Source organism: Marmota monax, unplaced genomic scaffold (assembly GCF_021218885.2).
Source record: "Marmota monax isolate L192 unplaced genomic scaffold, Marmota_monax_Labrador192_F-V1.1 WCK01_AAM20220418_F8-fsc00014, whole genome shotgun sequence".
Lineage (NCBI taxonomy): Eukaryota > Metazoa > Chordata > Mammalia > Rodentia > Sciuridae > Marmota > Marmota monax.
Window position 1 is genome coordinate 17865763 of NW_026695222.1, and position 70830 is coordinate 17936592.

The 70830-nt window shown below is 47.4% G+C and overlaps 2 protein-coding genes across 7 annotated transcripts; one reads left to right on the top strand and one right to left on the bottom strand.

Moving 5' to 3' along the window:
• Nucleotides 1-23686: 23686 nt before the first annotated feature.
• Blcap (BLCAP apoptosis inducing factor) lies at nucleotides 23687-38574 on the bottom strand. Of its 5 annotated transcripts, none has more exons than XM_046433423.2 (3): nucleotides 38295-38538; nucleotides 33913-34436; nucleotides 23687-25632 (listed from the first exon to the last, which is right to left on the bottom strand). In XM_046433423.2, the coding sequence occupies exon 3, from the start codon at nucleotides 25456-25458 to the stop codon at nucleotides 25195-25197; it is 264 nt and encodes an 87-aa protein (XP_046289379.1). In that variant the 5' UTR covers nucleotides 25459-25632; nucleotides 33913-34436; nucleotides 38295-38538; the 3' UTR covers nucleotides 23687-25194. The 5 variants fall into 5 exon arrangements, 2 of the variants coding, with proteins under 2 accessions (XP_046289379.1, XP_046289380.1); XR_006849484.2 differs by having other exon boundaries at nucleotides 25462-25632; nucleotides 33913-34432; nucleotides 38295-38568; XR_006849485.2 differs by lacking the exon at nucleotides 23687-25632 and adding an exon at nucleotides 31927-33159 and having other exon boundaries at nucleotides 38295-38574.
• On the top strand, nucleotides 27569-29254 carry Nnat (neuronatin). 2 transcript variants are annotated; one of them, XM_046433426.2, is made up of 3 exons: nucleotides 27570-27738; nucleotides 28713-28793; nucleotides 29020-29254. In XM_046433426.2, exons 1-3 carry the CDS (start codon nucleotides 27667-27669, stop codon nucleotides 29110-29112), a joined length of 246 nt encoding a protein of 81 aa, XP_046289382.1. In that variant the 5' UTR covers nucleotides 27570-27666; the 3' UTR covers nucleotides 29113-29254. The 2 variants fall into 2 exon arrangements, with proteins under 2 accessions (XP_046289383.1, XP_046289382.1); XM_046433427.2 differs by lacking the exon at nucleotides 28713-28793 and having other exon boundaries at nucleotides 27569-27738.
• Nucleotides 38575-70830: the final 32256 nt, after the last annotated feature.

Below are 70830 nucleotides of genomic sequence, written 5' to 3' on the forward strand. Positions count from 1 at the left end.
CGGGATAGAGAGAGGGTGTCCCCAAAAGACTCGCTTGAAATGCATTCAATGAAGAATCTATTGGCAGAGTGGGCAGGGTTTGAGTTTCCTGAGGAGGTAAGAGGGGAGCCCGAGCTTTCAGAAGCTGGAGAGAAAGTTGTGACTTTACGAAAGGGAGCCCACCTGTGGCTTCAGTGAGGCCAAGTGGCCTCATCAACCCAGAGCCCACAGGAAGGTGGCCAGGAACCTCCCTCTCCTCCCTCTACTGAACTGCAGTTCCTCTGCTGGTCACGCTCAGCCAGAGGCCAGAGGGCAAAGAGCCTAGCTGGTGTTAAACTTGGTCACTGGACACAGGAAGGAAGAAGTGGGGAGAAGGGCTCTGCAGGGGCCAGTCAAGTATAGACAGAACAGGTGCCAATGACCGATGCCTGCCTGGCGACTCGGTTCACCACCAACCTCCCCGTCCCCATCTCTGTACACCTTTTAAGTCAGGTTCGTTCTAAGTTTCCCAGACTGGCCTCAAGCTTGCCACCCTCCTGCCTCATCCCCCATCACTGGGATGACCAGCCAGTGCCACCGTGCCTGGCTCACCCTTTTCCTTTTTCATCTTCACCACCAGGCGAGTTGGGTAGTGTAGCCACACAATGCCAACATTTTTAGGGACAGAGGGCACAGGGAGTCTTTCCCATGGCTTCCCTGCTCCCATGAACTGTCACCTATCAGACCCACTGTTTCCCTTCAGCCGGGATAAGAGGACGGATCCCAGCTCACTTCCAGGTCTTTCTTCCTGTCATCGTCTCTCTCTGTCGCTGCCAGTGCTGTCTCTCAAGACTGGGACATTCTAGGATCTCTCCTGTCTTCAAAAGCCCTCCCTTGGTCACCGGCACTTTTCTCTCTACCGTGTACCTTGTCTCCTGGTCCCGCAACCTTCTCCAGGCAGGGGTCTGTGTTGCCACCTCCCATCGGCCTCCTTGCCTCTGCTAAGCGGCCTTTACCCCTCACTCCCCCAAACATTTCCTGCCACAATAGCCCCCTGATTGCTGAATTCAAAGGACTTTGTTTCTTATTTTTCTGAGATTCGGGGCATAGAGCTGCCTTGATTACTTTCTCCTTGAAACCCTTCACTACCTTGGTTGCCATGGCAACCCCTCTCCTAGCTGTTTGTCGCATCTCTCAGGCCCTTCCCTCTCTCTCGTTGCCTTCCCACACCTCCACCAGCCCCTGAAATGTCTTTGTGACTCCCCCTTCTACCCTGGGCCCCCTCCCCTCCTCCCTCTCTGGTGATCTTACTGTTCCTGGGCTTCCCTTTAACCCCTGGCCCTGAGTTGGTCCCCCAGTCAAATCTCTTCCTGAGTCCCAGGAACCCATCTGGGATCCAACTGCCTGCTGGGTCCATCAGTGTCCCTGGTGCCTCCTCTACTCTCTGAATCTGAGTCCACTGTTGCCCTCCTTAAACGGACTCCCGGGTTGTGTCCCCATCTCAAGAACCTCCCACCATTCACCAAGGGTCTTGCCCAAGACACACGGGACTCACCTGGCCCTTCCCTCGCTCACCCCAGCAGCCAACAACCAGCGCACCTTTCTGACTTAATCTTCTAAGTCGGCCTCCCTCCCTGGAGACCGTCACCTCCAAAGCTGGCCTTCACACTCACCACCACAGAGATCTTCCCAATCCCAAAGCCGAGCATGTCGCTGGGATGCAGAATCTTTCAACACTGCCCACTAACTGCAGAATTTGGTGAAACCTTGACCTGGGCATCCTCCAAGTCCCCTCCAGGCCTGTGCTCTGTCCCCTTCTTAAATCTCTGCATCCCGTTTCCTCCTCTGCCCATCTTCTAGGAACACCCTTCAGTCACTGGCGCCCCTCACTTCCAGAGCTTGGTGTGTGCGTCCCTTCAGCTTGTGATGTCCTTCTGGTCTCCTCTGCCTTACTCAGGTCAGACAATACTCACCTCTTCTGGAAAGTTCTGTGCCTATCTATGCTCGACTACTGTACTTACCATGCTGTTATCATGGCTCACTTCAGGGCTGTGTATAGATTAACGTGGGGTGCTTCCCTCCACCCCACTTCCCTGTCCTTTACTGTTTTGGTGCAAACAAACCACCCCAAGCTTTAATGGCTTAAAAACATAATTTATTATTTCTCATTGTGCTGGGGGTTGACAGGACTCAGCTGGGTGGTTCTTGTTTAAAATCTTTAATTCAATTTCAGGCAGATGGCAGGTGGGGCTGGAGTCCTCTGAAGCCTCGACCAGGCTTAAGGTCTCAGAAGGCTCGCAGCCTGCAGGAGCTGGGGTGCTGCCAGCTGACGTGGGCACCTGGGGCTCACCTTGCTCAGACTCCACGTACAGCTGCTGGGTCACAGGGGGAGTGCTCCCAGACCAAGCGTTTCGAGAGGCTTGGGCAGAAACTGCAGCCTTAGGACTTGGCCTCACAAACCCCGGAATGCTCCTTCTGCCACATTCTTTTGGCTGAGGGGGTCTTGAGGCCAGCCTAGACCCACAGGGAGGAGACTTGCTCCCCTCCACGTGTGTAGGAGTATGTACATACATGGAGGGCAGGAATTGATGGTGATCACCTTTGCACACTAGCCACCATGGCCTCTTCTGATTCAACCAGAGCTTGGAGGGATTCGGAGTCTTACAGCATAAAATGCAGTGAGAATGGCAGTCAGTGACTTTCTGACCATCTTGAAATCGTCTCTGAGACCTACAGTAGAGATGGATCGGGTTGCAGTCGCTGGGTGTTTGTAAGGAGGACACAATCTGAGGAATTGAATTTGAGATTGAGGCCCTGACCAGTAACCAGGGAAGAAGGCAGAGGCTATTTTTCTGCCTAAAAGGAAGTAAAAGTTTGACTAGTTATTGGGAGGAAGGGAATTATATGAAGATGTAATAGTAGAACCACTAGCTCTTTCCCTCCAAATTTTGGGGTATCCCAGGGCAGAAGGGGCTGTTGTGTGGCTTCTCAGGCATTGCCTAGGAGATAAAAAGGCCCCAGCACGGGCTGCGGAGGCGCAGGGGCCTTGTGGGAGGAGGCATCGCGTCCTCCTATCGGGGTCATGGTGCGAGGGTGGGAGCCAGTGAGCAGCTGGACTTGTGACTACCTCGAGGTCAGGACAAGGGTGCCTCGGCTTAGTGGTTTGAGAGGATCGATGGTGGTGACCTAGTCAGGAGGGTGCCCTGGAGTCAGGGCAAAATTGGGGCTCCCAGAACCTGGAAGGCAGGTGCTGTGGGGAGCAGAGAGACTGCTTAAGAGAGACTCACACGTCCAGTTGTTTACCTGGAAGTGACAGAATGGAGTGGCAGAGGTGGTGAGCATGAACTTGACTAGCAAACAGTGCTTTGGGTAAGGCTGTGGTGGCTTTTCTGGGCCAGCCCTGGGGCGCCTTCCAGCTCATGCCCTCTCTTCCGTGCCCCTGACCCTGGGCTCCCTAGGTCCACTTCTAGTCGTTAGCTCGGACACCACTTAGCTCTGGCCTGCCGGGCTCCCCGGGCTGCCTGCTGCCTCTGGATATTCTCCCCACCCCCAGGCCTTTTTCTGTCCCCTCCTTCAAATCCTTTCTGCTGCAGCCAGAGGAATGGCAGGACTGTCCAGTGTTTTCTTACCTAGAAGACGCCAAGCCTCCTGGGAAATCAATCTGCACTCCAACCTGTGTGCTTTGAATGGAATGATGACTGAGCCCTCCTTATCAGCTAACACTGACTGGGCAGGGGTGGCCCTTGCTCGGGCTGGGTCAACGGGAGCCTTTCTCCAGGTTTCTGGTGCTCCTGGCACAGTATGGAGCTGGGGAGTCATCTCCTTTGACGGCCAGAAGGCAGAGAGGCTAGTGCTATTATGCCCACTTCACAGATGGGAACACGGAAGATAGAGGCCTTAGATAAACAGAGAGGAGCAATAGGCACTGACTTGAGGATAGTCTCTTAAAAGGCTCCTGTCCTCCTGCTGCGGTGTCTTTGTGGTTGTGACCCTGCGTGATGTGAAACATGAATGCAGTCTGTGGGAGAAATAGAGGCTGGCAGGTAGAGGTGTAGCCCCCAAAGGGTGTGACTTCTGCTCCCTAAGGTTGCCTCCTGGCTGTAAATTCCTTGTACGAGGAAGGGCACTTTCACCAGAATAAACCAAAGCCTAAGAGTAGCTGAATAATAAGAACGCTTATTTCAAATACGGAAAGTCCAGAGGTCAGGCAGTTCCAGGTATCTGGGAAGCTGCAAGTCTCCTGGCCTTCCCTCCTGGTCATGAAATGGCTGTCAGAGCTCCAAGCATCATGTTTTCATCCAACAGGACCTAGGCAGAAAGGACTGGGGACAGCCGAGAAGCCTTTCCAGGTGCATCTCTGTCATTAGGGAGGAGGCTTCTCAGCATTGCCTAGGAGACAAAAAGGTCCCAGCACGGGTGGGAGAGGCATCTGCTCTCCTCTATTTCTAGTTCCTAAGAGCCACTCATGACAGGTGAGGCTTGGAAACCCTCCATTCCACCCTGCGTCTCCCCGCCGTGTTCACACAACTGCACTCGTGACCTTTTTAACTTGGAGAAACCTACTTGCCCCTTCACTCCGTGTTCCACCGTGCGTCCTCAGAAGCCTCTGCCCCCTCGGCGTCCCTGCCAGCCCCCACCTCCCAATCTCAATATCTTGACTTTCACGTTGTGATGAATGGTAATACTGACATTCTATTCTGTGACCATAACAAAATTCACTCAATACAGAAATTGACTATCAATGAAAACTGGAAAGGAAAAAAATTCTCATTACTTGAGACAACTGTACCACATATTTCCTGTGGGTGCCAATCTATGTGGTTGCAAGTTTTTAGAAATGTCTAGAAAAGTACACACTGAGCCCATTACAGTGGCCACCTCTGGGGAGGAGGAAGGGAATGGGATGGCAGGGGGTGGCCAGAGGGGACTTCAGCTTCAGCTGCAGCACTCTTACTTTTTAAAAAGAGAATGTATTCATGTTTCGCTTGTGTCATTAAACTTTAATTTGAAAAAATTCCCATTCATTTTCAGCCAATTATGCCGGCCCGGTGTGTTTGGCCACACTGCATGTTTGTGCCCAGGGAGGAAGGACGTTGACGTGTGTGTGTCTGTGAATGAAGTGCAGTGATTAGGAAGTAGATTAAAAAGAAATGCAGCCAGCGAAAGCAGAGCCGAGGAGGGAGTGTGGAGGAAACTCGTGCAAGACGGAAACCGGAAACCACAGAAGCAAGCCCCTTAGGAACTGGGCACGCTCCCCACAGAGGAGGGCGGGCACGGAGGCCGAGGGGCGGCCAGAGCAGCTGAGGGCTCCCGGTGGAGGCTGCAGGGCTGGGCTGATGTCAGTTTCCTTCAAACTCAGCTCCAATTCACAGGAGTTGACAGGAGTGAGCCAAGGCAGGCGAGGAGGAAGCTCGGTGAGATGTGGCCTGCACTCCACGGCGTCAGAGGGAAAGCCAGGCCAGCCACATAGTTGGTCCTGACAGGGATAAGGAGAAAAAAAATGGTGAAAAAACCCAGGGGCCCAGAAACAGGGCCTCAGTGTGTGGGGAGCGTCCCCTCAGACCAGCAGAGAGGGCCAGCCGGCGGCCAGTCAGGGCCAGGTCCGAGCTCATCTCAGTCCAATCAGGAAATCACATTCCAGACCCAGTAAAGAACCAAATGCAAAAGGCACATTGTTAGAAAGGAATAAAGAATATATCGAGGTCTTAGCACTGGGGAAGGACTCAACATGATATATATATTTTTTAAAGGAATAAGGGAAAAATTGATAGATTATATCAAAATTGATAACTTTTGTCTAAGAAAAGTCTACAAAGAGTTAAAGGCAACAGACAGGCTGGGAGAAAATATTTGTCCGTGTTCACAAAAGATTAATATCCAGATTATATTAGGACATTCCACAAGTCAATGAGCTAAAGACATCCGATTGTTTAAAATGAGCCAAAATAAACAGGCAGTTCAGAAAAGAGGAGATACAAATGCCCAATCCACATAGGAAAATCTCACTAGCAAACAGGAAAATACAAATTCAAAAAAGGATTTAATTTTTCACCCATCAGGTTGGCAAATATCAAAAACAACTGATTATGGTGTGAGGATTAGAGTCATCTCATACCCTCTGGCTGGAAGTTTAAATCAGAAATCATGGAGGATGCTTTGGAATATCTGTTAAAACAAAGAAACGGGCAACCTCGAGACCCAGCCTCCCCCTCCATCACTACAGAGAAGCCCTGCAGAGGCGGCCGGCGCAGGGCTGCTTTCTGCAGTGCTGTTCACGTGGAAGAAAAGAAAGCAACTAAATGTTCCTGGAGCTTAGAGGGGATAAAATGTGGCACATGCACGGGATTGAATACAGTACCATTATTACAGGGCAAGAGCTCTGTGTATCAAGATGGGGGTATTATAAAAATATAAGACCCAGTGAAAAAATGCTGCTTTCAGTAAAATCCCTATAATGTGGTATGACACATTCAAAATACCCACATCTGCTCTTGAACACCTCAAATTGGGAAGGGGATGGGAAATGAGGAGGACTTCAGAGGGTGGCCAAAGGGGACTGCAGCTGTATTCATATCATCCTGCTTCTGAAGGGGAGAACGTGTTCATGCTTTGCTTGTTCATAGTTTGAGAAAGATTCTAATTTGTTTTCAGCCAGGCTGCCAGTTCTGTGTGTTTGGCCATGCTCGTGTGTTTGTGCCCAGGGAGGAAGGACATGGACTCGCGTGTCTGCAAATGGAGCTCAGTGACTAGCTAACAGGTGGAAATGGAACATGGAAAAACAAGTGCCAAACACATAAGAGCAGAGGGACCTCTCCACAGCTGACAGCGAACGCCTTTAAATACCAGGAATGAATCTATCAAGAAATAGGCAAAACGTTAACTAGAAAAGATCATAAAGCTTCTGACAGAAAAGATGCAGTGGTGGGAAGACTGTATGATAAAGATGTCAATTTCCTCAGATTGATCCATAAATTAGATGGAAACCCATCAAAATTTCCGAGCAGAAATCTTCTTGAAACTTGGCAGGCTAATTTAAAAACTCATGTGGTAGGACTAATATGCAAGAATGAGCAAGGCAATTTTGCAAAAACAACAAAGAGGGTGAGATTTGTCCTGCCTGTTAGCAAAGCATATCATCAAACTTAGGAGCAGACAAACAGATCAGTGGAGCAGAAGGCCTCTGACACAGACCTACACGGGATTAGTGTCAGACAAAGGTCGCGATTTTAAATTGGTGGTGGGGGGATATGTGTGTGTGTGTGTGTGTGTGTGTGTATTCCATGAGTGGTGTTGGGACAATTATCTATCCATGGGGGAGGGAGTAAAATTAAATTCTGAGATTCACGCACATGGTATTTTTTTTGTATAATGTGAATACTTACACATATATGTGTACATTCTCTACAAATGTAAGAGAAGAAAAATGCTTATGACTTTAATGTAGAGAAGGCTTTCTGAAGATTGCCCAAAACAAAGGTATACAAGTACGATGGATAGATTTGACTCTATCAAAATTTTAAATTTCTCTAAGACAAAAGATGCCAGTCAATTAAATGACAAAAATCATAATGTAGAAAATGTCTGTAGTACACATAATGAAGTACTGATATACAAAAAAAAATGGTAAGAAAAAGACAAAATACCTTAAAAAAAAAGAAAGAACAAAAAGAAGAAAGAAAGGAAGGGGCAAAGGATATGGACAAGCAATCCAGAAGAAGAATTATAAAAAGAGTAAACACAAAGACTGCAGCTATGCTGGAAATAAAAACACAAATGAACACAAGAGACTGAATTAGAAAGTCACTTTGAAGAACGTTTTCGCAGTATCTGTTAGAATTTAAGGTGTCTAGCTATGACCCATAGAGTGTCTGTCCCTGAGAAATCCATGTCCCTGAGTGAAGGCCTATACAAGGGTGCGCTTACCCATCTGTCTTAATGGAACAACATCGGAAGCATTTTAATAGTCAATCAATAGGCAGCAACTAAATAAAGCAATGGCATAATCAGCTACACTGCCAGCAGCCAGCTGAAGGGAGCCCTGGAGGGAGCCCCGCTGTGAAAGGCCACACTAGGTGAGTCCCATGGAGTGAGCAGAGCTCAGGAGCAGCACCTCTAGCGTGTCCACCTCCCATCTATGCAAACAAACAAGAGAACAGAAGAGGTGTTTCGAGGGGCACAGGAAAACACTGCTGACAGCCACCCGCTACTGACTGGGACAAGGACCTGAGGCAGAGGAGGCGAGGCCTGTAGAGACTTCTTTATCTGTAATGGCTGATTTTATTTAAAAGAAAATGTATCATGTATTACTTGTGTAATTAAAATTTAATTTAAAACTTCAAATTCATTTCCAGCCAATTAGCTCTGATTTACATGTATGCTGTGTCCTCATTTGTGTGTCCAGGGAGAAAGCACATTCACTCTGTGTATGTCTGTGAATGAAACATAGTGATTAGTAAATTGATTAAAATTTGAAAAGTGAAATTTAAAAAGGGAAAAGGTTTCTCCAACCATGAAAGCAACAACACTAATAAGGTACTCCAGAATGAACTCATTAAGAAATGTGAAGAACCTTTATAACAAATGAGACCAGTCTTTATTATAACAAAACTAAACAAAACAAGTCAGACTCCAATTACAGGGAAATGGATACTATATTCCAAGACGGACGGCAAGAACTGGTGTCCAAAGGTGTCGTTTCCCACCAATGCACTCTCACCCACAACTTCCACAGGATTTTTTTCCATGGAACTTTGACAAGCCGATTATAAAATGTATGTGGGAAAAATAAATGTGCAATACAACCAAGATAATTTTGAAAAAGAATAAAGGGTAGGTGTGGGAAGGTGCTTACCTTATCAGGTAGTAAGATCCTTTATAAAACTTTGTTCATAAAATGTGACATAGGCCCAGAAGTAAACAACTATCAATAGAACTGGAATCTAGACACAGGGAATTGGGAGAAAAGATGGTGTTGGGACATCTTAGCTTAGCAAACTGGATACCCATTTGGAAAAAGATCACATTAGACATCTTTGTCACCTCATACATGAAAATACATTTCAGATGGGTTAAAGACTTAGACATAAAACAACAGGCATTTTAGATGCACTGTGGAGGGGCCCTGCTGGCTGCTTCATCAGCACAGTGTGACAGGACACTGGAACATTGCAGGGCTGTAGGCAGACCTCACCCCCACTTTCTGCAAGGGCTACCACACTGGGTGGACTGAGGTCCACAGCCAGCTCCTGCCTTCTGCTCTGTTGACATAATAAGGAAGCTCCTTCCCTGGCTCCCATTCCTTCCTCAATGGGATAAAGTAATGCTCTGTTTCTCGTGGGGTTCGTAGAGTTGGTGTGAGATGATGAATGTGAACAGCACAGAGCCCTCCCTCCATGTTCACATTATAGACAAGGTGGGCCGAATCCCTTTTTTCCCCACCCACCCACCCATCAAAACCCCTGAGATTCAATGCCCCAGTTCTTCTTTCTGGCATAGTAACTTCTGGAGAATTATCAGAGAGTTGTCATTCTTTTTGGCCAAAAAAAAGTTTAAATGTTAACTTTTGATATTCCATTCTAAGGCAGAAAATACTGATTTAGCACCCAAAGAGTTCACTGCCTGTTGCTAGGTGCTGACAAACGACAAAAAAATTAAGATGACACAATCCCAGCCATGAGACAGGATAAAACAGTGCTAATTAGACATATAGACAGTACACAGGTCAGATAAAAGCTCCCAAAAGAACATGGAGATCATGTTACTCTCTAAAAGGTAAATAACTTAATTTTGCCCCATTTGGTCAAACACACATTATTGCCCCAAACTAATTTATCCACCTCCACACTTGATCCTATCCCTGTTGGGAGCTCATTTGTTTTACTAATTGTCTTCATTCCTAACTGCTCAATTACTCAGGCTTCTTGCCATCCAAATATTCACATGCCAGCATTGCCCTCTTTCTTTCAAGGTTAGCATTTGAAAGTCCTGCATCTTGCTCCTCCCTCTCTCTCCTTTGTTGACTCCCCTCTTAACTACCTGCCTCCGCTGACCTCGACTCCTTCCTGAGTCAAGCCTTTGCACAGGCTGTTCCCTTGGCCAAGAATGCTTTCCTTTGATTCCCTTTGTCCAGTGGACTCCTTCCTCTGTGCAACTTGGTTCGGGGCATCACCTCCCCAGGGAAGCCTCCCAGAGACAGGGACAGAGCCCCTCATCCACCCTCCCACATGGTGGTCTTTCCTTCAGTACATACTCCCCTAAGTGCCAGAGAGTATGTACTGACGTGTGTGGCTGTCTGATTATGTTCTTCCCCAACTCCATGCAAGCTGGACAGGGGCTCTGTCTATTAAACTCATTCTCCAGAATATCCACAGTGGTAGGAATACTGATGGGCACATAGTAGGTGCCAACTTGGAATATGTAGAATGGATGGAATTCTACCACCAAGCATGGGACACTGATCACCTTTGGGAGCTGATGTCTGCCTATAAACTCACTTTCTAAGCCTCAGCCTTCCCACCCACATCCTTCACCTTTCAAAGTCTTCCTTCCAGACTCCTTAAAAGATGCTTAGTGACAGTTTCATATCCCTCTTGATGTGACAACATTACTCCAGCTTATGTTCCTATCACTCCCCCAAAATGCTCTTATTAAGGACGCTAAAAGTTAGTAATCATGAAATCCAAAGGATTAAATTCTGTCCTTCTCTTATTGGAATTCACTGCTGCATTTGACAGCGTTGATTACTTTCTCCTTGAAACCCTTCACTACCTTGGTTACCATGGCAACCTCCTCTCCTAGTTGTTTGTGGCATCTCCCAGGCCCTTCCTTCTCTATGCTGCCCACACCTTCCCGATTCTTCCCTGGGCCCTCTCCCATCTCCCTGCACTCTCCCTGGTGATCATCTCACTCTTCTTAGGGGCTCCATCTTTCTGAGTAGTGATTGCCTTGGGCCAGTGCTGAAAAGCTGTGCTGCTTCCTGAGCACTAGACCTTAGTGCCTGCTGGGCCCCCCAGCTGGGCCCTGACCCCCTGGCTATATTCAAGCCTCTCCCCCATGCCTTAGACTGGGCTTTCTGTGCTGTTCACCACCCAGGGGGCCTCCCTAACATCCAGGACGGTTCCACTCAAGACACCCAGGAGGCAGCCCTGCCTTGACCCCCCTCTCTCAAATGGCTAACCACTTACCCATTACTTCTAGTTTTGATCTACCACAAATTCCAGGTCCATTTCTCTCCATCCCCACAGTCTCGTTCAGGACTCTTCCTATCTGGATGTCTCCTGCCTCTGGACTGGTGACTCACTTCTTATAATGGAAATCTGGGTGTTTCTGTTTGTTTCTGGCTTCCTAGCACCTCGATTCCTCCCTACAACCCTGTATTACCTTTAGGGAGATTTCCTGGTCCTTATCTCAGGGGCTATGGCGGGAAATAGACTGCCCTATCATGCAGAAGCCACAGACATGCCTCCTTCAGGTCCCGCCTCTTGCCACTCAGTACTGTGAGGGGGTATGGCACGAGGCCCAGGCTCAGCCAAGTACACCAAGGCTCTCTTAGCGTTGACTTTTGCCCAGATATGGGTCGTTACAATTTATTATCCAATGTCTAGGTGAGATCACCAGGTAGACCGTTACTGAGACCCTGAATGACACCTTCAAGACTGTGGCTCAGTTCCCACCCACTTCATTCCTCCCCTCTGCTCCACATCTCTTAGCTTCTTTCCCTGTGAAGTGAGAATGATGGTGACTGTCTGCCCCTGGGTGCAGGTGGTGTTACTTCGATGAGCAGACAAGGCCATGATCCCATGGTATAAACTATACGTTAGGCCGACATGGAGGGCATTTCCTGAGACTAGAGAGAATTTCCCAAGACACAGACAGCTTCAACCTTGACTTTTGTTTCCTTATTTGTTGATTCCTGAATGTTGCCCAGAAGTCTTTTTGGTTTAAAAAAAAAAATCAGATATCTGAACCTCCATTTCAGACACCTGATTTCAGGCAGAAAATAATTATCCTGCCCTCCCTCGCCAGCTGCCTGTTGCTAGGTGCCGAAAGGTACAAGAATGTATGCGAGGCGACCCGGCCACGAGGCAGGACGAAACCACAGCTAATTAGAGCTGCAGCCGGGACTCAGGGGCCGAGAAGCCTCCTGGAGAACACGGAGATCAGGTTCCCCGTAAATGAACATGATTGAATTGTGTTCCTTCCACCAACACAGCTAATCCCTTCACCTCCACACTAATCCCGCCGCCCAGGGCCCCTCTGCTGTCTGGCCCTGCTCTTCAGGCTTGGCTCACAGAGCCTTCCTCTGTCCAGATGTGGCCTGGGGGAGTGGGCGACTTCCTGGCCCTGTGGCCTTCTCCAGCCTGCCCCCCCTCCTGCTTTCTCAGCCAGACTCAAGAATGTCCCCTGTCCAGCAGGGCTTCTGCCCCTTCCCCAAGGTTGCTGTGGCCAGTGTTTCCGGAGGCTGGGCGGGCCCTGGCCTCCCTGACCTCTGTGCATATGGCCTGCCAGTGGCCACTGGTCCTTCTTGAACTCTCTTTCCTGGGCTCCTCTGACTCCCACTTTTCTGGTCGTTTTCTCTGGCCTCTTTTCTGTCTTCTCAGTAGGCCCCTCTTCCTGTGTCCATCCCAGAAAAGTCAGCCACAGGACAGTCTCTGGGGCTGGGTTGTTGCTGTGAACTCTGTATCTCTACTTTAAGCACATCCCTAGTTTTCCATTTCTTACCGCTTCTTTTATGAGTACCGATGGGTATAGATGGGTAAAGATCCGAGTGCCAATGGGAATGCTTGATGACAGTTCCAGTCAAGGTCAGCCATGGGCATTTTCCTCCAGCACCACCTGTCCTTTGATCTTGCTTCTCATTCTGACAGAAGGACTTAAGGTGAGACCCTTTGGACCTCTTTTGTCATGTTTATCCTTATTTCCCTTCAATCTAGCTCAGACCCTGTCTCCAGGCCCAAATCATTACTCCAGAAGCTTTTCCCAGAGATGGCCACACTGCTGGCCTTTCTTTTTCCTCTGCTCCGGCCTCACAGGAAACCCCTGGGGCTGAGGATCTAGACCCCTCATTACTCCCTCTGATGGGCACTCAGACCTGTTGATGACTCTTTTTATTTGTTTCATATCCCAGGTTTCCATGCCAGCAGGGGCTCTGAATTCTTCTTCCACATCTCTCTGACTTCTATTTCTCCTTTGTGGGCTCCTCTTTCTCTCTGCCCACCACTTCAGTGAGGATGAGGTTCTTGTACCTGCCCCACCTCATGTCTCTGCTCAGCTGGCATATTGTCCAGGGCCAGCTCACCAAAGTCCACGGCTACAGCGTCATCAGTCCCCACTCAGATCTCTTGCTTAAACCTCCTGCTGGGATTCAGATCCTCTACCTAGGATCCTCGCAGGCTGCCTCCTTTGATGCTCACCTTTGACTCAACTTGTCCAAAATTGAGCTTAATCATCCTTCTCTAGCTACCCAAGCCTGCTCTTTCTCCTGGGCATTCTCCTACTTCTCCAATCCCCTAAGAGACAAACAGAAAAGGTATCCTTGACTTTCTTTAACCCTAGCAACCAACTAGTGAGCAGGTTCTCCATCTCCTGGATCTGATCACCTCTCTCCATCTCCTTGACCTCACTCTCATCCAGGCTTTGCCTCCTCTACCCTGACCAAGGCAGTCCTTTTCTTGCTTGCCCTCACTGGATACTCTCATACTTATACTAGGTATGGTGGTGCACACCTGTAATCCCAGCATCTCTGGAGGCTGAGGCAGAAGGTCACATGTTCAAGACTTGCCTCAGCAACTTAGCAAGACTCTGTCTCAAAATAAATTTTTTACAGGGCTGGGGATGTATCTCAGTGGTAGAGCACTTGCCTAAGTGTGCATGAGGGCCTGGTCCAATCCCTGGCATCAAAAACAAATAAACAAAACTTCATACTTGCACCACCAACCTTAGCTGCTCTTGTTCACATATCCTAAGCATACCTCTGGCCTTCACTGTCCACATATCATTTTACTACCAGCTTGTATGTGTTTGTTACCCCTCTGCAGGTCCAAAAGCAAGGATTATATTTATTTTATTATTATTATTTTTTTAGTTGTAGATGGACACAATACCTTTATTTTATTTATTATTTTTATGTGGTGCTGAGAATTGAACCCAGTGCCTCACATGTGCTAGGCAAGTGCTCCTCCACTGAGCCAGGATCATATCTTATTTATCTTCATATTTTAAAAACTAGCATCAAGCCTAACAGAGTAGGTGTTGTATAAATATGGGCCATTTGTGTTCTCTTGAAACTTTCATCTTTATTCTGACTACCTTATTGCTTTCCAGAAAGCATATACCAACTCACCCCCAAACCCAGCAGCAATGTACAGGCGTGCCTATCGCACTGTAGTCTCATCAATATTGGATATTCTTATTGGAGATTCCTAAACTTTATCCCCTCCCTAATTTTTTGGTGAAAATCTTTATTTTCTTACCACTTTATTGTTGATCTTTGGTTGTTAGGGAAGGTCTTTTTCCAAATTTTAAGTTAATTCTTATTTCCTTTTCTGTTTCAGTGACTTACAAATTATCCCTTTTGCTTTTGGATGAGTTATTTTATACATTATGGATCTGCGGATATTTTACCCACTCTGTTTTTTGGTTGCTTGTGATATTATTTGACTTTGGAAATAGTTTTAATGTAATCAAATTGACTGGCCTTTGCCTTCTGGATGTCATTTGTTGCTTTTTAGCTTAAATGGGCTCCCCCATTCAGACACTTGGTAAATATTCAATTCCTCTTCTCCCTGGCTTTTAATGGACTCTTATCTCCTTTTGACCATCTAAAATTATTTTTGAATTTGGGAGTGCTCTGCGGTGAGGTTGAAATGTTTCTTTCTTTTTCTTTTTAGTGAACGGTCTGAACCTCGCTTTTGGACAAGCCCTCCCCTCTCTGCTCCAGCTCCAAGTTATTCCTAGCTATGACATTTGTTGCAACAACCTTCTCAGAATATGCCACTGGGCAGGGAACTGGAAGGCTATAGGGAGGTATGATTCTGGACATAATGAGGCATTTAAGGGTGTAACAGAAAGTTTTTCTGGAAGTCCTGCCAGAAGAGCATGTGGAAAGACGTCACCTACTTTGCCAGTGTGAATGGACGAATCTAGTTGGCATCCACCAGTCCTGGAGGCATCCAATCCTGCAAGGAACCATTACTCAGGTGTTATAAAAGGGGGAAAGCCCCACCTTTTCTCCTCATCTGTACCAACCTACCTGCAGAGACTTTGCCAGGGACATTTCACCATCAGCAAAAGAATTGTCTCAGCCAGCTCCTGCAAAGTTCATCTTCCTGGGGCTGTGGCCATCACCATTATTCTTCCATGCTCCAAGATGTGGACTTGATTCAGACCTTGAGTCACTATGCTTCCTGTTCAATTAGTACTGAAGGCACCAGGGCATTTGAGGATGTGAGGCTAGAGCTGGAAAGGAACTCAGGGATTATCTAGTCCAACTGCCTCATTTTACAGATGGGGAAACAGATCTGGTAAAAGGAGGTGACTCACAAGACACCTAGCAAGTGACTGGAAAGCATCCTTGCTGGAAAGCCAGTATGAGGATTTTGCTTATATAACCATGATCATAAAAAATATTTGGAATCCTGGGTTATAAAGAACTACATAGTAAACTTGTTAAGTGTTCAGGGAAGGGGTATGGTGTGTGAAAAATAGACACTGGTGTCAAAGGCCTATTTCTGACAGTTCTTTTGGGAACTGGGAATGTCTTCTTTCCTCTATAAAATGGGGATAATTGAGAATCCCAGGCGATGGAAGCAAACTCACCCACCAGACTGACTGAGTCTATGTAGAAGTCCTCAAACCTCAAAACCCTTAATGGGGACTACCCTTGCAAATCATGCAGACCTGTGTCCACAGGAGGAGCTGGTCCTGCTCGTCCTGTTCACCATGTAGGTCTCAACTGTGAGTACCCTATGCAGTCCCACCCAGCAGGCCAAAGGATGGGGGCATCCAGTTCTCTTCTACTTCAGGAGCTTAACATTGGTATTTTTCCTCTTTGATGTAATTTCTCATTTCATATGTTTACTTCAAATCAGCAAATGTTTATTCAGCATCTCCCAACGATGGCTTGAGGACAGATGAGGTAACTGGCTGAGCACTAAGCCTCCGAGGTCTGGGTGTGAGGGTCATTGCACGTCTGCTGTCTGAGGCTGACCTATATCTGTCTGTCTAGTCCAGTCCACTCCAGGCATCTTGGGGCATAGCCTATTTCTTGCCCTTGTTCACTGTTGGTCTTTGCCTTCTTAATGTCATTTTGTTGCTTTTTAGTTTAAAAGAGATCCCCCACTTGTTAAATATTCAATTCTTCCCCCATCCCTGTTTTTTAATTTTTTTGAAACTGGGGATTGAACCCAGGGGCACTTAACCACTGAGCCACATTCCCAGCCCTTTTTATTTTATTTTTTTAAAAAGGGGGCCTCATTAAGTTGCTAAGGCTGGTTTTGAACTTGCAATCCTCCTGCCTTAGCTTCTTGAGCTGCTAGGATTTCAGGTGTGCACCACTGTGCTGGGCTTCCACCCCCAGTTTTTAATGGACTCATTTCTATTTGACTTTTAAAAATAGTTGCTCTAGGCCCTCTGAAAAAGTTCTGTGTCCTCCCATCCCTCAAATCCCATCTAACCTCTGTAATGCCCCCTCTCCTCTCTCCCCCATCCCTAGTTTTCCACATCAGGCAGCCCCTCTGCCTTGTCCCTTCCCTCGAAGCTGAAGATAAGACAAGGATAGTGGTTGAAACTAGAGGACAGTGGAGGGGTTTCACATCCAGCTCCGCCTCTCATCTTGGGCAAGTGGCCTCATCTCTGGAACCTCCTCTATAGAGCACCTGTAACAGTGCCAACCTTAGGATGTTGAGGGCTAAGGGAGGTACTGCTGATAAATCGCTTATCAGGCCTGATCTAGAAAAGCACCTACCAAATACTGGATAAATAAAAAAAGGACAGTCCAACAGGTCCTTCCATTTCTCCATCTTTCTTTCCCTTCATAGTTGGAAAAAGCATATTGTGTATCTCATTTCCATTTTTCCCCTCTCCTCCTCCCCTCTTCCCACAGCAATGTGACATTTGCCTCTATCACTCTGGTGATCCCAAAAGGGATGATGAGACCTCCTAGCTAACCCAGTGGTCCCTTCTTGGTCCTCTTACTGGTGGTAGTTGGCACAGGAGACCTCACTTTCTTTTTCAAAATCCCTCCCTCAACACCATCTCCTTGGGCAATCTCCTGGCCTCACATAGGAAAGGGACCATCTCTCTTCAGGGAGGTTGGGCATAGCTCACCTGGCTGGGCACCTGGAGGAGCAACATAAGAGCATGCTGAGGCAGGTGGGAGTCAGACTGTGGACACTGAGCGCTCCAGGGATGAGGAAGGACAGAAGTTAGGCTGAGAGCCACAGAAATGACCCACGCTGGTAAGCAGCCTGAGGACAGTAAGGTGGCAGGGGGGTCACAGGTCACAGAACAGAGGGAATAGCACTTTGCCTTGAGGCAGATGCTGAGGTGGGTCATATGGTCTCCAATTTACAAGTGATGAAACAAGCTAAGGGAGGTGTGGTCACAAAGGCAGGGCATAAGAGAGCCCAGTGGTAGCCATGAGGATGATGGGTTAGAAGGGACAGGATTGGAAGCAGAGACATCTGGTGCAACCCATCAACCAGAGATGATTGTGTCCAAATTAAAAAGAGGTGATGGACACAGAAAAGATTAACAGGGACCAGACAGAAAGGACTGGAGGAGCAGTGGCACTGTCATGACCAGGGATAAGGAGGCGCAATCCAATCTCGCTGGTTCACAACATTATTCAAGACTGCACACTCAGAATATCAGAAGCACAGTCATGAGGCCATTGGTTGCAGTAGCCGTGGTGGTGCTATGCGCCTGTGGGCCCTAGTTTCTGTCAGTTCAAAATGAAACCATATGGCATTCATAAAAATGGCTCCTAGTGTGAAAATAAGAACTGGTTCATACTTGATCAGTAGGTAAAAACAAACAAAACCCCAAAACCAATTACCAAAAATCAGCCTCTGAAATGGTCCAGCCTGACCCCCACAATACTGCGGCTGAGTCTGTGGGGCTGCACAGAGGCTGGTGGTCTTTTTTCTAAGTGGGTTGAAGGCACAGGGCCAAAGGCAGGACTTAAGTCTGGGTGATGTGCTCAGGGGAGTGTGTGGGGAATGCAGGTGGGTGAGGATGAAAAAAGGGAGTTCTGAGGCCATCACTCTCAAGAGAATGCTCATGGTCTGAGAGGGCAGGAAATGGAAATGGGAAGATAAATAACACTGATCACCGGCTCAGTTTGTGATCAGAGCTCAGATATCAAGGGCCAGCTTGGCCCAGCTGTGCCTCTGAGGGCGAGTAACAGAACCCCTCAGCAGAACTTTTGTTAGCTGAGAAACAGGGCAGCAGTCCATACCCTGCACTCTTGCCAGATCACCTGCCTGCCAGGGTACAGGGAGGTGCTTATAAAAGCAGCAAAAGCCTGGGAAGTTACACCTGTGGGTTAAGGTTACAGGGCAGGTAGAGAGAGGCAGGAAGAGGAAATCACATCTTATGAGCAACTCAGGAATCCACCTACATCCAGGTCTTCTGGGGTGTCTACTACTGGCTAGACTGCCACACAGAGGATGTCAGGCTGTTGAAACTTTTATGAACTTCTTCTCACAAGTCTTTTGTTCAAAATACTAGTCTGGAGGCTGAAAAATAATCTCTGTCACTTCAGAGTTGCCAAAAGGAGACTTGGGAGGCAATTCCCTTCCATTTAAGAATGATCAGCCGGGGCTGGGGATGTGGCTCAAGCGGTAACGCGCTCGCCTGGCATGCACGGGGCGCTGGGTTTGATCCTCAGCACCACACAATAAAATAAAGATGTATCCACCAAAAACTGAAAAATAAATATTAAAAAAAATTCTCTATTTTTTTTAAAGATAATAATTAAAAAAAAAAAAAGAATGATCAGGCCACCCATTCTTTAGGGAATCTGGCAATAGATTTGGGGGGGATCCATCTATCTACCCATGGGACTGGCCAACCAACAGGTACCATGCCAGGCCTGGTCAGGCAGCTTCTGTGCCTAGTCAAAGGACAAAGACTAAAAGCCCTATCTCTAAGGGCTGTGCAGGGCCTTAAGGACCAAGCTAAGGAGCAGGGACCACGGGCAACAGGGAACCAGTGCAGGACTTTGTTTTCCATCCTCATAGACCTTTTCAGTGACTGCCATGGTTGTAAGCTAACATTCTCGACAGTACTATAGCCAGAAATTTAAAAAAGTTTATTCTTCAATGAAAAATCCTTTGATTAAATACTTGATTGTCTTAATACACATTTTTTCAAACATAATCTCTAAGACTGAAGTAGCAAAGATAGAGGTTACCAATGCTTCACAGAAGATGGCTTTGGAAACTTTAAGACTTCCTGGTCTGGTCCTCTCTTTGACTTATAAAAGGGGAAACAGGTCTAGAGAATGAATAGAGGAGAACAAAGTCACATGGGAAGTGGGTGGGAATCAAGCCCAGGGTCTTATCACCTGCCTCTCTGCCCCCTCCTCGGAGGTTGCCACACCAGTGTGGGGCAGGGGACTGTCAGGGGTTTAGCTTTGGCAGAGATGGTGAGTTGTCTAAGTGTAGGCTGTCACAACCTGCCCAGGAAAAGAGGTAAAAGGCCAGAACCACGCAGAGGATTAGTTTTTTGGGGAAGGGTCATGTTCAATCCTTACATGATGAAATACTCTTAAACAGGCAGAGATCACTCTCTAAGAGAGGGAGCTCCATGGAGGGTCACTGAGCAGGCTGGCTGCTGTGCTAGGGCTTGAACCCCAGACTTTGGTCTCTCAGAAAACAGCTACGCCTTGGTCTTTCCTTCCTCTATAGGATACTGTCCTTCCAGAGAATGTAAAATATCATTCATGGGGTTTGGGTTGTGGCTCAGTGGTAAGCATTCACCCAGCATGTGTGAGGCACTGTGTTTGATCCTCAGCACCACATAAAAATAAATAAAATAAAGGTATTGTGTCCATCTATGACTTAAAAAATATTCAAAAAAAACATAATTGAGAGATTTTATACCTAGTTACTGACAAATGGTCTCCCAAATAACCTCCCTCTCTGACTCCACTCAAGCCCTGACGGCAGGTGCTGTAACCACTTGCCTGTAAGACTGCCTCCTGCCCTGAAGCTCCAAGCTCCACCAGGACAGTGTGGTCTTGTTTTGCATTCATGTCTCAGAGCTTGGCCAAAAGCCTGATCAATGCTCCTTACATGAATAAATGAGCAGGAAACTCAGAGAATCAGTCCTATTCTGAAGCAGAGCACAGTAAGGTGGCAGGGGGGTCACAGAACAGAGGGAACAGCACTTCGCCTTGAGGCAGATGCTGAGGTTGGTCCTGTGGTCTCCACTTTACAAGCCACGAAACAAGCTAAGGGAGGTATGGTCACAAAGGCAGGGCATAAGGCGTGGGGATCTCTGAAGTCTCATACTAGGGTTCTTTGGTCCTCCAAGTCTACCCTCTACCCAATGTTGGAGTCCCTTTTTCATTATCCCAAAGGAAGAAAGGTTTCTGTCTGAAGTCTTCCAATGCTGCTTGGCCAGCCTTCCCTCACTGGACAGACAACTCAATAGACAACTGAAGTTTCTCTCAACATATGTCATGCTTCCCAATTCTGTTTTCCCTTGGGCTTTCGGGAAGACACTGGGGAAGGACAGTTGCTGGTTTGAGGCAGGTTAATCTTCCAACAGTTGCCAAGAACACTTCCTTGCCCTCTCCTCTTTTCAGAACAATGACCTTTTTACCTGTTTTGGTGGGGTGGGTTGTGAGCTTTGCCGGGTGCCAGGGGACTAGGTTCTGCTTGTGCCAACTGACTGGACACAGGTGACAACCTTCTCTGGCCTCCTTTCCTGCCGCTATTCAGTGGGAGTTGGCTTTCCTGCTGTCCTCTTTCATTGACTCCTCCCTCCTCACACATGGATGCTCCTTCCATCCACTTTTTCTCATTCGCAGTGGTCTGGCCAGTCTGGTCAGTGGCCTTCTCAGCCGACAGCTCTGCTACTTTCCCTGTTGAAAGGCTGCACTGTGCCCAGCTGGAGTGTCCCACCTTAAATGCTGTTTGATTGTGTCACCTTCCAGCTTCCCTCAGATCCCTGTTTGTGATTGTTTCCTGTGATAGTTCCCAGTCAGCTGAAAATTGAAGAGTCCCCAGGGCTGAGTTTTGGGGCCTGCCACCAGCAATTCAGCCTTAGCCCCCCAACCCCCCTTTAAGATCTCCCATCAGTTAGTACTCTAACTTTAAATGGACTGACCTCTTTTGCCCAAAAAGCCTTTTGGGTTATGATTCTAGGGCAGCCAGATACTGGTGGTCCTTAATTTTACTCTCAGCCCAGTCTCTTTATCTGCAAGCACAGAGATGCTTGATTAGATGGTAAGAAATAACATCTCATTTATTACTTCACTGCTCAAACATTTACACTTGATCTTCAGATCTCAATCTGAATGTCAATCCTCTCAGGTCTGCATCAGATCCCTTCTGAGACTCTCTTCTAGCACCTGCCACAGTCCACAGTTGTGTACCTCTCAGATTATTTGCTCAATGTCATTCCCTCTCCCATTTTCCTGGAAGACTCCCTAATGGTAGGGACTGTCCACCCTGTAGCCCCAAGCCCTCTTCATGCCTGGGATTCTGACAAATAGCAGCTGGATAAATAAAAATGCAGGCCTCCTTTTGAGGCAGGAGGAGCCCTCAAGGGCCATGCCAGGAATCTAGTCATAAAGGAAGAGTAAGTCTGCTTATCACCAGCAGAAGGCTGAGCCAAGTGCTCTAGGCAAGCAATCTCCAGGGAAAAATCCAGGAAAGCTTCCTGATAGAGGGAGTCTTTAGGTTTAAGGGGTATGTTGACTAATGCACAAAGCACATACAGGTTATCCCCAAGGTCCCCTGCCACCTGCTTAGAGCTTAGCCACCTTCCTCAAGTAGGTCCAGGAGGACCCTAAGATCCTGGATCCAGGATATCAGGGCTGAGAAAACTGTCTTTGTTCCAAAGACCAAATTGTATCTCTAAGGAAACTGAGGCCCAGGGCAGGGAAGAGACTTCCTAAAGAAGTCCAAGCCTAGGTCTTACAGTGTCTCATGGTTTCTAGGAAACTTGTGAGCAATCATCTGTCCCAGGAACTACAGTGTCAAACAGCTATAAAGTGTGGTTTTTCTAAGGCCTGGTGCCCCTTCCTCAAAGGCATTTCAGGAAGATCCCTCATGGACCATGTCCTCCAGGATGGGGTATGGGCAAGGTGAGAAGCACTGTTGGGCAGACAGGATGCTGATTTGGCAGGCACTGTGGGAGAGGTGGGAGGCAGGCACCCTATTGGAAAGGACCACAAGTCTTTCAGAGGGAAGCCTATTTGTGACTCTTAAGTGGGCTTGACCTAAAAAAGAAAGCTGCTTTCTGAGGGAGAGCAAAATAAGCAATAATCTTGGCTTCATTTATCACCCAGGTGCCTCCACAGGAGAGTAGGGACACAAAAGCCTTCGTTTGTTTGTTTTGTTTTTGGAATTTGCAATTGTCTATTTTGTTAAGTCTTCCCACCAGGCTAGAATCATGAGGTCTTGGAGAGCCAGGCCTGGGTCTTGCCCCTGAAATCCCCAGCAAGCCTAGTACAAGGTCTCAATGTTTGTTGAACAAACCGTCCTTTCTGTATATATGAATCCTCAGCTTGCAAGACTACAGAACCACAAAATATATTCAGAAACCCAGAAAAGAAAAAATTTATAGATAAAAGAACCAATGAGTCAGGTAGGAAAAATACCCAACATATATGATGGTTAAAATTTTGGTTCTTTGAAAATACCTCTAAAACAGATAAATTTTTGGTAAGTTTTGATCAAGGGAAAGCCTGGATAAGCAATGCTAGGAATGAAAAAAGGAATAAAGTAACAATGGGGGGGGACTTAAAAGAGCAGGAGAAAACTGCATACAACTTTATAGCAATAAATTAACAGTCCAAGTAAGAAAGGTAACTTCTAGGAAGTTACCAAAACCCTTCCACAATTCTTATCTCAGTAATTCCTTGTGAGAGCCTTATGCCTTGAGCAGGCAGCACTCCTATGATCCTGGGAGTAAGAATAGAGTCAGGAGTGGATGTCCAGCTCAGGGCCCTGACAAACTTCCCTGCTCTGTCTCAAGGTTGGTGGCCAATGGGAGTCTGTACACATCCCCAACATGGAACCGTACCACTTTCCTGCTTCTAGCCACCACCTTAAGTCTGCTGGTTGGACCGCCAGTCTTATTTATTTTTCCACTTGAGATGCCATGAGGGGTTTCACTTTATTTTTACTTCAAAAGCAGCACCATAAAAATCCTTGATGATTAGAGCTCCAGCTGTCTTAAGTTGTTTGTCAAGGGATCAGTTACTCAAATCTCCTATGGAGGGAAACAATTTCAGGCGGGAAGCCATGGGAGCTGAGAAACACAAATGTCTCATCTCTGAAAACTTTCAGACTCCCTCCTGTTCATCGCCTGGCCTGCCCCTGCCCCCCATCCCCCAGCTCCACCATCTGCTCTCCAGAGAGCAGATCAAATTTTCAGGCTAAGGTACTCTGGCGCCAAGGACTCAGCCCCTCGGTGTTTCCCCCTGCCCCCCACCAACTCAGAAATCCAACACCATGGCCCAAATGGACTGCAGCCACATTAAACCACAAAGTAAAGTTTATAAAGCTTTATTAAACATTTCAAACAGCTGTGCAACGAACACATCAGAAATAAAAGCTCTACAACAGCAGTCCAAATGTTTCACAAGTGTGGCCTCACAGTCCCATTCCCTAGATGGACTGCCTCCAGTTCTGTCCTCTGCCTGGCCTGCTTCCCTCCCTCCTCAGGCAAGAGAGAGGAATGGTTCCGACTCGAAGGACAACCATGCTGATCCCCAGTGGGCAGGGGCCAGGAGAAAGTCTCGTTTGCCAACACTTGTTACTGAAGTGCAGAGAAAGAAAAAAGCAAGTGACAGTCACAAAGTCTTCCTGTGTGTTCTTCATAACGTACAGTCTACTTGCGCAGGAACGAAGAAGCTCCTGGCGGGAGGACGATGGCCACTGCTCCCCTGTGTCTTGTATGAATCACCTTGGAGTCCAGTGTGCTGGTCACTCTGCAATCCCCATGCTAAATAAAAACTGCAGCGGTACCTACTACATACAGCTAGCTACTGCTAAACCTCAAAATCAGAACACGTTCGGTAAAGCTTCTTTAAAAGGAATACACACATGTATTTGCACGTACATACACACACACACACACACACACACACACACACAGGGCACACTGAAAAATATCCAAACACCTATCAAGGGGATCACGGCTGCTATGAAACACAAAAGAATGTTCCCATTCACTCAGCAGGGGACCACTAGCTCTACACAAACACACCATACCTCCATCCTGCAGAGCATGCACAGGAGACACAGGAGGCCCCCTCTCAGGATGCTGAGAAAGGCAGGAAGGAAGGGCAAGGGAAGCGAGGCTGGGCTGGGGAGCCGGAGCCCAGACACTCAGGTGAAAGAACAACCTCTATCTGTTGCTTCTCTCTTAAAAATGAAGCAGAGGAAACACTGGAGGTTTGTGGACAATGAACAGTCAAGACATGTTTCTGTCTAGCCTGCTGAAAAGGGGAAGGAGGATGAAAAAGCGAGGCTCTCGGGCATCAGCAATCTCTTCAAATTCGAGATAAGTGCAAAAATGAGCCCTGTTTTGAACAGGTGCTCCCAAAAAAAGGAAAGGGTAGAAGAGAACTAAAGGGAAAACAGGAGAAGGGCTGAGGTGTCAGTAACATTCTGGGAAGGAGAGAGACCCTGACAAGGAGGGGTCACAGAGGTGACAAGGAGACTGGCATTTTATCTGCCCAGGGCAGTTGACTAGGATGGATGTAGACTCCTCGCTGTAATGAGGCGAGGGGAGTGGCCATCCTGCCAGCCGGGACCCAGATGGGGACAGAACACACACAATCACAAGACCACCCATGACTACAGGACTCTACAATAAAAGCACAGGTCAGTGCCATTATTCACATTATAAGGATAAAACATCACAGGCCAAAAAGGCGCCGTCAGGAATGTGGCACCCGCGGGGCTGCGGGATTTGAAACTCCAATGCTTTATGACCTATGTCAATGCCTCCCCTCCCGTCTTCTGCTTCCGTAGAAAGCTAACAGGGCAGCTGTTAGGTGCCCACAACACCAGGGTCGTGTGCTGATTCTGGAAGCGGGGAATCCGAGCAGTGGTACAGGAAACAGTTTCCCCAGCAGCTATAGCAGATGAGGAACAGAGCTGCCAGGAAAACCAAGGCACAAATTGTGCAAGGCTTCCGCTCCAGGAGGAAGCTGAGCAGGTAGAAGCCCATGAACATGGAGTGGCTGAACCACAGGGCGGGGTTGAGGGGCTTGGGGATGAGGAGGACGGGCAGCAGCCACTGGAGGCAATACATGATCTCTGCTGGGCAGGGCCTTCGCCAAGGCTGCCGGGCACCGCTGCAGGAACCGACCTAATGGGAGCCAGCGGGCGCAGGCGGCTGCCCTCCGCTTTCTTCAACCCTCTCTCCAGGAGCTGAGCCGCTGTGCTCTCTGGCTGTCAGCCCGGGATCACCAAGGCAGCAGGGATCCTGAAGAGAAAAGTCAACACAACAGACAAACAGACAAAGAACAGACAGACAGACAAAAAAAAAAAAAAAAACAGGAACAGAATGTATACTTATTTGGGAAAATGGATCATGGTTAACAACAGTTAAATGTGAATGCCCTTTCCTCCCCGCCCACCAGAGCAAGTTCTACTCCTCTCCAAGCCACCAGTTCAGGAAACCTCCTGAGGTGTCTCCCTGGGGTTTCCACTGGGGAGGGGTCCCCCAGAGGGCTCTGGCACGGTCTGCACAGTGGACTGGCTTTGCCTGGGTCCTGCCCGGCAGAGATCATGTATCGCCTCCTGGGGCTGCGGCCTGTCCTCAGAGGGCCCAGACCTCACAATACCGCCCTGTGGTTGCCACAGGACCTCCATGGGTTCCATACTGTGCCCCCATGTGGTAAAGAAGGGTTCTGTAGCTAGTCTCTCCCCCAGCACAGATGCTGAGCTGGAGCAACCAGTGAGTGGTGAGTTAAAGCAGTCAGCAGCATACTGCAGGACCAGTATGAGGGTGGGCAATGGCTCCTTGCAAGCTCTGGGCTGGGAAGCTACAGCAGTGGCTGGGCACCAAATATTTTAAGATGGCAGCCTGGGCTGGTCTTGTTTTTTTCAAACAGTCCAGTGTCATTTTGCCAAAACCAAACAACTTCTTCGAAAGTCGATGTAGGGAAAAGAATCACTATGCTACTTCAACCAAACTGAACTCCCTTGGATCATTACGCCTCCATCTGCTGCTGGCATTGTACAGAACCTGACCTCCATGAGCTTTTAATCAAAATTAATTTCCTATCCATGTAGGGGTAAGTGCCAGTTAGTCTCCATGCCAGGTAGCTTGTTGGAGAGAGGTGCTTTCCGCAGGCCAACCAGGCGCTGGGCCCCGCTGCACACCCGGTTTTGGTCTTTCCATGTACAAATCCAACATTCCGTGGAGGGAACCACCAGGCTGGTGCTCTGAGACAGACCCGCAAAACCCACGCTCAACTAGGGAAGCGCAGGGAGGGACTCGCTTCGCTATTAAACGGAGCTACCCAGCTACGGTAGCCCAAGCCTTGGCGGCTGTAGAGAAATCCGGCTCAGTGCTCCAGCCCTGTGGAACAAGAGATACAAAGACCCAAGCAAGCTGAGGCAGACCTACCAGGATCTGGGGGAGGGGAGCGGAAGGCAGAGATTGAAATGATCTGTCCTGCAGAAAACTCTTCCGAACACATTCCGACCCCTTTTCGGTAGAGCTCATTCTTTTCGCGCACACAAAGGGCGCCAATCCTTCTTTCTTCCCTCCCACAGAGTAGATACTATATCTTTTGCGGTAAGAGTGCAGTGTCCTGGCCCGGGTCCCTACAGTAGCCACCGCCACTGCTGCAGATACCGATTTTCTCGCTACCATAAAAAGCGGGATGTTAAGAATCACCGAAGGGTTCTTGCTCAGGGACTCCAATGAAGCAGAGGACATTGTATATTAGGAGAGTGCTGAGCAGGGGCCTCCGATGCCATGACTCCTGGAAGGAGTATCTTTTTTTTTGCTCTACCGGGCTGATGACCCCTCCCATAACTTAGGTTTTCCACCTGTGCGGGAGGTACGTTCTGGCACAGCACTGGACATTGGGCTCAAATTTACAGGCCAGAGCTTAGAGAGAGGGGTGCCACAACAGGAGGCTTGCATTCCCTACCCTTGCCCTCTACTCTACCCAGAGTCGTGACGCCCCTCCATTTTACACCGAAATTCAAAAGCGGGCATGGCGGAATCTTCTGGAAGGGGGCTAAGATGGGACTCAGGAGGCGGGGGTCAGTGTGAAAAGAGCAGATGGATTATTTTTTTCTCGCTTGGCGAATGAAGAGCGCCCCCCGCCACCCCTCCTCTTGGACAGCCCCCCCGAGTGCGCATGCGCAGTTAGGTGGCGGGAGGGTACTTAAGGCGCGGCCGCGGCCGCTGCGGCAGTACGCCCGACAGCGGACTCCGAGAGACCAGCAGATCTCGGTGAACCCTTGCTCTCTCGACTACCCTCCAGGGACTCTCGGAACCATGGCAGCAGTGGCAGCGGCCTCGGCTGAACTGCTCATCATCGGCTGGTACATCTTCCGCGTGCTGCTGCAGGTAAGCGTGTGGGAACTCCAGGTCGAAGAGGGCTCCTGGTGCGCGCATCCCGATCCCACAAACCCTGCGTCGCGATTGCCGCCTCCCGAACCCATCCTATCCCGACTGCCGCGATCCCTGTCCGCCCAAGTGCCGCTGCGGCACCGCGCGCCCCTCGCGAGTTCCCTGCGCCCACCTCCTCGAGCAGACCCTTCCCAGTGCGCCCGCGCCCAGCTAGGAACAAAGACTCGGGCGAGGCGGACGATCGCTGAGGCTTTTAGAGACCTACGTGGTAAGAGAAACCCGCTATACCCAGACTCGAAGGAGGGAGGCGGGGCGCTTGTATGTTTCAAGACTTTATCGCTCGCCTAGCAAAAAAATTCCGTCTTAAAAAAATTGCGCATTGCGGGGAAATTTTCTTTAAAAAATACACACACACACACACACACACACACATATATATATATATATATATATATATATATATATATTTGCGCTTGCAGGGTTGGGACAAAAAGCAAGTTAGAAAAAGGTACTTCTCAGGGGAAAAAAAATCACTTCACAAAAGGAAACACCAAAAGAGAAAAAGTAATTAAAGGGAAAAATAGAAGAAAACGCGCATTGCAGGAAAAAAAAAATCGTTCAAAAGCATTTGGTAGGAAAAAAGCACTAGATAAAAAGCGCATTGCAGAAAAAAAAATCAGACAAAGGAGCTAACAGAAAAAACAAATGAATCCGACAAAAACACTTTGAATAAAACAATTAGAGGAAAAAGCCCTTCGCAGAAAAAAAATGGAAGGGGAAAAAAGTGCTTCCAAAAAAGGACAAATCACTTTGTTGAAAAAAAAAAAAAAGGCAAAAGTGCTTTGCATAAAATAAATCGGAAAAAAAAAAGCGCTTTGCCTATAAAATCATTTACCCGAAAAGCTCCCTTTGCAGGAAGAATTCCCTGCTAAAGGAATCTTTTGCCAAAGGAATCGCATATTTCCTTCAAGGTGTTCCTGGAATGCTGCATTTACTGGGTAGGATTCGCTTTTCGAAATCCTCCAGGGACACAGCCCATTGCGAGAAGTGAGGTATACCTAAGTTGTGGGTCCAATCAGCTTGCCGCCATGCAGCTCTCAGCACAGTTGGAAAAGCTCCAGCTGCCCTGACTCGTGGACAAGCTGCGCCCGCGCCCGCCTCTCCAGCCTATGCTGGGCAGGCGGGCGGGGCAGGGGGTGGGGCGCGGGTGGGCACGGCAGCACCGGACACACTGCGGGTTCCCTCTATTAAGGGTGGATCCTGGGTCTCTCACCGCAGGTGTTCAGGTACTCCCTGCAGAAGCTGGCGTACACGGTGTCCCGGACCGGGCGGCAGGTGCTGGGGGAGCGCCGGCAGCGAGCCCCCAACTGAGGCCGCAGCTCCCAGCCCTGGGCGGCCGTATCATCAGGTGCTCCTGTGCAGCTCAACCAGCATGGGAGCCAGCGCCGCGCAGGAATGGGGGGTCCCCTGTGCTCCCTCGCCAGAGGAGCACTTGCCAAGGTCAGTGAGGGGCTGGTAGGCCCCCGGAGAAGCAGCACCGACAATTTCGACAATACTAGATCCCTTCCCAACCCCTTTGCACCTGCCCCTCCGCAGGTGGGGTGGGGATTGAGAGGGGTGGGGGGAGCAGACCCCCGAGATCTGGGCGTAGGCATCACATTCTGATCTGGACCAAGTCGGGACAGCACTATCCAAGCCCCGGAGCTGCAGCCATGCCAACAGGCCCCACCAAGGAGATCCAAACACCACACCAGCCAGCAAAATGGACATTCCAACAGCACCAGCTGAAGCCCTGAATCTCAATGCAGCAGAGGAGGCGCCAACTGTGTTGCGAGTGGCAGGACTGGAGGGCATGGGCAGCGAAGGAGCGGGGTTAAGAAACAGAGTGGGGCCCTATCACCGTCCCTTGCCTACAGTGTGCGCGCCAGCATTCCAGCCCTGCTGCCTCTGCTCCCTCCATTCCTCTTTTCTCCTCGCTGACTCCCAAGCCCATCCTATCCCCACAAAATGTGTCACTTAATTTGGACCTATACAACCAATAAAAGAATCCCATCTTTGTACAAAACGTCTTCTCCGAGCCCCCTGCCCCTCACTGATCTTGCTTTCCCAGGTCTCACGCAGTTGTGGTCAATATTGTGGTAATCGCTAATTGTACTGATTGTTTAAGTGTGCGTTAGTTGTGTCTCCCCAGCTAGATTGTAAGCTCCTGGAGGACAGGGACCGCCTCTACAAAAAATAAAAAAAACAGTACCTCCCCCGACTCGCACAGTGTCCTAGGACCCTGCGGGTTGGTGGAGGCGCACCAAAAGATGTCTCTTGTGGCTTATTTTGCGGGGGTACACACTTTGCTAAGGCTGGGCCAATGTGCCCACTGTGGTGTGGGCCCACTGTCCTGAGATAAAGGACTATGCCCCTCCCCAAAGAGGAAAGTTGACATCTTTACTTGTGATCCCAGAATAAGGGACCACTTCCCCCTCCCCAGAGGGGTGGGAGCCTTCACCTGCGGTGCTGGAATAAGAGCCTCACCACAGGATATCACTTTGGGAGAAGGGGGAAAAAGTGGGAGTAGCACTCAAAATGGGGTACTGAGGCCCAAGGGGATGATTTCAGACACAAAGCTACACTCCAGTCTCTATTCAGGGGCCCCAAGGAAATAAGCATTGGGCAGGGTGGGAACTGGGCAGGGTGGACCCTGGCTTAGGCAATGAGGATGGGATAGGAGGTGCGGTATGGGGCCTCCTTCCCCCAGCTTAATGCTCCAAGTCCGTCCATCCTAACTTTGATATTCCCTAGGGTCTCCCCACCTCCAACCCCACTCCAGAAACCTCTCCCCTGCTCTCTCCCCATTGCCGGGTTCCCAGCTCCCCCCCCACCCCAGCATTGGCCTCTCTATCCCTAAGGGTTGCTTACCAGGTCCCTGGCCCTGGACTCTTCCCTGCCATCAACCAGGATGGGTGGGCTGGCTGCTCTGCTCCCCTCACTCCTCAGCGAGTCAGGACTCCTTTTACTGACTCAGTTGGTCAGCTGACTGCCTCACCAAGTGGCCCCACCACCTGTTCAGCCTCATCTCTAGTTTTATCCATTCCTGTCACTACACACCTGTTCCTGGGTCAGCACCAAGGCAGGGAGTTGGAAGGCCATAAATCTCTTCTTCCACTTCCTCAAATCCCTTAGTCACACAGTTGTTACAAACATGCTGGAGCACAAAGCACCTCGGCCTCTTGAATCTGATGTTTCCCTTCCCTAAACAAGCCTCTTATATTCCTCAGTCCAATCACCAGCATCTCTGAAGACCCTATAACTTCACTCAGCATCAGAGAACTGTGTGGGATCTTGGTCTGGTCTTGGCTTAGCCATCAATTAAATCAGCCTAGGGCACCCAGCCAGGTCCCTCTCACCCCTTATCTTTAGTTCCCCTCTGGAAGAGCTCCTCTAAGATCCTGTCGACCCACATACATTAGAAACATTCTGCCAAAGCAGCAATCGGTACTCGGGTGGGATGGCAATGATAGACTCTATCTTCCTTAACTGGGTGGCTATATCCACTACCATGGCCTGAAGGTAAAGCAGGTCTCCTCTTATCCAAGGGTGACTCTTTAGCAGGCAAGGCCCACACCTCCTCCCTCCTGAAGCCTATATTTTAACCGGCCTCAAGACAAGGAGCTTCTGTGGTTTTTTCACACTAAACCCAAGGAACCAGGCACATATTTCAACATGTGTTCTCAATGAAGGCTGACCCTTCCCTCACAGCCTTCGGGGTGTGCTACTGCCCCACTGCCCCAGATGCTCTAAACTCAGTTCAAGTTAGACAACAGCTGAGTTCACAGAAAGAATCCAAAGCAGTATGGAAGGGCCTGTCAACTCTGGACATAGCATTTCCTGTGCTCCTCCCCTTCAGAAGGCAGGGTACTGCCGGTAACCTCAGGGCTTTCCAGATGATCTTGGCAAAGCCCTTTCCTCCATCCATCCTTCAGCAGGGCTCGGAGTATATGTACTAAGATGATAGATTCTGGGTGGGCAAGGACTGCCTTGGTGGGCTGCATCCCTTTTGTCCCCACTCTCAAACTTAACCAGCAAATTTAACCAACTAGAGGACAAAAGAAATGCATTGACTTTCCATCCCCATGCAATGACTAGAAGTCTGATCCGAACACATCTTGTTTATAAAATGTTTTTCACAAGCTATATCATAAAAAATTTTTATTCTCACAGAGCAAAAGGATATTTGGTTTTATTGCAAAGCCCTGAGTACATAAAGCTAAATGTCCCCTTTCCCTAAACCATTCCTCCCTAACCCCCCACCTCCCAACTTTGTCCCTATAAGGCCAAGAAAAGAGAATTGTGAGGAGATTGGAATGGCTTCATGGGACGCCAGCAACAGGTTATTGTCCCACACCTTGGGTCGAATACCTGAAAAGGATGTCAAGTTTTCTTAGACCAACAAGGTGAAGTTGGGACAGGCTGGGGGATGGTACCAAAACTTCCAAGAGTGTGGGTGCTATGTGACACTTGATACCTCTATCTTTGAAGCACCTGAGTTGTGACTGAAGGAAGGAATAGTTGTTATGGGGGGAAGGCTAGAGAAGGGACAAGTTTCTTGAGTTTCAACTATAGAACCAGCAACAGTTTAGTACACATGGCTGGATGGGGGAGCAATTGTGTTGTAAGCCATTTACTAGATTCTATTTTCAAACCTGTTTCTCCTCAGAAACAAACACCCCAGGGGGAGAGTCTGAAGATGCATTTAATTCCCTTCAGAGATTTACATGTGTGTACACATATGTGCACACACTAGTATAAAAACAGTCTCTTTTTCTGGGGTGACCTCTTTCTCCATATGCCCCTGAGACCCGTTACTATCTCTTCTGAGAATGATCCCCTTTATTCTCCCCACTTCCCCTCCTACAGGATCCAGATTCCTGAGTATTCTGGAAGTCAGAGTGGCAGGCAACACATGGCCTTTGGTATATCACACAGTGATAGGTCTGAAATGGAATGCATGTATGTCAAAGACAGGAGAACAAAAACAAACAACAACAAAAAAGGACAGCCTAAGCCGGATTCCTCTTTGAAAAAACATATTACAGAAGGGAAAAAAAAAAAAAAGCTTTCACTATTTTGGCAGCAATTCTAAGAAGACCAACTTCAGATACAGAATTGATCTAGTCACTGGAAATTGAACAGGTTTCCAGCAACTGAGCCTTCTAAGAGATCTGCTTGCCGTCAATTAATCTCTGATTTAAAACAAATAAGATCGAACACTTGGCGGTAGCACTGAATCGGAAACTTTTTTTTTTTGGTCCTGGCTTTGGTGTTGCCGTCCAGAAGGCTGACAGGATGGCTGGACCGTGTCAGGCAGGGCGGAGAGGCCGTCCCCAACACACCAGTTCCCTGAAAGGGACAAAAGACGATCCGAACCTATAAACAGAAAGGCAGTTTCTTTCCTAGGGCAGACCCCAGTTTCCCAGCGTTTATTATGGAAAAGGCCTGGAAGGAAACTGAAGCCGGTCTGGAAGGAGGAAGGGAAAGCAACGGTCCCCATCCCCCCATTCTTCCTTTCCAGGCCAGGAGTGTGCCAGGCATTCCGTTCCTTCAGCTGCCCTTGAGGGCCACTCCCCATGCACTGGAAGAAAGGGAACGAACGTCCAGACTGGATGTGAAGTTAGAGGGGATGAGAAGCGCCCGCGACCCGAAGCAAAGCGTCCACCTACCACCCGACACCAAAGCGGAACCCGGGGGCCTCGCCCACCCCACGCCCCTTCTGATTTAAAAAAAAAAAAAAAAAAAAAAGGCAACTGAAGTGGCGGGGAAAGAGTGACAGGCCCCCCTCAAGTTGGCCCCCTGCCTGGGTCCCAGGGCGAAGAGGTAGTGGTCGCTCTCCCCAGTCCTACCTGCCCCATCCCGGGAGGGCGCTGACCTTGGAGGCCCGAGCGAGAACCCAGGAGCCCGCTGACCCACCCTCGGGCCGGGAAGGGACCCGCCAGGCCCAGGCCGGAGCGAAGCAGGGCAACCACGCGACGCCGGACAGGGGTGCCCCCACCCCCGGGCACGCGGAAAAAAAACCCAATGAGGGACCCAGCGACGCCTAAGGTGACCCCGAGGGGACAACATGGCGGCGCGGCCGCAAGGAGGGCCTCTCATTTCGCTCCCCGCGGGCTGACGCCACGGTACCTGCGAGCCCTGCCATGGCGCCGCCGCCGCCGCCACCGTCGCCGTCGCTGCCGCAGCCTGCCTCCACCTCAGCTCTCCACCAACGCCGCAGAAGCTGGGGAGACGCCCCCTTCGTCTTCTAGTCGAGCCGGACGAGGACCCCTGGCGGGATCGAGCTCCCCACGGCGGACGCCTGATCCTATGGCCCCACATGAGATCACCTTCGCCGGGATCTCCCCCAATTTCCGCCACAGACAACGCTTTGAAGGACTCCTATGTACTTTTAAGAAATTATGGGGTGCCGGGTTCTTCAGGACGGAAGAATTTTTAATCAGGCGAAGGCCGGGGAGCCCCAAATCACGGGCCCGTGGTCCCTTCATGCATATGCAGCAGATTGTGATCTTCACTCCTTGAGAGTCGAGCGGGCGTGGCTTAGTTCTCCAGGCGAGCCGTGTCGTGGCGGGTTTGCTCCTGCGGCCGTGGACTCCGGGCTCACAGTCGGGAGTGTGTGTGCCTCCAGGCTCACAGTCCGGCCCCGCGCCTGCCTTTCCACAAGGGCAGAGACCCCCGCTCAGAACTTGGAGCCTGCTCCTCCCCTCGCCCTGGACTTTGGGCAGGCGAGCCACCCGCCCACCCCCACGCCCAGCTTCCTCAAGTCGATGAAATGCCTGCCTCAGGGTTTTTATGGGCCCCGAATGAGTCCGTGTGTTCATATATTAGCTGATTAGGCACATTCCTGAGTGCCTACTATGTGCAAGCGCAGTGTTAAAGGCAAAGAGGTAGAGAGTACCAGGGCTCTGGGCCGACCTCTGTGTGCTGCCAGTCTAATGGGTGAGAGTGTTGGGGGCGGGCGTGGGGGAGGAAAGACAGTTATCAAATAATCACTGTATACCGATAAGTTTAAGCAAATCAGTACATAATTATACACCAGGGGAAGTGATGTGAGGAAAAGAAGAGTGTTGTGAAAGTGAATAGGGTCCTAATGTAGGGTGGGGGGATGAAGACAGAGCCTCCTTGGGAAGATGGCATTTAAGCCAAGAGACAAGAATGATCAGGAGTTGTGCCGGCCAAGAGAGAAAGGGAAATTTTTCTAGACAGAAGGAACAACTTGTCCCAGACACGAAGGTGGGAAGGAAGGAACACAGGGAGTGTAAGGAGTAAAGCAGGTAGTGCCACACAATGGATTTGCATTTTATCTTGTGAGGAACAAAAAGCCATTTTCATCAATGGAATGATATCAAATCTGGGTTTCCAAACGGCCACCTCGGCTGCATGGCACAGAAGACAAGGGGAGTGGGTGTGGGGAGTCCCTTGTAGCTTTCCAGACACAGTAATGGTGACCAGACAGTGGGGTTGGCCTGGGGAGCCAGAGAGGGAAAGAATGTAAGATCAGTTCTTGGGGGCCTGGGGAAGCCGTAGTAACACCTAGGCTTTGGTCTTGAGTACATGAAGGGATGAAAGAGTCCTTGGCTAGAGACAGACTGAGGGGGGAGATCAGAAGTTTGGCTTTAAGGACGTGAATTTGAAGTGCCTGAGCAACCCTTAGGTGGATAAGGAAACAGGCAGTTTTCTTTGAGGCTGGAGCTCAGGAGGGTGGCTGAAGATCCTCAGCACACCCTTCATGGTGCTGGTGAGACCCCAAGGGAGGTAAGGTAGATAGAAAAGTGGGCAGAGGAGGAGCAGCCAGGAAAGGAGACTGAGAAGCAGAAGAACCAGGTAATAATGGGTCCCAGAAAGAAAGGTTTAAGAAGGAAGGAGCGTTCAGTGGGGTTGAGAAGTGTGGAAGACAGGAATACACCATTGGGTTCTGGGATGAAGAGCATTTTGTTTGTGGACTGTATCCTTTAGGTTCTTTACCCTAAATTAATTGACTTAAAAAATAAGTAGTCCGCCATTCATTGGCTGATGATTGGAGTGACTTGGCATTGTCATCAAGGACTTAGGTTCATTCCATCTCTGTGGTCCTTTTGCTGATTTTTTGTTCATGGTCACACAATGATCACCCTAGTACCTGGGGTCACATCTAAGTCAAGGAGATGTCCATTCCTCCTTGAGGGGAGATTCAAACAGGCCTGGTAAGGGTTCAGTGTGTCCATGCCAGGCACACCCAGTATCCAATACTGGAAGGTAAGAGAAGACTTGTAGTGGAAGTTCTTGTTTAGAATAAGAGGGGAGCCGGGCACGGGGTGCATGCATGTAATCCCAGTGGCTCTGGAGGCTGAGGCAGGAAGATTGCAATTTCAAAGCCAGCCTCAGAAAAGCAAGGTGCTAAGCAACTCAGTGAGACCCTGTCTGTAAATAAAATACAAAATAGGGCTGGGGATGTGGCTCAGTGGTTGAGTGCCCCCGAGTTCAATCCCTGGTACCCCCTCCCCCACAAAAAAGAAGAGGGGAAGCTAAGCACTGGCAAGGATCTGGAGCAATTTGCAGTTCATCAGCACGTTGCTGGTGGCAGAGAAAGTTGGTCCAACTCCCGCACAAAACTGTCAGTCTACTAAATCTGCACATGCATGTATGCTATGACCTAGAATTGGCACTTCTAGGTATTTACCCTAGAGAAATGAGTCTCTTAAGTCTATACAAAGACTTGTGCAAGAACGTTCACAGAACATAAATTCATGCCAGGTATTGCCACACACACTGTAATCCCAGCAACTTGGGAGGCTGAGGAAAGGATCGCAAATTTGAAGCCAGCCTTGGCAATTTAGCAAGAATCTGTCTCAAGATAAAAAATAAAAAAGGACTGGGGATGTGGCTCAGTGGTTAAGCACCCCTGGGTTCGTTCATTCCCTGGCACCAAAGGGGGAAAAAAAAAAGTCATAGCTCCACCGGTCTGGAAATACCCCACTGTTTATCAGCAGGAGAACAGATCAACAAATGGTGTCTTGTTTTTTGAATGGAATATAGTTGGCCTTCAGTCCACAGGTTCTGCTTCTGAAGTTTCAGCTAACATCTGGTTAAAAATATTTGGGGAAAAACTGCATCAAAATTCTATCTGAATAGACTGTTACCATCAGTCTAGAAAGTTCCCTCATACCTCACTCACCCTGGCAAACAATGCTCTGATTTTTTTTCTACCATAGAATAGTTTTCCATATAAATGGGATCACGCAGTACATATAAAACCTTTACTATACAGACTTTTTTTTTTTTTTTGATACTGGGGATTGAACCAGTGCTTTTAACACTGAGCTATATCTCCAGCACATTTTTTATTTTGAGACAGGGTCTCATTGAGTTGCTCAGGCCCTTTCGCAGTTGCTGAGGCTGGCCTTGAATTGGCAATTCTCCTGCCTCAGCCTCCTGAGTTGCTGGGATTACAGGTGTGGCTACTACTACCATTTTGATGTTCATCCATTTTGTTATGTGTATCAAAACTTTGCTCCTTTTTCAAGCTGGTTAGTATTCCATGAATAACTGTTTGATAGATATTCATTGGTTCCCCTCTCCCCAGTTTGTGTGTGTTATTAAAAAAAGCTGTTATGAATATTCTTGCATTAAAAAATTCCATCTGAACTGAACATGTACAGAATTTCTCATCATAATTCCCTAAACAATACAGTATAACAACTGTTTACAAAGCATTTACATTGTATTGGGTATTATTCTTCATCCAGAGCTAATTGAAAATAAACAGGAGAATGCTAGGTGGCAGTGATGCATGCTTTAATCTCAGCTACCCAGGAGGCGGAGGCAGGAGGATCATAAGCTCAAGGCCAGCCTCAGTAACTTAGTGAGACCCAATCTCAAAATGAGAATTAAAAAGGGCTGGGGGCACCTGGGGATAGAGCTCAGTTGGTAGAGTGTTTGCCTCACATGCGCAAGGCCCTGGGTTCAATCCCCAGTACCATCAAGCTCTGTGGTAGAAGACCCCTGGGTTCAATCCCCAGTAATAATAAATAGAGAAACAAAACATACAGGAGAATTTGGGGAAGTTATATATAAATACTATTTCATTTTATATAAGAGACTTGAGCATTTTTGTTTCTTCATGGTGCCTTGGAACCAATCCCCTCTGGCTATGAGGGACAAGCATACTGTGTTCTGTGTATGAAAGGACAATCTCGGTGTCTGTGCAGCACCATGGATTAATCTGGCAAAGAATATGCAAGCTAAAAGAAGCCAGACCCCAAAAGCAGTACATGCTATTTGAATCTGTTCATATAAAGTTCAAGGGCAGGCAAAAACAATCTATGTTGATTGCAACCAAAATAGTGGTGACCAGGGTCAGGAGGGGAGTAGCGAAGGAAAGGAGCAAGAGAGACTTTGTAAGGTGCTGGAAAAGAACTCTTCTTAGACCTGTTGGTGACCATGTGCAAGAGCTTACCAAGCCAACCCTAAGGCCAGGAGCTTTATGTATGTTCTATCCCAAGAAAAAATACTGAATATAGGAGGGGTCTTACCATTCCAGGGCTCACGGTACAGCTGCTGAGCAAGGGTCAGGCCTGTGTCGTGGGGGACCTGTTGTCCGGTACCTTTATGCCAGGACGGGTTATTGCAAGGTCTCTATGGCCAGTCTTCTCCTTGGGGCTCCAGAAAGTTGGAGAAGAGAAAGCAGAATTACCCGCTGCCCCCAGAGCTGGCTCCTCAGCAACCCTTTCCTCTCTGTCCACAAACCTGTGCTGTCTTCAGGCTCAGCTCCAGGTGGTGAACTGACACCAGCCCGGGCTCTGGGAGCTTCAGAGTCCTGGATAGTCTTCCCGCCCTCCCCAGCCTGCCCCTCCCTGGACGCTGACTCACACTTCCCAAGCCTTGCCCTTTCCTCCAGAATCCTCCTTGGGGACATTTTCTGTCCCCATTACCAAAGTTTGGTCCCAGCCACCAGCCTCCTCTCCGTTCTCTCTGCCTCCTGTCTCACCCAGAACCCTCCTCCTCCTCTCAGCAGCCATTTCTAAAACGACCCCATCGTGCTTCTTCTGGAGGGGTGGTACCCCTCCTCTGTCTTTAGCTGTCCAGATTCTCTCCCGTCTTCAAAGCCTCAGATCAAAGGCCACCTCCTCCAGGAAGCCATCACATTCAATCAGCAAATATTAATGGGCACCTAAAATATGCCAGGCACTGTGCCAACCACGGAGGACCCAGGGGAGAAGACAGATGCATCTGTACCCTGGAGAGACGGGCAGTTAAGCATCGCCAGTGCCCGTGTGCTTCCTGGGGCGCTGACCTCACTGCGCTGTTAGCTCCTTGAGGAGGGGACTCACTTTGGGGTCTGGCAGGGAGGGGAAGGCTGTAACTGCTGAGTGACTGAGTGAGTGAATGATGAAAGGCCAGACCAAGCTCCTCCCTCCCTTATCTGTCCTCTAGACTTCAGGTTTAGCTGGGTTGAGAGACACAGTTAGGACAAGAAGGCAAATCTGGCACCAACTGATGAAGCATCAGGTCACGAGTGGGACCACCTTTTGCGAAATCACAAAACCTACGATCCTCTCCTGTCACTGTTTGACAAGTCCTTTTTCTGAAATAGCCTTCCTTCCTTCCTCTTTCCTCTCTCCTCCCTCCTCCTTTCTTTTTTCTGTTGTGCTGGAGGTGGAACCCAGGGCCTGTTTGTGCTAGGCAAGTGCTCTACCAAGGACTCAGGAACTTCGACCTGTAACGAAACAACTGTTAAATGTTAAAGCACCAAAGAAACTGTGTGTTATCAAAAGATCTCCAATAAGCCAAGGGCAGAGGTGCACTCCTACAATCCCAGCTACTTGAGAGACTGAGACTGGAGTTCAAGTTCAAGGCCAGCCTGGGCAAGTTAGCGAGACCCTGTCTCAAAAAGAGCTGGGGATGTAGCTCAGTGGGACTCTCTGGGTTCAATCCTCAGTACTGCCTTCCCCCCAATTTTTAAAAATGTAATAAGAAACATTATTACTAAGGTGACCAAAGAATGAAGATCTGGGATAGCACAGACTGTAGCCATAATGGATTTGTTCCCATTCTGCATTTACTAGCTGTGTCTCCTTGAGCAAAACTTAACCTCTCTGTGCCTCACTTTGCCCTCTGTAAATGAAAAGAGCATGAGATCCTATCTAATATGGTTGCTTGTGGGGATTCAATGAGTTCACATTTTAAAGTGCTTAAAAGACCAGCTGGCATAACACCCACCGTTACTTATTATTACATATAAAATGGACTGTTCCAGGAGTTGGATGTCCTCTGGGACGGAGGTAGGAGTCCTGGTCAGGAAGGCCCCTGTCTTGATTCTTTTTCTGCTGCTGTATCTAAATACCCAGACGGGTTCACTCCACGTCGGAAGCTCTGCATGGCCGGCAGAGCAAGCCCAGGTTTCTCTTCCTCTTCTTACAAAGCCACTAATGCCATCAGGAGGGTCTCACTCTCATGACCTCCTTTAATGCTAGTTACTTCCTCATAGCACCACCTCCAGATACCCTTCACATATAAATTTGGAGATAACTTTCCGGGGTCACATTCAAGCCATAGCAGTCCCTCCCAACCAGGGCCCTTCAGCAGGCAGGCAACTGGGTTCAAATCCCTAACCAGCTTTCACTCAAGTCCTGGGCCTCCCAGTCCCCAGCTGAGCGGTTCCAGCTCTCAGGGTTTCTCACCTGGGAAGTGAGTGCTGCTGTTTTAGCCAAGTCTGTGGCGACATCTAGTGGCAAAATGGAGAATTGCCTAACCTTTTAAAACATCAACCTGTTAATAATTATTAATTATGGTATATACCTGGTACATTAAACATCTTAATTAATTTCAGTGTGGTCCTGTAAAACTTACCATTATTGTGCTTCTTCTATAGTTGGAGAAAGAAGGTTCAGAGAGAGGGAATCAGTTCACTAAGGCTGTAGGTGACAGCTGGATTTGAACTCAGGCCATGTGGACCTGCCGTTAAATTTTTTGGGAGGGTTTACTGAAGGTTGATCCCAGAGGCTCTTTAACACTGAGCTACATTTTCAGTCCTTTTACTTTTTTTTTTTTTCAAATTTTGAGACAGGGTCTCACTAAGTTACTGAGGCTGCCCAGGAACTTGTGATCTTCCTGCCTTAGCCTCCTAAATTGCTGGGATTATAGGTGTTTGCCACCATATCCAGGCTGAAATCTGAGTTTTTAATCTATGTTTGCCCTTGGATGAGTACTGAGAAAATGAAAAATTGTGTTCCTGCCCTTTTACAAAACCTAGAGAGATTTTGTGACTATTTTAGAGGAAATTGATGAGGACGGAGACCCATGCTTGGACAAACTGTGAAATATCTATCTTGAAGAATTTAGGACATGGAAACTCTTCCTCTTCCAGGGTCCAAGTTCTTTCCAGAAAATTATGAGACCCTGGTAAGGACCAGCTGAGAAATCCAAACTGTAGAGTCCCAGCTGCTATGTATTCATTCACCCGGCCCCATAGGAAACATTTATTGAGCACCTACTATAAGCCCGACACTGGTGGGCTCTAGGAATAGAGCAAAGAGCAAGATAGGAGGAGCTCATGGCTGCACTGAACTCACCGTCGACGGCAGAGGAGCCAGACACCAAATGCACAAGAGAAGGGAGTCGTCGTCGTCGTATAGCAGAGAATCATAAACGGGAAGCCCCAAGTTGACGTGGGGGTGGCTGGAGCAGGCTTTCTTTTACCCTGAGTCCTGAGGATGAAGAAGGAGCTTTCTGGGTTATGAACATGGGTGGTAGCATCATAGGCCCAACAGGTGAGCCTGGGTCAGGATCATATCAGGCAGGGTCTTAGGGGCCATGGAGAGGAGTTGGAGTCTTATCCCAGAGACAAGGGCTAGTCCTTAGGGTAGTGGTACCATCTGATTTGCCTTTATTTCTTTTTAGAATTTCTTTTTCACTTGTAGATGAACACAGTACCTTTATTTATTTATTTTTTTAATGTGGTACTGAGAATCGAACCCAGTGCCTCAGACATGCTAGACGAGCATTCTACCACTGAGCCCAGCCCTAGAGGAAACATTTATTGAGCACCTACTATAAGCCCCAGGTCCCTTATTTGCATTTCTAAAAGGTCACTCTGGCTGAAGTCAGTGGATTGGAGAAGAAGAGGGGCCTGGGGAGACCGAGGAGTGTGCAGCCGGTGGTGGTGGTCCGGGTGGTGGTGTCACAGGAGACACGGGGAAGGCTGCTGTGTGGCTTGTTCTGGAGGCAGGGCTGTCGGGGATTTGGATGTGAGGGGGCGAGGAAAGGGCTCCGGTCCTTCTTGGGGTTTGGGTTGCCAGGTGCGTGGATTGACTTTTGGTAAAATGGGTGGAAGCGAGGGGAGAGCAGGCCCGGGGGCCGTCCTGAGTTCAGATGGACCCCAGGGTGGAGACCCTTGTTTCGCGGTTGTTCTGGTTGGCCCAGATGATGCCACAAGGTGGCCCTGGCACAGGGTGGAGGAGGTCCTGTGCAGGAAGCACAGAGACCCCCGGCCCCCACAGTGCCTGCTTCTGTGTCTTGGCCATTGCAGAATCGTGCTGATGATCTGGGGACCTGACCCAAGGATGGAGGGGTCAGATTGCCTTTCAACACTTAGTTGCACAAAGGGTGCTCTGGGGTCCTCCTCGGAGCAGCCAGATGGGTCCACGTACAGGTTGCCAAGGAGCGTCTCCCTGGCAAATGGAGGCTCATCGACGAAGGAATTTATTTGTGAGACTCAGGTTGATATGGCCCTGAGAAAAGGGAGCAGGAACCGTGGTCAAAATTTCCTACCTAAAATGCCAACTGTGTCCTTCATGTTGTGGGGCAGGTCGCTCAGAAAACACGCCAAGTCCTGGTTTTGACCAAATGGAAGAGTCTTTATTTAGCCGGCTAGAGACTGCCCCCCCCACAGGACCCGTAACTGTCTCTGCCAGGAACAGCCCTGAGCCTGAGCCTGAGCATTTAGGATATTTATACAAAAACCACATCCAGATTGACGCAGCCGCAAGCAAGCAGGTACAGAAGCTGGACTGGGCAGTTAGCGAGACAATGCAATGGGTACGTTGGTATTTCCCACGGGACTCTCCAGGTTGGCAGGGCAGCAAGCAAGCAGAAGGGAAGGGGGTCAAAATGACCCTAGTTCAGTGTAAGTTAGAGAATGGTCACTAACGTCTGGACAGTCAATCTCTGACAAAGTAGATTGCCCAAGAAAAATGGAAACCAAAGAGAACAATTTTGTACTGTATCAGAATTGCTGTTTTGAGTTGCCAAGTATGTTATGCTAGGTCACTATTAATGGGTACAGAGGCAGGGCTTTCCCACCGGAGAAGCATTTCTTACAGGATACGGAGCCCCGGGGTGAAATGGCGTCTGTTTGGCCATTGCCCGTATGGCCTGGCCAGTGACACTTCACGGCCCTTTGGTGGAAGGCAGTAGATCACCAGATAATTTAAGTGAAGGACCAAGGGTGTGGCTCAGTGGTAGAGTGCTTGCTTAGCATGTGTTAGATCCTGGGTTTGATCCCCAGCACCCCAGAAAAAGAAAGGAAGCATTTTAAGTAAAAAGGAAATGTATCGACAGGATGTTGGGGTCACAGAATTGAGAGGCGCTTGAAGGAGGAGCCTTGGAAAGTGCAGCAGGAACCCAGCAGCTTCCTCCTGCTCAGGGCCTTTGCACATGCCGTTCCTGCTGCTGGGACGCCTCACCTGCCCTTCTTCACCTGACTGACCAGCTCACTTGTGAGGTCCGAGCTTTGATGTTGCTTCCTCAAAAATCCCTCCCTGGTTTTCTAGATGAAGCCTTGCCCCATCAGAGGCCATCCCAGTCCCAAGTCCTTTCCCTGGGTGGCCCTTAAGGTAACTGGCTGATGCACTTGATTAGCACCCGTCTTCCCAAGGAGACTGTGGGAGAGAAAGCCCCGAGATCTCCACACTTGGGTCTCTTCCCCAAAGCCTGAAGTTCCCGTTTCACCTTCAATCTGGAAATGCTATGTAGGTAATGACCTGAGTTCCAGTCACTGGACTCCTCCAAGAAAAGGTCTTGACCCTGTGTCAAAAGATTGGAGGGTGAATCCACACGTCTATCTTTTCAGTTAAAATAAAACACTTAAAATTTGCTTATGACATTTTAAGTCTTTTTTTAATTAACAGAGTGACCCTCAGCTCTCATAGCATCTTTGCATGAATATGAATAAGTCGGCCTTTTCTCTGGGTGGAAAAAAACTCCACAGAGAAGGAAGCAAGGACTGCGTTTTTGTCCCTCCTTGGATGAATGCTCTTGTGCAGATACCACCTGCTCAACTGTCCATGCCATTCCAGAAACAAATCTCCAATTCCAAGCCTGACAACCAAAGAGAGGGCTCTACCAGAATGGTCTCTACCTCCAGCTTCCCTGGGCCCTGTTCCCCTCCCGTGATTATCTTGACCTCCTCCTTCACTGTCTGTCCACCTCCTGTGACCCTGCATATGAGGGAAGGAGGGGAGAGGGGAGCTCAAGGTTCACACTTACAGAGAGACTAGTTTTGCAGGAAAGGTCAGGTGAAGAGCCCTCTGCTGCCCCCACGCTGTGCCTCGTGTTCAGGGTTTGCGGCTGGGGCTGGTGGGGCTTTCTAGGTGATGTTAACAAGGAGCTCTGAGAGAGGGGAGCGGAGGGCAGGGCCTCCGATGGACACTTGTTGGTCACTGGTGTGCTCTCACACACGTAGTAGGGGCTTCCCTGTCCCCATAGCCCCTCCCAGGGGACTACAGACAAGCAGGCGCCTGGATCCTGAGGCCAAGCCCAGGCAGCCACGGTGGCTCCAAGTCCTGGGGTGCTGGGTGTCCCAGTCCTCCGCCAAGGCTCAGAGAAGGACCCGGGGCCTGTGCCAAGCCCCCAGAGCTGAGCCCCTAGGACGCCTCCAGGGCCTCTAGAGCCTTCCACACACGGGCCCTTACTGTAACTGGGGCTAACCATGCGCTTGGGAGACTGGGGGAGAGACAGCCTCCAGATCCCGGGAATTCCCTCGACCTCTGGGAGCCTCGGAGTCCACAGGGGTCGAATCAAAGCCGCACTCGGGGGTGGGGGACTCTCCAGTGTGGCTGCAGATATGGCCATCGGCCCAGGGTGTGGCCCGCGGTGGACGCCCGGGAACCGTAGCTGCTCTGGGTACTTCTGGGATCCTACACAATCCTCTGGGTCCTACGGGGGAGATCTCTGAACCCCGGGTTCTGTCAGTCCTGAGATAAACGTGGGACACCTTCTTGTGGCCTCAATGGCTGGTTCCAAACCCAGAGCTCCTCGCTGAAAGTCATCTGAACACTGTGAGGAGACGTTGAAATGGGGGCCCTCAAAGGCCCTCAGAGATCTCCCCGGGTTGGAAAGCAGCTATGGGGACACGAGAAGCCCCTCCCACAGCTCTGTGGACAGTGACAGGTAATTTGACAGCTCCGTGGAAGGACAGGTTCTGGAGATGTCTCCAGCTGGCTCCCAGAAGTCATGCATCATCATGGTCAGGAATCGGCTCTCGTGTCCACCCCCACGGGAGGAGGGGTCCATCCATGCCATTCCTCTGGCCTCCAGACTCCGTGTTGAGCTGCCGTGGACAACAAAGGGCATTTCAAGCCCACAGGCCCAGAGCCCCCTGCCCCCTGCCCAGCCCTCTGCCCGCCGCCTCTGTCCCCGGCAATGGCGCCCTTCCATTTTCAGGCAAAACACTTAGACCCATGCTCGGCTCCCCTTCTGGACAGCTGGTCGGTCTCTGCGACTCTGCCTTTGAAGTGTCTCCAGAATCCACCGACCACCCTCCTCCCACCACCCCGCTATGAAGGCTGCGAACGCCTCCCCCTGGCCCTGGTTCCAGCCCTGCCCCCCAGGTCCTGGCAGCTACAACGGTCTTGCTGGACACAAGTCGGAGTGTGGCAGTGCTGTCCTCGAATCCTCACCGTCCTCTGCCCCCAGATTCTCCTGGCTCCTCCGTCACATCCTCTAAGTCTTCCCTCAGGTATGACCCAGGGAACAAGGCCGGCCCCGGCCATCATGCTTCACCAGCTTCCGGTCCCCAACTTCCTGTCCCCAACCCGCCCTTTGGCTCAGCTGGCTTACCTGGCGATGTCTTCTGTGTGTGGCTGTCCCCGCCTACGACGTGAGTTGCACGTGGCGGGCGATGTCCTGCTGATGGATGGATGACGTGATCCGTCCTCTCTAACACAGTGTCTCGTGAGGTACCGGTGACAGGTGCTCAGCTGATACTTGTTGGACGAGTGACGGGTCTGAGGACTTCCTGAGTGCAGCGGCCTGGGAAGAGGGCTTCTCCCTGCTGGAGCCTGAGCTGTCTAAACATGGGAATCGCCTGATTACTTCATCGCTTCCAACTTCATCTCCATCCAAGATTAAGCAGCACGAGGTGGGGGGCTTGGTCGGATGGGTCATATGTGCTCCTTTCTCCTGACTGAGAAGCGTGTGTGTATCAGGATACACTCTTTAAAAAAATGTTCTCATTAGTTATATGTGACAGTAGAATGCATTTTGACACATTGTACTCCCTTTCTCACTCCCCTGGCTGTAAACGGTGAAGAGTCACACCAGTCGTGTACTCATGCATGTATACAGGGTAATAATGTCTGTCTCATTTCACCATCCTTCCCACCCCCACACCCCTCACTCCCCTCTGTCCCCTCTGGATCAGCATCCGCTTATCAGAGAAAACATTTGGCCTTTGTTTTTTGGAATTTATTTATTTCACTTACCATTTATTCTCTAGTTCCATCCATTTACCTGCGAATGCCATAACTTCATACTTTTTTAAGGCTGAGTAATATTCCATTGTGTATCTGTACCAATTTCTTTATCCATTCATCTGTTGAAGGGCATCTAGGTTGACTCCATAGTTTAGCTATTGTGAGTTAAGTTGCTATAAACATTGATGGGGCTGCATCACTGTAGTATGCTGATTCTAAGTCCTTTGAGTATAAACCAAAGAATAGGATAATTGGTTCAAATGGTGGTTCCATTCCAAGTTTTCTGAGGAGTCTCCACACTGCTTTCCAGGGTTGTTATACCTATTTGCAGTCCCACCAGCCATGTACGAATGTGCCTTTTCCCCCACATCCTCGCCAACACTTGTTGTTGCTTGTATTCTTGATAACTGCCATTATGAATGGAGTGAGATGAAATCTTGGAGTAGTTTTGATTTTCATTTCTCTAATCGCTAGAGATGATGTGTCACCATCTGTCCTAGCTGGTGACCTAATGCTGGGTTCACAAAATCTGACTATTCTGACTATTCAAGAAAACAACAAAGAAAGCACACAACCATACAGAAATGCCTTTTCAGTAATCTGGAACCGCTCTGTCACCTTAAGGGTCCTTGGAAAGAGAGGGAGACACTGGAATTTTTTATTCTTATATAGGGGACACACAAGGGGAGGTTCCCTGGAGCATTCTATCCCCAAAGGGCAAAGGGGTGGGATTACAAAGGAACAGGTGAGTGTAGCTCAACCCCCACAGGCGACGCCTACACCTGGAGCCACACCTTCTATCCGAGCTGGGACAACGCCTAAGTCACTACAAAATGTAGTAATTCGTCAGAGCCCCGGGGCATCAGGTTTGAAGTTGTGTTCATCCATGGCCGCTCCGACAGTGATGAACATTTTTTCGTATGTTTGTTGATCAGTTGTATTTCTTCTTCTGTGAAGTGTCTGTTCAGTTCCTTAGCCCATTTGTTGGTTGGGTTATTTGGTTTCTCGGTGTTAAGTTTTTTGAGTGCTTTGTATATCCTGGAGATGAGTGCTCTGTCTGAGGTGCACGTGGTAAAGATTTTCTCCCATTCTGTAGGCTCCCTCCTCATGTTATTGTTTCCTTTGCTGAGAAGAAGCTTTTTAGTCCATCCCATTTATTGATTCTTGATTTTACTTCTTGGGCTTTAGGAGTCTGGTTAAGGAAGTCAGGTCCTAAGCCAACATGGTACTTTTTCTTCTAGTAGGTGCAGGGTCTCTGTTCTAGTGCCTAAGTCTCCGATCCACTTTGAGTTGAATTTTGTGCACGGTGAGAGGGGTTTAATTTCATTTTGCTACTTATGGCTTTCCAGTTTTCCCAGCACCATTTGTTGGATAGTCTATCTTTTCTCCAATGTATGTTTTTGGTGCCTTTGCCTAGTATGAGATAAACGTATTTATGTGGGTTTGTCTCTGTGTCTTTGATTCTGTACTGTCTTAATGTCAATACCATGCTGTTTTTGTTATTATAGCTCTGTAGTATAGTTTAAGGTCTGGTATTGTAATACCTCCTGCTTCACTCTTCTTGCTAAGGATTGTTTTGGCTATTCTAGGTCTCTTATTTTTCCAAATGAATTTCATGATAGCTTTTTCTAGTTCTATGAAGAATGTCATTGGGATTTTAATAGGAATTGCATTAAATCTGTATAACAGTTTTGGTAGTAGGGATATTTGCACAATATTAATCTCACCTGTCCAAGAACATAGGAGGTCTTTCCATCTTCCAAGGTCTTCTTCAATTTCTTTCTTTAGTGTTCTGTAGTTTTCATTGTAGAGGTCTTCCCCCTCTTTTGTTACACTGACTCCCAAGAATTTTGTTTTTTTAAGGCTATTGTGAATGGGGTAGTTTTCCTAATTTCTCTTTCAGAGGATTCATCACTGATGTATAGAAATGCATTTGATTTGTGGATTTTATATCCTGCTACATTGCTGAATTCATTTATTGGCTCTAGGAGTTTTCTGATGGAAGTTTTTGGATCTTCTAAATATAGAATCATGTCATGGGCAAATAGTGATGGTTTGAGTGCTTTTTTCCCATTTGTACCCTTTAATTTCTTTCATCTGTCTAATTGCTCTGGCTAGAGTTTCCAGGCCTATGTTGAATAGAAGTGGTGAAAGAGGGCATCCCTGTCTTGTTCTAGTTCTTAAAGGGAATTCTTTCAGTTTTTCTCTATTTAGAATGATGCTGGCCTTGGGTGTAGCATAGATAGCTTTTAAAATGTTGAGATATGTTCCTACTCTCCCTAGTTTTTCCAGTGTTTTGAAAATGAAGGGGTGCTGTATTTTGTCAAATGCTTTTTCTGCATCTATTGAGATGATCATATGGTTCTTGTCTTTAAGCCTATTAATGGGATGAATTATGTTTATTGATTTTCATATGTTGAATCAACCTTGCATCCCAGGTATGAACCCCACTTGATCATGATGCACTATTTTTTAATATGTTTTTGTATGAGATTTGCCAGAATTTTATTGAGAATTTTTGCGTTTATGTACATCAGAGATATTGGTCTGTAGTTTTCTTTCCTTGGTTATCTTTGTCTGCTTTTGATACCAGAGTGATACTAGCCTCATAGAATAAGTTTGGAAGGGTTCCCTCCTTTTATATTTCATGGAATAATTTGAGGAGTATTGGTGTTAGTTCTTCTTTGAAGGTCTTGTAGAACTTGGCTGAGAATCTGTCTGGTCCTGGGCTTTTCTTGGTAGGTAGGCTTCTGATGATGTCTTCTGTTTCATTGCTTGAAATTGATCTGTTTAAATTGTGTATGTCCTCTTGATTCAGTTTGGCTAGTTCATATGTCTTTAGAAATTTGTTGGTGTCTTCAACATTTTCTATTTTATTGGAATATCAATTTTCAAATAGTTTCTAGTTATTTTCTGTATCTCAATAGTATCTGTCATGACATTTCCTTTTTCATCATGAATTTTAGTGATTTGGGTTTTTTTCTCTCTTTCTATTCATTAATGTAGCTAAGGGTTTATCAATTTTATTTATTTTTTCAAAGAACCAACTTTTCATTTTTTCAACTTTTTGAATTGTTTCTTTTGTTTCAATTTTATTGATTTCAGCCCCGATTTTAATTATTTCCTGTCTTTTTCTGCTTTTGATGTTGATTTGTCTATATTTTTCTAGGGCTTTGAGATGTAATATTAGGTCAGTTATTTGTTGACTTTTTATTCTTTCAATAAACGAGCTCAATGCAATGAACTTTCCTCTTAGCACTGCCTTCATAGTGTCCCAGAGATTTTGACGTGTTATACTGGTGTCATTTACCTCTAGTGTTGTGTTCTTCCCAACTGAAACTCTCAGGGTCACTCCAGGTGAACTGGGCTGCATGAGATAATCACACAAAACACAGAGGTACCTTTTTCTTTGGGGTCCTGTGGTGGCTCCTCTGACCTTAAGGGTCTGCAGAAAGAAAGAGACCGAGAGCGAGAGAGAGCACATGCTGAAGGCTTTTATTGGGGAGAAGCCCTTCAAAGGAGGCAAGGGGTCAGGTTTCAGGGGGTTGAGTCTAGCTTCCTGATGTCTGCTGTCAGCAGGTTGACTGACAGCTAGGAAGGCCATGCCCAAAGGTAGAGCAAAAGAAGGGGACACACAAAGGGAGTTTCCATGGAACATTCTATCTCAAACAGGGCAAAGGGGTAGGGTTACAAAAGAATAAGTGAGTGTAGCTCAACCCCAGGTGCTAGTGGGGAGCAGGGCCTGCAGTCAGGGGCGGGGGGTTGGGAGGGACCCCAAGGATCAGGGGTAGGCCTACTCAGAAGACTGGCCTTGCTATCTGAGCAGGGGAAAGACCAAGTCCCGAGTCATGGCACTGCCGCGCCAGACTACAGTGTTCAGATCCCCGAGGTACATGGAAGGCGTGGTACCTCATGTGGCTCCCCACACATTATAATGTGCCTTGGCGTGGGTCTGCTGTCATTTTGTACATTTGGGGTCCTGTAAGCCTCTTATTGTTGATTTTTCATTTCATTCTTTAGATTTGGGAAATTTTCTGATATTAGGTCATTGAAAAGATGGTGCATTCCTTTGGTTTGTTGCTGCAGTCTGGCTGGGCACAATCAGGAGCCACTTGTCAAAAGAAACTAACTTTATTTTTAGAACCACACACGCCAAACAAAACAGCCTCTCAGGAAAAACCCTCAGAGCCTCAACTGCCACCACCGGCTTTCCACAAGCCTCTCTCTCCCCCCACAAGCTTCTCTCCACCTCCCACAATCCTCCTGCTCTTGAGGCCGATTGGCTGGGTCACGTGGGCGGAGCCAAAAAAGTCCCCCAATGAGCAGCTCCGTGGTCTGAAAGGGCAGGGAAACAGCCCAATGAGCATCACCGCAGAGGAGCCAATCAGCTAGATGTTGCTGGGGCCGAGGAGCCAATCAGCTAGATGTTGCTGGGGCCGCTGTGAGCCAATCATCAGCCAGCAGCTGGAAGTTTGCTGGCAGCTGGAAGTTTGCTGGGGCCCCTTCGGCTGTGGCTCTCAACAGTTTGTATCTCCACACACCTTCATCTATTCTGATAAATCTTAAATTTAATCTTTTCACATTACCCCATATTCCTTGGAAGTTCTCTTCATGATTTCCTACCATCTTCTCTGTATGGTCGACTTTATTTTCAAGAGTATATATTTTGTCTTCATTGCTTGAAGTTCTGTCTTCCAAGTGGTTTAGTCTGTTGGTGATGCTTTCTATTGAATTTATCATTTGGTTTATTGATTCCTTCATTTTGAAGATTTCTATCCCCTCCCCAATCTCTGACTCTTTATTGAAGTGATCTTTCACTTCCTGTTTTTTCTCATTGATTTCACTTCTTATACTATCCTTTACTTCGCAGATCAGTTCAACTATGTACATTCTGAACTCCTTCTCTGACATTTCTCCTACTGTGTTATCTACAGATTCTATTGTTGGGACATCTTGGGGGTTTTGAGGTGATTTGTTCCCTGAGTGTTCATGCTGTTTGTGTGATTCCCCATCTAGCAGTATGGATCGGAGGCAGTACAGTTTCTACCCTGTAGTCTTATAGTGTCCCTGAAGGCTTCCAGGACCTTATTTTTAAGGGGGAGACCAATATTAACAGCACCCAAATGCAAACAATATACAACCTTAAACCAAATAGCTCCTGTTAAGGTGTCTACAGTTTTGTTGCAATAAACAGAAATGATGTGTTTAAGTATTGTCAACAAACAGTAAGTATGCTAAAAGTGCTGTTTCAAATGATGGAGAGTGAGGAAACAGAAGTAGTGTAGGGTGTGATGTTTATGAGGGAGAAGGAGAGAAGAGAGGGGTAAAAATTTATAGTAAGAGTAAAGGAGGAATTAACAGAAGTTGGCTGTTAGCATGAGAGAGGTGAGAAAGAGAATCCAGGGAGTTAGATAAGTGTGAGAAAAAAAATATATAATATATACAGATTTTTTAAAAGTAAAAATATAAGAATACACAACAAAACTGAACTATACTATTCAGACATCCCACTCCTCAATAAATTGATGCATAAAAAATATTTGGATTCAAAGATGGTAGAGATGTGAAAGAAGGTTAAAAAAAGAAAGAAAGAAGGAAAGAAAAAAGAAAAAGAAAAAGAAAATCTCTATGGAAAATTGACTGTGTCCATTGGCTTTCAAAATTTTTCTCAGCTTCCCTTCACTGCTGATAGGTGGGGTGTCTGAAGTTTGATGGTAGCTCCAGTCTGGTGGGTGCTGAACTAGTTGGGTGGGTGAGCCCTTAGCAAGATGCCCTCACACCCTCTTTCAGTCTTCCCACCCATTGTAGCTGGCTACTTCTGTCCCTGTGCACTTCAGGACTCACTGAGCTAGAGAGAGCCTGATTTTCTCCAGTTTCTCCAACCTGTGCTCCCCATGGGGAACTGCTCCCAGTCTCTGGCTTTCTGTAAGCTTGCCAGACCCAGACTGACCCATGCAGACCCAGCTGCAATCTGACTGACTGGGCTTCAGCTTCCCAAGCTCTGCCTTGCTGCAGTCCCCCAATCCCAATGCCATCCCAACTTGCAGAGAGACCTCCAGGGATGCACTCACCCAAAGGAGTGACCCTGCAAAGAGGCAGCCAGATGGTGGCCACTAGCACACCCAGCAGGAAGACCTCAGGTGCAACCAGCCCTGCAGGTACCCAGATGATACATCTCCAGGCCCTGGCAGATGTCCCAAGATTGCGGCAGCCACATGTAACCAAACCTGAGGGTACCCGGATAATGGACTTCCAGGGAACAACAGGCAGTGAGCATTTCACAGGTGCTCTGTAGGCACTCCTTGGGTGGACGTCGGGCTGTGGGCAATGGGCAGGTCAAAGGCAGGTGATAGTCAGGCAAAAGGCAGGCAATATACTGGTGAAGGACTGGGTGATCCAGAGGACAAATGGTGGAGGTGGGGGCAAAGAACAGGGGATCGGTAGGCAGTGAGCGCTGCCTTGCAGAGAAACAGTATTTTCTCTGCTTGAATCCTGAGTCATAGAGTGACAGGGAATGCAGCCTCTTTCTCACAATATACCCTTAAATTTAAAAAATGAGTTATATAAAAAAGAAGTGGTAAAATGAATGAATGAATAAGTAAAGTCTTATATACTAGTGGCAAATAATTGGAAATTAATTTTTAAAAATTTCACTTACACCAGCATCAAAAAATAAAATACTTAGAAATGAATCTAACAAAAAAATATTCAAGACCTTTCTACACTAAAAACTCTCAAATATTGCCAAGAGAAATTAAAGAAAACCTAAATAAATGGTGAGATATACTATGTTCATGGATTGGATGACTCAAAAATAGGAAATTATTTCACACCAAATCGTTCTTTAAATTAAACATAATCTCAAGCAAAAATTGCAAAGACTTGTTTTCTACATAAGTTGACAAGAGTATTCTAAATTTATAATGAAAGGACCCAAATAACCAAAGAAAGTTGAAGAGGAACAAAGTTGAATGGTTTACTTTACCTGATTTCAAGACCTACTTATAAAGGCCTCAGTAATCAATACAGTTTGATGTTGGCAAAAATGTAATATACATCTGTGCTGGGGCACGTCTCATTCTATTTGACAGCATGTGGGTTTCTGCTGCATGGATGAATCATGTTACTTCAACTTTGTTGAAGTATAGTTTACATGAAACAGAACGAAACCATTTTAAGGATACTATTAGAAGATTTTGTTTTCAAATTGTATTGAGGCATAATTGAGGTAGAGCTAACTTTACATATTTTAATTGTACAATTTTGGGAACATGTGTATATCTGTGAAATCAGCTATTTCGGTCAGTTTTGCATTGCTGTGACCAAAATACCCAACAAGAACAACTTAGAGGAGGAAAATTTGTTTGGGGCTCACAGGTTCAGAGGTGTTATGTTAGTCCATAGACTGTTGATTCTGTTTTTCTCGGCCCAAGATGCGGCAGCATGTAAAGGGGTACCTCCAAGCAGCCAACAGAAGAGGAAAGCTTCTCAGCTCATGAAGCAGACAAAAGAAGGGGGAAGAGGCCACAAGGCAGATGAACCCTTCCAGGGCATGACCCCAGCGACCATCTCCAGCCATGCCCCACCTGCCTACAGTCACCACCCAGTCAGTCTATTCAGAACTAGAACAGACGGATTAGGTTACAGGGCTCACAATCCCATCACTTTACCTCCAAACATTCCTGCATTAGCACAGGCACTTTTTGGGGAGGACACGTATATTCAAACCATCACACCATTACTATAACCAAGATCGTGAGCCTTTTCATTGAAACTCAAAAGTGTTCTTCTGTCCCTTTATAACTCTTTCTTGCCTTTAGCCTTGTCTCCAGGCAACCACTGATTTGCTTTATGAAATCTTTTAAAAATGGAAACATACTGAGATGACCTTTTATATGTTCATGTGCATTTTCTGGCTTGCATTGATCGAACCAGCCTTGAATTCCTGGGATTAAATGCTCTTGATCACAATGCATTATACTCTTTATATTTTGTTACATTTTGCTTTACTGTGGATTACATCTATGTTCATGGAGAGGATTGTATTATTTTTTTAATTGCCTCTGTCTGATTTATATCTAGATAATATGGGTCTCATAAAATGAGTTGGGGTGGGTTCCTTTCTTTTTGGATTTTATGAAAAAGTAGCATCTTGTTACAAATCATTTTAAATTTCTAGCAATATCTCTTTTTTGCAGAAGATTTAAAAATTCTTTTATTTGTTCTTTTTAGATATACATGATAGAGGAGAATATTTTGACATATTATACATACATGGAATGTAACTTATTCTAATTAGGATCCCATTCTTGTGGTTGTACATGATGTGGAGTTTCACTGGTTGTGTGTTCATATACGAACCTAGGAAAGTCATGTCCAATTCATTCTACTGTCTTTCCTTTTCTCATGCCCCGTCCTTTCTCTTCATTTCCCCTTTGTCTAGTACAATGAACTTCTATTCCTCCCCCCACCCTCCCATCCCCCCGCCTCTGCTGTGTGTTAGCATCTGCATATCAGAGCGAACATTAGGCTTTTGGGAGTTGGCTTATTTCACTTAGCATGATAGTCTCCAGTTCCATTAATTTACTGGCAAATGCCATCATTTCAGTTTTCTTTATAGCTGAGTAATATTTCACTGTGTATATATACCACATATTCTTTATCCATTCATCTGTTGAGGGGCACCTAGGTTGGTTCCATAGCTTAGTTATTGTGAATTGAGCTACTTCATACGTTGATGTGGCTGCATAACTGTAATATGCTAGCAACATCTTTGATCCTAAAGATAAGTCCAAGACCAAGATGCCAGCAGACTCAGAGACTGGTGAGGGCCTTCTGGTTCATAGACAGTGCCTTTTGACTGAGTCCCCACACAGTGGAAGAAGTGAGCTAGCTCTCTGATCTCCTCTCTCTCTCTAAGGTACTGGGGATTGAACCTAGAGGAGCTTTAACACTGAGCTACACTGTACCACCCCCTTTTATTTTATTTTTTTTTATTTTGAGAAAGGATCTCATTAAGTTTCTTATGGCCTCACTCATTTGCTGAGACTGGCCTCAAAATTGTGATCCTCGTGCCTCCCAAGTTGCTGGGATTACAGGTATGTGCCACTGCACCTAGCTGATGTCTCTCTCTCTCTCTTTCTCTCTCTCTCTTTCTCATTGTTGATGGACCTTTCTTTTATTTGCTTATTTATATGTGGTGCTGAGGATTGAACCCAGGGCCTCACACTTATGAGGCAAGCACTCTACCACTGAGCTACAACTCCAGCCCCCTGCTGTGTCTTTTTTAAGGGAACTAATTCCATTCATGAGTGTTGAGCCCTTATGAGTCAATCATCTTTAAAAGGCCCCATCTCCAAAAACCATCACACTGGTGTCACAGGTGTCAACGTGAATCTGGGGGACACAGACATTTTGCCATAGCCCTTGCTTTCATGGTGGCTGACTCTTCTTGTGTAGTGTAAAGAGTGAAACCATTTGCAGGAGGAGGACAGTTCTCTGGGTGGCCTTGAACCAACCCAGTGCTCCTTCTCTTCTTCCTTGTAGTTCTCAAGAACAATGGGAGTGTCCAGGGGATGAACATCCTGAGATGGGGAGGAACTGGCTGGATCAGCTGGGCTCTGTCCCAGGCCCCTAAAGAAACAGGATGCCCTGCAACACGAAAGCCCAGAGTGTCATGTTGCCCCTGAGGTGTAGAAGCCAAGGAGGGCTGCTTTCTGGGGTCCCTCAGCTGTGGTACTGTTGAGGGCCACAGCCGAGTTGGGATGACGCATGGCATTTTGCCAGAAGGGAGTGGTTGAGAGGTGACCCCAGCGAGCCATTGAGATGATGATGGTTATGTTAAGCTGCGTATTCAATTGTATATAGACCTTTGCTGTCCGGCAATAGGGCAGCTCTTGCTGCCTCCGGCGCCCGCTACTTTGGAGTTCCTGTTGAGTTCTGGGGTTCAGAGGGAGTTGGCGTGGAGCCCGGTGGAGAGGAGAGAGAGTTCCTGGGAAGTGTGTGTGGAGTGCTGGTGGAGTTCGGGCAATAAAGTTTCCTGTTTGAACATACAAGTGCTTTGTGGGGGCTCGGTTATTTGTGCCCAGCCAGACTGCGGCAATTGGTGGCCCATGCGGGGGACACCTGAAGCTTGGGGGTAAGTGAAATTGCTCACCCCTGAGGAAGAGCGAGAGAATGGGTGACCATTTCAAAAAACAATGTGTTCTTGTTTTGATTTGTTTTGTTTTTGTTTCAAGCTGCCTGTCCCTAGAACTTTCTCAGGCAAACTGGGGAAAATAGTTGGCTCAAGGTTTGAAGTTGTTCGCCCCTGAGATAGAGATAGAAATAGACCACAAATATACTTTTCAAGAAAATAGGAAAATTGATACAATGCAATTTTGTTCCGTTTTGGTTTCATTCTGTTTCGGTTTTGTTTTGTGTTATCTTGTTGGGTTGAGTTATCTTTATAGTAGATCAGAAATTAGTAAAAAACAAACTGAAAGAGTGTTAAGTAAATCGTTAGAGGTTCAGACTATGGTAGAAGACATTTTAGATCAAGTAAAAGAGAAGGTCTCTCGAGCTAGTCAGACAGAGGAAGAAAATTTAAAGGAAAAGGGGCTATCAGGGGAAAAGTTACAACAGGAGGCTGCTACTAACACCTTTCTATCACCAGAGGGCGTAAGTGTCCAACCAACTGCTCCACCTATGGAGACAATATATGCTGGGGGGCCCTAACCCCCATAGTTGATAGATGGAATCCTGAGATAGGACCTCAAAGATTAGCATGCCTGTACTTGAGCAGGCAGGAGGGCAGCGAATTCACCGTGCTCTAGATTTCAAAACAGTGAAGCAGCTAAAAGAGGCTGTAACAACCTATGGTCCCCAAGCACCCTTCACCGTAAGCATGGTCGAATCCATTACCAACTTGGACATGACGCCAGCAGCCTGGACTAGCATGTGTAAAGCTGTGCTAAATGGAGGACAAAATCTGTTATGCCAATGAGGAATTTTGCACGAAGATGGCTAGGCGAAATGCAGCAGCCGGTTATCCTCAGAGAAATCTAGATATGTTGTCAGGACAGGGACCTTATGAGGGTCAGCGGCAACAAATTGCATATGATCCTGCCATATATTCACAAATTGATGCAGATGCGGTTAGGGCATGGAAGACTTTACAAGGACATGGAGATTTACAAGGTCAATTATCTAAGGCTATACAAGGAGCTAATGAACCTTACGCTGAATTTGTAGATAGGCTTATTCAAACAGCTACCAGAGTTTTTGGGGATACAGAACAAGCAATGCCATTAATTAAACAGCTAGCCTTTGAGCAAGCAAACAGATGGTGCATGGAGGCCATTAGACCATGGAAACATGGAGATTTAAACACATATATTAAATTATGCAGAGACATTAATGAACAAGGGCAAGTCTTGGCAGCTGCACTACAATAGGCTTTAGATGCCAGGCCAAAAACATGCTACAATTGTGAACAAACAGGACATTTTAAAAGGAGTTGTCCCATAGGAGGAGGGTTTAACAAAACTAGGTATCAAAAGGGTAGAATACCGGGTATTTGACCACGATGCCGTAGAGGGAGACATTGGGCTAATGAATGCTGTTCTCAAACCACCATAGAGGGTACTCCGTTATCAAAAAACGGACAAGGACTAGGTGTTTACCCACGATATCGTGGAGAAAGGCATTGGGCTCCACTGCCAAAAAATGGACAGGGGGGCCCAATGCTCCGGGGCCCATGACCACAAATATATGGGGCACTGGAGGAACCCAGCAATACCATCAGGGTAGTGCCCAGGACACATTGTCCATTAGATCCCTCATCAGACAAACCAGAGGGAGCACAGGGTTGGACATCTGCACCTCCACCAGAGCAGTACTAACTCCAGAGATGGGAGTTCAAATCATTCCCACAGGGGTAAAAGGACCTCTTCCCCAAGGAACAGTAGGCTTGTTATTAGGACACAGTTCTTCTACTCTAAAAGGACTTATGATAAGTCCTGGGGTAATTGATCCTGATAATGTAGGTGAAATAAAAATTACAGCCAGTTCTCCAAGGGGTATATCAGTAATTTCACCAGGAGATAGAATAGTACAGTTATTAATAATACCCAGCCTACATGATAAATTTTCCTATAGAAAGAGGTTCCAGGGGATTAGGCTCCACAGGTGTAGATTGGGCTATGCTGTCTTTAAATTTAGATTCTCGCCCAATGCTAAAACTAAATATTCAAGGACATGAATTTAATGGGCTACTGGACACAGGTGCAGACCTTAGCATCATCTCTCGTCAAGAATGGCCGAAACATTGGCCATTACAACAGGCCACTCAAATGCTTTGAGGCCTAGGAGTGGCAACTAATCCCCATAGAAGTGCAATGGTATTAGATTGGAAGAATCCTGAAGGATGTGAAGGAACTATACAGCCATATGTATTGGATTATCTTCCTATAAATTTATGGGGACGAGATGTCCTAGATCAATTAGGTTTGACATTAACAAATAACATCAATCCAAATGCGCCCACTATTGGGGCTAGACAAGGTTTTAGGAAAGAAAAAAGATTAGGAAAACAAGAACAAGGTATAGCAGCACCAATTCAAATAGATCAAGGAATAAATAGACATGGATTGGGTTTTGGAAGGGGTCACTGAGACAATAAAAATTACTTGGAAATCACAAAGACCAGTATGGTTTCCTCAGTGGCCCCTGACTAAAGAAAAGATACAAGCAGCCCATGACCTGGTCAAACAACAATTAGTGGAGGGACATATACAACCTTCCGTATCTCCCCATAATACTCCCATTCTTGTCATTAGAAAGAAATCTGGTAAATGGAGATTATTGCAAGATTTAAGAGCCATTAATAATGAGATGGTTATTATGGGACCTGCTCAATCGGGGATTCCCCAATTGTCTGCTTTGCCAAAAACCTGGTATGTTTTAGCTATAAATATTAAAGATTGGTTTTTTTCAATTCCAATTCATCCTGAGGGTAGTCCACGTTTTGCATTTACTATCCCTGCACTGAATCATGAAGGTCCTGATCAGAGATATGAATGGAAAGAACTCCCTCAAGGGATGGCTAACAGCCCAACTATGTGTCAAATTTATGTTAACAAAGCAATCCAGCCACTTAGAAATCAAAATCCTGAACTTCAAATATTTCACTATATGGATGATGTATTGTTAGCACACAAAGATAAAAACACATTGCTAGAATGTTATGTCACACTTACAAACTTATTAAAAAATTATAATCTAGAGATAGCAATAGATAAACTACAATTAATTATTTAGGAGTTCTATTATCCTCAACCATGGTCCGTCCACCAAAAATTCAAATACGAGTAGATCAACTCAAATCACTTAATGACTTTCAAAAGTTATTAGGAGACATAAATTGGATAAGGCCTTATCTAGGCATACCAACAGGAGAGTTGGGACCTTTATTTGATATCCTAAAAGGTCCATCAGATCCAAATTCACCCCATATGTTAATGCCTGAAGCAAGAAAAACATTAAAAATCATTGAAACATATATGGAAAATATGCATTTGGATAGAATTGATATAAGTTTGCCTTTATTATTTATTGTACTACCAACAAAATATATTCCTACAGGAGTATTTTGGCAAGAAGGTCCATTATTGTGGATACATTTATCTTATTCTCATAACACTACTCTTACTAGGTATCCTGAGGCTGTAGGACAATTGATACTCAAAGGAATAAAAGCAGCAAAGGGAGTGTTTGGAATTTCTCCCAATAAAATTATTACTCCACATACTATGGATCAAATTGATGAGTTAGCTAATGAGCTATATACTTGGGCATTAATCATGTGCAAATCTAATGTTTCATTTGATAACCACTTACCATCCAATCCTTTGTTGTCTTTTTGGTCTTTGCATCCTGTAGTTTTTCCAAAAAGACAAAATAAACACCTATCATGAATGCTCCAAATATATTCACTGATGGGTCAAATAATGGTACAACAGCAGTAGTTACCCCTGATCAAACTTTAACATTTTTAGTACCCAAACAATCAGCTCAAAAGGTAGAGCTTAATGCAGTCTTACAAGCTTTTGTGATGTTTAAAGATTCTGTATTTAATTTATTTTATGATAGTCAGTATATAGTTAATGCTATAGTATCCCTTGAAGATGCTGGTAGGATTTCTCCTTCCTCTACTCTTTTCTCTTTGTTTTCCACTATACAAAGTCTAATCTGGGACAGAAAAGATCCAGTCTTTATAGGACATATCAGGGCACACACAGGATTGCCTGGAGCCCTTAGTTTGGGCAATGATTTAGCAGATAAAACTACACATGACATACATATTTTCTCTACACTAGAAGAAGCTACAAATTTTCATAAAAGGTTCCATGTTAATGCTAATACTTTACAAAAGTGTTTTAAAATAACTAAGGAACAAGCTAGACAAATAATAAAACAATGTCAAAATTGTGTGACCTTTTTACCACAAGTTAATCTTGAAGTCAATCCTAGAGGACTGATACCGAACCATATTTGGCAGATGGACGTCACACACTTGCCAGAATTTGGAAAATTAAAATATTTGCATGTTACAGTTGATACTTCTTCCAGATTTTTGATGGGCTCCCTTCATGCTGGAGAAAAAACTAAAGATATTATAGCTCATTGCTTACAAAATTTTGCCACTGTGGGCATTCCTAAACAGTTAAAAACAGATAATGGTCCTAGCTATACTTCTACCTCCTTTAAACAATTTTGCTCATCATTTGGCATTACTCATATAACAGGAATCCCATACAATCCACAGGGTCAAGGCATAGTTGAAAGAGCTCATCAAACTATTAAAAAGTACTTATTAAAGCAAAAAGAAGGAATTGGGAAGGTGTATATATCCCCCAAAGATAAACTTAAAATAACCCTTTTTACTCTAAACTTTTAAAATTTGGATTCATCAGGGCTTAGTGCTGCAGAAAGGCATATGTGTCCAAAAAATGTACATAAGCCCAAGGTATTTTGGAAGGATATTCTAACAGGACAATTGAAAGGTCCTGACCCAGTGATTGTCTGGAGTCGGAGGTCTGTTTGTGTGTTTCCACAGGGAGAACATCAGCCGATTTGGATTCCAGAGAGACTAACTAAAGCGATTTCTACAGACCAAAAAGAAGATGACTTGGCTCAATCCATAACAGCTGATATCCTTACATCTGCGACAGTGATTCTCTCACACCTGGAGGCTAATGAATAATGAACACCATTAAAGCCTATTTCAAATGTAAAAAACCTTGAGGCTTGCTTGTGGAAATACCTTCAGACCCATATGCAAGTTACAGGAGAAAGGATGGGATATCCAAAGAAGAGTCAAATCCAGGTGGTAACCAGGATGCTTTTTTTTTTCAATATCTATTTTATTATTGCCTTTTCCCACATCATGAAGTTCTATTTTATTTTTTGAGCTCATACAGACTTAGGTTAATGTTTTTCTGATCAGTTCTATTTTTTGACTGTGGAGTTTTTAAACATTGCAATGGAGATTTCACCTGTGAAAAGCTATAAGGCCTTTACTATTGTGTTACGTATTGTATGTATAGTATTATGTGTGCACACTTGTGTTTTGTGTTGTATGTCTGTATGTGCGTATGTCTATATATCATATATGATGAGCGCTCATGAAAAAATGGATCCAAATATTTTTTTTTATTCACGTGATTTAAATGGTTTAATTTAAATTGGGTAAACAGCTGTTGAGGATTGTTTTAAAATGTGAACAAAAAAGGAGGTTAACAGATCTGTTTATTTACTTTCACCTTTCCTTTTCATTATATCTAATTCTATTCAGGATACTAAATTGTTTAGAAAATTGCTTTCTTTTAGTGCCTGCTGGAATGTTACATAATTTTTTTTTTTAGCCATCATTGCCAGAATTCCTATCTTCATCCCAGTGCCAGTGAAGACAAAGATAAAACCAAACTACAGCTTCTTCGATAGCTATCACAACAAACTGTATAAACTGATGCATCAATGAATAATGTAACTCAACAAGTGATGCTCAATCAAGGAGTCGATTTACTTTGGGAGGAAATGGACATATTAATGGATTCCTCTGCTTTGAACTGCTTGCAGAGCTTGCCTGGACTATGTATCACTTGTATGCATTGTGAACTATCTGTTGGTACAGTGAATTGTGGTAGTGTTGGGGTATCTTTGCTGATGGTGTCATCGGTGGTACAATTTTTCCAAAAAGAGCCGTCATTTGGCTTGGTGTCGTGGCATTTTGCATCCTCCTCCCTTCTGCTAGCAAAGGCCAAATTTGGGGGCCAACAGAGGTGAGGCAAAGAACCTCACCCCCCCCCACTGGTATTTGGGGGCCAACAGAGGTGAGGCAAAGAACCTCACCCCCCACTGGTATTTGGGGGCCAACAGAGGTGAGGCAAAGAACCCCCCCACCCCGCGCTGGTACAAAGGCCTATCCACAGGTGTGGCTGTATGCTGGACCGGTAGTCAATGACGAGTAAGATCCAATTGCAATGGTACCAACCTAAGACAGGAGGCTGACGCCTTGAGGTCAGCTCATCCGATGACGGGTAAGGACTATATGTAGTATTGGACAACTTAAGACAGGCACGGACCCTAAGCCACATGCTTGTTGTTTAATTAAACAGGTGGGGGGAGATGTTGAGGGCCACAGCCGAGTCGGATGACGCATGGCATTTTGCCAGAAGGGAGTGGTTGAGAGGTGACCCCAGCGAGCCATTGAGATGATGATGGTTATGTTAAGCTGCAATTTCAGTTGTATATAGACCTTTGCTGTCCGGCAATAGGGCGGCTCTTGCTGCCTCCGGCGCCCACTACTTTGGAGTTCCCCTTGAGTTCTCACGGGGTTCGGAGGGAGTTGACGCGGAGCCCGGTGGAGAGGAGAGAGAGTTCCTGGGAAGTGTGTGTGGAGTGCTGGTGGAGTTCGGGCAATAAAGTTTCCTGTTTGAACATACAAGTGCTTTGTGGCGGCTCAGTTATTTGTGCCCAGCCAGACTGTGGCATGGTACAAAGAGAACCCACACAATGGAGACTCCATCTGCCCCCGGTGGCTTTCCTGAGCCTTGAGGGCGACTGTCCTGCATCCTGGGCTTCTGCTCCTCCTCGCTGCCTGCCTGTGAGTAATGGAGGTTTCCCATAACTTCTGTGCATGGATGCCCCGTCTCACTGGGCCTGAATAAGCAATAAAGTGTGGCCTAAGAACGGGGGAGCTGAAGAGGGAACCAGTTCCTGGGGAGAATGCTCTGTAGTGGCCCTGCCTCTGGGAGAGGGTCGCTACCCTTCAGAGCTCAATGCACTTGGCTGCCTCGTGACCATGGTCCCCTGATGGGCTCCAGCAAAGTTACAACTCTGTAGATGAATTGTCTTTTTTGCATGACTGGGATGAGTGCCATGTTCTCTTACTTGCTACACTCCAAGCAGAAGTGGAATTCAATGTTCATAAATGTTTTAAGATCATTATTTCATTTTGTTCCCATATTCTAACTACAGACGTCTGGAAGTCTCCAGATAATATCATCTCTACAATACCTCTGAAGAAAATGAGGTATGAAGTCTAAAGTTACAAAACATGTGCAGAATCTGTATGCTGAAAATTACAAACTGTGGATGAATGTAATCCAAGGATATTCTCAATAAATGGAGGAATAGATGGAGGGGCACTGTGTTCACGGAAGACTTAACAGAGTGAAGGTGTCGGTTCTCCCCAAATTGATCTAGATTTTTAGTGCAATCCCTGTAAAAATCCCAGAAAGGTTTTTCATGTAGACATAGGCAAGCTGATTCTAAAATTTATAAAGGAAGTCACAAGCCCTAGAATAATAAAGCCCAAAAAAATAAAGTAGGAGACATTACTGTACTTGATATTGAGGATTACTATGTAGCTACAGAAATTCAGACAGTGCAGTTCTGGCAGAAGGGCAGACACACAGAGGAGTGGAATGGAGTACAGAAATCCAAAATAAACCTACATAAATATGCTCTATTGATTTTCTTTTTCTTTTTTTCTTTTTTGGTACCAGGGATTGAACCCAGGGGCACTTAACCACTAAGCCACACCCAGCCCTTTCCATTCTTTCATTTTGAGACAGGGTCTCACTGAGTCGCTTAGGGGCTTGCTATGTTGCTGAGGCTGGCTTTAAACTCTGAATCCTCCTGCCTCAGCCTCCTGGACTGTCGGGATTACAGGCCTGCACCACCTCGCCTGAGGAAAGGGAACCTTTCAACTAGAGTGATGGCACAACTGGACATCTGTAGGCAGAAAGTATACAACAAAAAAGTCTCACATGTGACCCCAAAATGAACTCAAAATGGACCACAGACTTAAATGTAAAATATTTAAAAAAAAAAAACTGTTTGAAACTTTTAGTAAAAAATAACGGGTCTACTGCTAGACAAAGAATTCTTAGGCTTGATATCCGAAGCAGGATCCAGAAAAGGGACAAATGAGCCCATCAATTTTGACCTTATCGTGAATTTTACTCCATGCAAGATTGTTTGAAATGAATAAAGATGAGCTGTAGCCTGAGAGGACATGGTTGACAAGAGACTAACATCTAGAATATTCCAAGGACTCTCAAAACTCTAGAGTAAAAAAATGATTCAATTAGAAAATGGGTAAAAGTCATGAACAGACATTTCACTAAAGAGGATCTAAAGAAGATTAGATACCAGGAAGAGGAGCTCCACACCATTAGCCATGGGGAAAATGCAAATTAAAGCCACAAAGCTCCACACCTGTCACAACAACACCTAAAAGGAAAGGTAGCAGCAGGTGCAGGTGAGATGTACGGGAACTGGGTCACTCCTATGTTGCTGGTAGCCATTCTGGTACATGGTCAATTTCTTTAAAAATTAAGCACGCCATTACCATGTAAGCCAACCCTTGTACGGTTGGGCATTTTCCCTAGAGAAATGGAAGTTGGTGTTCATGCAGACACCTGCCTATAATAGCTTATTTATGATCCAGTGGGTTAACAGTTAAGTGAAAGGTGGTGCGTCCACCCCGTGGGATACGACTTAGCTATAAAGACAACTAACTATAAATACAAGCCGCAACTTGGATGAGTCTCCACAGGCGCATGCAGAATGAAGGAAAAAAGCCAATTCTCAAAGGTTATTTGCAGTACGATCTTATTTATATCACATTTTGAAGGGACGGAATTATGGCAATTGAGAACAGATCACTGCTTTCCAGAAGTAAGGAAGGGAGTAGGAGGGCAGAGCAGGGAGAGCCAATGGGTTTTTGAAGGATGATGCAGGAGGTCCTTGTGTTCTGTGTCCTGAGCATGGTGGACAAACTTTCGCCTTGCTGGTCCCTTCTCATTCTCTAGGATGCAGCTCAATGTCATCTCGGTTCCAAATCTTTCCCTCCTTGCAATATCCAAGCTATTTTAATAGTTTCTTTTTGAAGGTGAGTGTGTACAGATCAGAGAGGTCAGTCACCGTGAAGAAATATGTTACGTATAATGAGTGCAGGTGAAATCAGGGGAGAAACGTGGCCAGGGCTGCCGAGGACGGTGGGAGCCACAGCAAGGTCAGACCAGGGGAGCATGACCAGGCTGGCCTTCAGGGCTCCCTCTGGGCTCTGCCAATTGCCTGGGGAGTGCTGGGTTGGAGTGCGTGAGGCCAGGGTCTATGGGGCAAGAGGAGGGAAGAATCCACAGGCCTGGGGGGGGGGGGGCGACTGGACACAAGAGTCAAGTGCACATGGAGTTGGGGGTGCCTTGGTTTGAGGTTTGAAAGGATCAGGCTGCTTCTAACAGGAGGCCCTGAATGAGCCTGTCTTTATAAGGCTTGGATTATTATTGATTATTATTCCTGCAGTGAATTAAAATGTTCAGAACTCTGTTCTGCAAAGGAGTCTCTCCTGTTCCCAGTCAGGTGCCATGGTGGCCATGGGGGTACCCTGCGCACATCCTTCCTTCGGCCCATGTTGGAAGCGGCCCGTGGATGGTATCATAGTCACCCAGCACTTCTGCATCCCTCTACTGAAGCACATTCTCGGGCCAGAGCCTGTGTGGCCGGCTTAGGGGGCAGCTGGATGTCTGGGGAGTCTACACCCGCATTCTGAAAGCTGGGAGGTGGGCAAATAGCCCAGCTTCTTGCCGTGGGACAGCTCTGACACAGGCTTTGCATGGGATTCCCCAGTGACTGGAGCCCCAGTCGCCCCCAGGAGCCCACTGCTCAACCTGCCCTCCCTGGGTCTCCTCCTAAAGAAACTGCCTGCACCCCAATCTGCCTCAGGGTCTGCTTTCACCCCGAAGCAAGGTGAAAAATCAAGAGATGCCAGGGTCACCCATGCCACCTTCACCCCCTAGAGCTGCAGGCTTCTTCTGTCCATACGAAACCCAGAGCTGATGTGGGCACAGCACTTACCACAGTCTTTGTGGGCACAACCAGAAAACCAAGATGGGGTGAAGGAGAAGCAGGCCCTCTTTTTACTGTTTTAATCAAAGTCAGCGGTTGGTGGCCCTTGGGGACATGCCAGCAGCATAAGCTTTGTTTGGGTTGCTTGGCCCTGGAGGGAGGGGCCAGCTTGCCTCAGGGCCTTTGCACCTGCAGGTTCTGTGCCTGGGATGTTTTCTCTAAGACATGCTCAAGTCCAACTCTCGCACTTCATCCAGGTCTCAGCTCCACTACCATCTCCTCAGAGAGGCAGCTTTGACCATGGAATCTGAAATACACCCCCTTCTCTTTCATCCTGTAGTCTTTGCAACTCTTGGCATTATCAAAATCCATTTTATTGAGGTATAATTTACTTACAATAATACACACGCATTTAAAGTGTACAGTTAGCCAGGTGCAGTGGCCAAGCCTGTAATCCCAGCAGCTGGGGAGGCTGAGGCAGGAGGATTGCCAGTTCAAAGCCAGCCTCAGCAAAAAGCCAGGTGCTAAGCAACTCAGTGAGACCCTGTCTCTAAACAAAATACAAAACAGGGCTGGGGATGTGGCTCAGTGGTCCAGTGTCCCGAGTTGAGTCCCCGGTACCCTCCCCCTCAAATAAAATAAAGTGTACAGTTAGATTCATTTTAATCAATACATGGAACCACCACACAATCAACGTTTCTGTCGCCCCAGAGGTTCAGCGAGATGGCTCAGGCACTCAGGGACCTGCTCCTCACGAACGGCTTAACCTTCCTTTTTCACACGTCCTCTTTCCTATTTGATTTCTTTGACTCAGCACAGCGCTGTTGAGGTTCAGGACGCCGTGTGTGTCGGTGGCTTGTTCCACTTTATTGCCGCGCTGTATCCTGTTGCATGGATACGCCAGGTCACTCAGGCACTCTCCTACTGATGGACACCTGGGCTGTTTCCAGTATTCAGCTATGAGGAATAAAGCAGCTAGGAACCTTCACCTGCAAGTATTTGTGTAAAAGCAGTGTCAGGCCATTTCCTGTCGATAGTAACACAATAGCACAGAATGGGAAAACGTGTGTGCATGTGTGCCAATGTGTTTGTGTTTTAAAGGTCTATTTTGGCTCACAGTTCTAGTTCAAGGTCAAGGTCAAGGGGCTGCATCTGGTGGTGACCTTGTTGGTAGAGTCCCAATGTGGCACTGGGACAAGGTGAAAGACCTCCCCTACTGGCTTCTATAGCAGACCCATTCTTGGGGTACACTATTTTTCCCAGTAACCACTCAGGATATGAATGGAGTGAGTTCTTCATGAGGGCAGAGCCCTAATTACCTCTTAAAAGTCTCACCTGGTCCCTTCTCCTAATATCTCACAATGAAGATGACATTTCAACACGAGTCTCAGAGGGGACAAACCACACTCGAACCGCGGCACTTGGGGCTGTGTTTTTATTCTTTTGTGTGTGCCGAGCACCAGTTAGCTTTATGTTACCCATTTACTTATTGCTTTTAGGGACGTCACCCACGGAGAGGCAGGGACTCTGCACCCAGCCTATGCCGGTGCCCAGTGGCGCGCGGTGGGCGCTCAGCAAGTCCTCACAGAATGAATAAAAGCCAGCAAGCCTGATTTTCAAATCTGGGGGGTCACACCTGCACCCCCTCCCCAGCCGCAGGCTCCTGCTGGGGTCCCTTATGTGGGGGCGGGGGTGGGGACAGCTGGACACTTTCCTGAACCCTGAAAGAGCTGAGAAAAATCTCAACATGGCCACGGGTTCCGGAATGTGGGGGGTGACTGTGTGTCTTTATTCCACCCGTTGTCCCGAGGGCTCCCTGGGATGTGGAGGTGGGGCAGTGGCCCCCTCTCTTTTGCCTGTCGCATGGGGGTGTTTATGCAGGCCCGACCCTCCCCCTTTCCTCCCCATGCTCCCAGGGGCCTCCAGGACGCACACAGAGCGGGACATCCCGGCCTGCAAGTCCAAGGTCCGCCCCAGTCCTGAGTCATCTTCCTTGTGCCAACGGTCGCGCTGCGTCCCGCACTCCCGGGACGCTGGGAAGTGGCATTGTGTCCCTTTTTCAGGGTGGTCTTGAGCTCTGAGGCCGGTGGGTGTCGGTGTCAGTGTCGGTGAACCCCGCGCCCCGTGAGCCCGGGTACCAGGGGGCGCTGCGCCCTAGGGAGCCTGCTTCTCCTCCGCGCTCGGACAGCGCCCGCCTCGCTCCAGCAGGGGGCGCCGGCGCTCCGCTGAGAGGCCGCGGCGGGCAGGAGGCGGCGAGCGGCGGCCTAGACTCCCTCCTGGACTCCGGGGTTCACAAGGGGAAACTGAGGCCCCGGAAGGAGAAAGGCAGCCACGCAGATCTCAAGTCCCAGTCCAAAATTTCACCGCAGCAGACTCTCTCTAGACTTAATGAGGGTGGGGAGGGTCTCTAGGAAATAGAGTGGAAGTGCTGTGCTCTAACCCGGCGACTCACACTCCCTCAGAGGCAGGGGCATGGACTCAATGATCTCCCAGACCCCTATTATTAGGTGCTAGCAAGTGTGTGAATCAGGGGTAAGTGAAATGTGCAGAGAAAGACTGGGGACTTGCCACCCTGGGGGCTGCTCAATGTGAGGGAGTGGCTGAGGGTCTGTTTCTTCATCTGTAAAATGGGTATGCAGGGAAACAGGCCTCTCCAGTTCTCTCCTTTTCTTTCTGATTCATCCTCTCTCAGTCCCGAGGCTAAGAATTGGCTGGACCCACACCCAGAGGACTCCATCCTTGCAACACATCCACCCCCAGCCCCTGCTCATTCCTGGACCCACTTACTTAGATAAGGGGATGCTCATCAGGACAAGGGCATGCATGTTCAGTACCTAAGCAGCCCGACTTCCAGTGATGAATTGGGCCAATTAAATATTGCCTTCTTAGGGGCTGGGGTTGTGGCTCAGTGGTAGAGTGCTCACCTAGCACGTGCAGGGCTCTGGGTTCGATCCTCGGCACCACATAAAATAAAATAATTGTATTGTGTCCAACTACAACTAAAAAACAAATATTAAAAAAATATTGCCTTTCATCCTTTCAGGACCCACTGTGTGTCCTACCATGTGCTGAGCACTAGGGACAAAGCCACAAACAGAAAAACTGAGTCCCTGCTCCCAGGGACCTCCCCACTCAGGGGAGGTGCAGGGAGACAGTTCAACAAGTAACCATCAGACAAACAGATAATTGCCAATGGTGGTAAGTGCTGCAAAGGAAGCTCAAAAAGGCAGAGAGACGAATAACAGAGAAGGGGGGCGGATCGTAGCGGGAGCTATCGGGGAGGTCCTTCTATTGAGGCAGCTTTTAATCCATGAACTGAAAGAGGAGAGAGACCAGCCATACAAAGGCAGGGCAAGTGGAAGGGGTGGAATCAGCCAGGGAAAATGACCGGATTCATTGAAAAAAAAAAAAAAAAAAAACACCAAAATCTCTGCTGGCCGCTGGTGGAGCGAGCGCTGGGCAGGGTCTGAATGGAAGCCAGAAAAACCAGGGAGGAGGCCATCGCTGTAATTTCAGGGGCCGGGTGGGTGCTGGGAGCTCAGAGCAGGTGGAGGGTGCTAGGTGGATTTCCCATCAGGGCTGCTGGTGGTGCTGTGGGGTGCCAGGTAGGGATCAGGAGGAATGCTGGGAGATGCCTTGAAAACCGGGGTGGGGCCATGTGCCTTGGCCATGTGGAGAAGGATGAGGAAGGCCGGTTGGGAAGTGGCCCAAGTTAAGAAGTGCTGGTGGGGATGTAGGGTCCCAGCACAGGGTCCCCCCTCTTTCTCTCTCCCCTGCCTTTGGGAATGGGTTCTGGTTCTGAGCTCAAGTGTGAAGTTCCCCACACTCGCCCTGGAGCTTTGGGAAACCTGATCTCTGGACCCGGATCTCCTGCCTCAGAAGCTTACAGCGGCCGACTCAGCCCATCTGGGCCCAATGGGAGCCTCTGCCCCAGAGCTCAGGATTTCTGTTCCCATGAGGACTCTTGGTGACCTCTGTC

Excerpts from the sequence above, each read along its gene's own strand:
- Blcap (XM_046433424.2), bottom strand. The coding sequence starts at position 25,458 with ATGTATTGCCTCCAGTGGCTGCTGCCCGTCCTCCTCATCCCCAAGCCC.
- Nnat (XM_046433426.2), top strand. The coding sequence starts at position 27,667 with ATGGCAGCAGTGGCAGCGGCCTCGGCTGAACTGCTCATCATCGGCTGG. Across the intron at positions 27,739-28,712 it reads TCTTCCGCGTGCTGCTGCAG|GTGTTCCTGGAATGCTGCAT; the intron begins GTAAGCGTGTGG and ends ATTTCCTTCAAG. Across the intron at positions 28,794-29,019 it reads AGCCCATTGCGAGAAGTGAG|GTGTTCAGGTACTCCCTGCA; the intron begins GTATACCTAAGT and ends CTCTCACCGCAG.